The sequence below is a fragment of the Pelodiscus sinensis genome, chromosome 1 (assembly GCF_049634645.1).
Source record: "Pelodiscus sinensis isolate JC-2024 chromosome 1, ASM4963464v1, whole genome shotgun sequence".
NCBI classification, from domain to species: Eukaryota; Metazoa; Chordata; order Testudines; family Trionychidae; genus Pelodiscus; species Pelodiscus sinensis.
The window spans coordinates 40,292,401-40,364,489 of NC_134711.1; the positions used below are offsets into that span (position 1 = coordinate 40,292,401).

General features: G+C 43.3%; 1 protein-coding gene across 2 annotated transcripts; it reads right to left on the bottom strand.

The window, feature by feature from the left end:
• Window positions 1–8,831: 8,831 nt before the first annotated feature.
• On the bottom strand, window positions 8,832–49,758 carry LOC102459475 (ADP-ribosylation factor-like protein 8B). 2 transcript variants are annotated; one of them, XM_075928468.1, is made up of 7 exons: window positions 49,336–49,748; window positions 42,502–42,582; window positions 25,403–25,476; window positions 21,137–21,230; window positions 17,666–17,733; window positions 14,066–14,136; window positions 8,832–9,186 (listed from the first exon to the last, which is right to left on the bottom strand). In XM_075928468.1, the coding sequence occupies exons 1-7, from the start codon at window positions 49,456–49,458 to the stop codon at window positions 9,137–9,139; spliced, it is 561 nt and encodes a 186-aa protein (XP_075784583.1). In that variant the 5' UTR covers window positions 49,459–49,748; the 3' UTR covers window positions 8,832–9,136. The 2 variants fall into 2 exon arrangements, with proteins under 2 accessions (XP_075784583.1, XP_075784593.1); XM_075928478.1 differs by lacking the exon at window positions 14,066–14,136 and having other exon boundaries at window positions 49,336–49,758.
• Window positions 49,759–72,089: the final 22,331 nt, after the last annotated feature.

The window sequence follows — 72,089 nt, forward strand, 5'->3', positions numbered from 1 at the left end:
TAAGGTCTGAGGTGATTGTGGCACAGAGAGAGTTGGGCTGCCTGAGGGGTTTTGCTCATGAGGCTTCCTGCTGGCCAGATTGGCAGCTGAAGTGCTCAGTATGACTGGTTTGTGGCCTATTTGGGAAAGGTCTCCAGTCGAGGGCTGTAAGTAGCCCTGGTTTTGAACAATTCACTCTGAGCTGACGCCCTCAGTAGTGCCCAGACCCAGCCCAGTCCGTCACACAGAGGTATGTGTGTATTGATATTTTGAGTGTAATCAATACCATGTGGCCTTTGAACTAATAAAGGAATGCTTGTTTGGAAACTAAGTCATAGAAAACCTTAATAAACTCATTATGGAAACATTTTCCAATATGTCCTCCTTTTTTACTTATACTTGTGCACTTGCTGTCACAAATATTAGTAAAAGACAATAAAAGGAGTCACAAAAACCTGCTGAAATAGAGTTGCAGCATCTGTTTCAATAGGATTTTGCAAATTCTTTCACAGTGTTTCCCTAAGTATCCCCTGCATAGTTTTTTTATCAGATGCATACTGATGTCACAAAGCCTTCCTTGAATATTTGTCAATGGAGGCATTTTTTTTTATAACCAGCAATAATTCTTCTAAAATTAAAATGCAGAAAATTCCATTTGCTGTATGCTGTTAAATACTACTCAGCAGCTAAACAAATGCTAAAGCTTTATGATACAAATAAGAAGGCAGGGGCCCTTGCTCCAAAAAGTTATTTCAGATACAATGGAATTTTGAAAATCTCAAGATAGCAGGAAGGAATTGCAGAAAGCTGGATAGAAGATGCTGCAAAAAGATCACATGGTTACTCAGCAAAGGTTGGAGACTAATATGGTAGAATAAAAGCATTTCTGTTTAAATAAATGTCTTTATCAAATCATTTCTTATCAGCAATATTGTAGACATGGGTCCTTTAAAAAGAGTGTAAAGGCCTTCTCCAATTTTTATTAAAATTAATGAGAATCTTGCACAAGTTCAATGGGTTTTGGATCAAGCTCTCACTGAGAGGAAAATTGCCAAAGGAGGTTGTGGAATCTTCATCATTGGAGATTTTTAGGAGCAGGTTTGACAAAAACCTGTCAGGGATGGTCAAGATAATGCTTAGTCCTGCCATGAGTGCAGGGGACTGGACTACATGACCTCTCAAGGTCCTGTCTAATCCTACGATTCTATATTTAGGGCCACTGTGAACTAGCTCAGGAAGAGCATTCCATGTGCACTGAATGATGTGGAAGGAAATACAGACAGCTACAGGAGAAGCAGACAAATGTGGGATCACTGGGAGAACAGGAAATGTGGGGATTAGATAGGGAAGGAGCACTCACATAAATCTGCATTTCACTAATTTCTATTTTTTAAACATTTGCATTGTTATTTTTACACGAAGATTTTCTAAGACTTTCAGTCACTCTTCGTTAGCCATTTGAGTGGTAAATCTGAGCCATTGTAGCTGATCTGTAACTCACCTGTCTCCAAAACTGCCAGTTGGATGCTTTCGGATTTGTGTAGAATATTTCTATTTTTACATTATCAAAATGATAATATTGGATACTCTTGATATAAAACATGGGCCTACTCTAGTCAAAATTTTTACTGTATTAAGAATGTGCAGCAATTCTTCAAATCTCTTCAAGAAAAGTCTTCCACGGTAATGCTCTAAGTCAGTAGTTCTCAAACTTTTTGGCCTATGGACCACCTTGCTCAATGCAGACCTTTCCGCGGACCACCAGCTAATCACTTATGATGACAAAATGGGTGCAAGAGAGGGCGTAGATATCGGGTCTGGCCAGGAGGTTGGGTGCAAGAGTGGGCTGAGGGTGGAGGGGTTTGAGTGGAAGGAAGGGTGCAGGAGCAAGGCGGAGGTGGGAGGTCTGGATGGAAGGGTGAAAGAGGCTGAGGGTGGGGTATCCAGATGGAGGTAAGGTGCAAAAGTGGGCTAGGAATGGGAGGGTCTGGTAGGGAGGGAGTATGCAGGAATAGACTAGGGTGGGGAGTATATGGGGGGGAGGATGCAGAAGCAGGATGGGGGTGCAAGGTCTCAACATCAAGGGTGTGTGTGAGGAGGATGGGGGCATGGGGTCTAGGCATGAGGGGGATGAGGTTGCTTACCTGGCTCCATGGCTTCCACCGCTTCAAGGCACTGCCCCTTGCTCCTCCTATTGGACATGATTCCCAGCCAATGGAAGCAGCAGAGAAAACCTCCAGTGAGCAGTTTCCTGCGCTGCCATTTCCCCAGCCAGAGGGAGAGGGAGTGGCAGCAGGTGGAGTTGCTTTCTTCCCCTGCAAGCCGGATCCTGTCCACAAGGATCCTCCCCCTCCCAAATGGGAAGCCAGTGCTGGTACTCCAACCTCGCTGTGGGACAAGGGGGAGGCCAAGCCCTGAGCTCACAACCCACCTGCAAGATGGTCATGGACCACTAGTGATCTGTGGACCACACTTTGAGAATCACCGCTCTAAGTACAACTACTAATTATAAATAAAACTAAGTAATTTAAATAAGAAAATACTGCTTTGTGCAGTCAGAAAATCACTCCTGTTGAGCACTAATCTTTAATCCACTGTATAAAGATATTGATTTGTTAATGTACAGTTTCAGTAAAACTCAGTTTTAATATTCTAAGAAAGTCTTATGCTCAGTCTTTCATTAGATTTGGTTTCTGATACTTGTTTCTTAAGAAACAATACTTCGAATCTTACTTTTATAGTAGCCTTAATTGGAAATTCTTTTCTAAAAGTTCTATTATTTTATTAGTGCTTCTTCTTTTAAATTTAAGAAGCACTAAACTGCAACTTTTCAACTTTTGGTTCACTTAGACCAGTGTAACAGTTCTGATCTGACCATCAATGAAAACCCAATAATATACATCAGTAAGAAAAGCCTTAGGCAAACAATGCTTTTTTGAAGTATAATTTCCCAGAAAAAAACCTCCTAATTCTCACATATCTTCATCTTTTCCCTTAAATTACAGATGTTTTTCTCTTCACATGGCTTTTTACATGGGAGGAAATGACCTGACCCAATGGATGAAATCTCTTTTGTGCTTGGACTACCCTGCATAGCCAGACCCTTGGCCCAGTATGGCTCTGATGTGCAGTCAGCACAAATCCAAGTGATTCACTGCCAAGTCCCATCCCTTAACCAATGACTGAACCCTGCATACTAGAATTGAGTGTGCCTGCACAGAGTGGACAAGGAACTGAGAACAGTTATTAATGTTTTCCACTTAAACAAGAACACTCTCCATATCATCTTGCATGTAACAAAAGCAATGAGACAATACAGCTTGGCCAAGAAGTGCACTTCACTTCACTGTGCATATTTATACTCTGTTCCTGAAAAGTAGACTGAGACTACATCTACACTGCAGGCTTCTTGTGCAAGAACTTTTTGCAGAAGAGATCTTCTGAACAAGTTCTTGTGCAAGAGCATGTCCACACTACCATGTGCTTTTGCGCAACAAAGCTCTGATTGCCATTCACAGAAAGGCTATCAGAGCACCTGTGCTTTTTCCGATAGGGGTTTCTTGTCCATCCACACATGCCTTTTTGTGCAAGAGCTCTTGCGCAAAAAAGACATATTCCTCATAGAAAGAGGAATATATCTTACGCAAAATGCCCTGTCTTCTTATGATCTACTGTACTTTTTCTTGCACAAAAATGCTCTTGTAGTGTGGACGCCCCACAAGTTTTTGTGCAAAAACAATTGTTTTTGCACATAATCTCTGCAGTATAGATGTAGCCTGAGTGTACTACCAACCTAGCAGAGTATTCAGTTTGTGCAACTGGAAGGGAGATGAGTTATGTTCTTCTGAGACCATATATTGAAGTTACCTAACATTTGGTGCAATCTAGTCCTTTCCTGAACCCAAGGAAAGTGTTCCAAATGTGTATATACAAGCCCCAGGGACTAACTGTCTCTGCTAGGTATGATTAAGCATATTAAGGGTGAACTTCAGTTTCACTGGTTGACTCTCACCAGTTCACTGCAGCACTTTACAGCAAACGCCTCATTTGGAACATGAATTCATCCAGAGCAGACGTTCTTAGTAGTCTGAGAGCCTCTCATGTCAACAGAAATATGGCTGGTCACACAGACTTGGCTCTCTTTTGCATTTCTAGCTATTTGATTGCTTTATAATACAACTGCCTATATACTGAAAACTCTCTTAATATTACTGTACAGGAAATCACTGTAGTTATCACAAGTCTGCTATGTGATTGCAAATGGGAAGAGAAAAAGTTATGAATGAGGGAAACATCATTTTCACGTTGCAGCAAAATAAGGCTTATTTGCTGACATTCAGTGGAAAGCTGACCCGTGGCATCACTAGAAAGACTAATCCTTTGCTATAGTGTTTTGGGAGTTGATAATTTATTTGGCCATATATACATAAACCAAGTACTTGTCCTACAGACCTGCTCTGAAAACCCTGAGAGCTGATTAGGACACCGTGTGCTAGAGCATATAACCAAACTATTCTGTTTACTATTCGGCCTCAGTGAGTGACGTACCAGCCTTTTACAAAATTACTTGTTCAGAAACAAATTATTTATGAGTCATTGCTCTCTGCCAGCAATTGTGCAGAGTTGTTTCATGTGCCGGTAACCTTGGATTTTCTTTTACATCATTTAACTACAATTTTACATTCTAAGATTACAGATTTTTTTATATAATATATACAAACAAAATGGAAATGAAATACAGAGGATACTTTTCAGTAAGCAAAAAATAGATACTAAATGAAAAATGGATGTGACAACTAGCAGCTCTGCATGGACCTCAATTATTACTCATATTCCAAGACTTGAAGCAGAGATGGAGGTGGGGCAAATGTGCCTAAGTTATATTTGTGCTCCCTGAATACTGGGCTATTCAGCACTCTTATCTTCTCATAGAATCATAGAACTGGAAGAGACCTCAGAAGGTCAAGTCCAGCCCCCTGCTCTAGGCAGGACCAATTCCAACTAAATCAACCCGGCCATGGCTTTGTCAAGCCGAGACTTAAACACCTCTAGGGATGGAGACTCCACTACTTCCCCAGGCAACCCATTCCAGTGCTTTTCCACCCTCCTAGTGAAATAGTTTTTCCTAATATCCAACCTGGACCTTTCCCACCACAACTTGAGACCATTGCTCCTTGTTCTGCCATCTGTCATTACTGAGAACAGCCTCTCTCCATCCACTTTGGAACCTCCCTTCAGGAAGTTGAAGGCTGCTATCAAATCCCCCCTCATTCTTCTCTGCTGCAGACTAAACAGACCCAAGTCCCTCAGCCTCTCCTCATAAGTCATATGCTTCAGCCCCCTAATCATTTTGGTTGCCCTCCGCTGGACCCTCTCCAGTGCATCCACATCCTTTTTGTAGTGGGGAGCCCAGAACGGGACACAATACTCCAGATGCGGCCTCACCAAAGCCGAATAAAGGGGAAGCTGGTATAAGCTGGAGTAGCTGGAGTAGCTCAGAGGCTACTCTAACTCAGTAAGTGTCTCATTGTGGCCATATCTACACTACGTGGAAGATCGACGTTGTCACAGTCGACCTTCTGGGGTTCGATTTAGCGGATCTAGTTAAGACTCGCTAATTCAAACTGAGAGGGCTCCTCCATCAGTGCCAGTAGTCATGCTTCTCACAAGGAGTAAGGGAAGCCAATGGGATTGTTAGCTTCTGTTGACCTGTTGTGTGGATTGAACGAAAACGTGATTTAATATATTTTAACTCCAGTTATGTAATTAACATAGCTGGAGCTGCGTATCTTAAGTCAGCTTTCCCCTTTAGTGTAGACGAGGCCTTGTGATCCCAGGGAAGCAGTAAGTAAACATAATTGCATTCTGCCCATGAAAGCCACTAATATGGCTCTCACACCAGGTGCTGGGGATGTAGGTTTGTATATAGCTAAAGCCCTATCCAATTCACAGCCATGAAAAATACATCAGAGATTATGAAATTTGGTCTTTTATGTGCTTTTACTTTATACTGTACAGATTTCATGGGGGGCAACCAGTGTTTCTCAAACTGGGGGTCTCACGGTTATTTTAGGGGAGGTGGTGTGCAGTATTACCACCCTGACTTCTGCCCTGCCTTCAGAGCTGGATGGCTGAAGACTGACAGCTGTTGGTGGAGTCCCAGTTCTGAAGGCAACACAGAAGAGAGGCTATCAGAAGCAATGCAGAAGTAAGGGTTGTAGTACCACAGCTCCCCCTACAATAAATTTGCAACCTCCCCAGCTCCTTTTTGGGTCAGGACCCCTACAATTACAATACTGTGAAATTTCAGACTTAGGTAGCTGAAATCATTATTATATTTAAAATCCTATGACTGTGAAGTTGACCAAAATGGACCATGAATACAGTAGATCCCTATATATTACACTAACATCAGCTCTGGCTGTTTGGGGTGGCCACCTGCACAGAAGGCAGTTTGCAATCCCTTAATGGTCTTTTATTGTGCACCAGTATGTGTTTCTATCTAACCTCTGTGATCCTATATGTTTGTGTATAATCTCAGAAGTAGGATGCTGCCAATCTCTACAGTCAGATGCACTCTATCTTCCTCGCCGAGCTATTGTTTGTGACAATGACAGCACCATCCAAAAAGTATCTTCAAACTGAAGCTGTATCAAAACTATTCCCATTTGTATTATCTATATATATAGTATGCCTACACTAGAGCTTTGTCGGAAAAACGGCCATTTTCCCAACAAAACTTGAGGAACGTCCACACTGCACTTGTGTTCTTCCACAAGAAAATCGAAAGAACAGAGGGGTTTTTCCAACATCAGTAATCCTCATTCTACGAGGACGAAGCATTTTTGTGAAAGAGTTCTTTCACAAAAAGGCGTGTGGACGGGGAAGAGCGAGTTCTTTCAGAAGAAGAGGAAAGAGAAAAAGGCACAAGTGCCTTGGTAGCCATTCCGTCGACAGCAATCAAAGCTTACATACGAGAGAGCATCTGTTTAGTCTGGTATCAGCGGGGTAGCCGTGTTAGTCTGAATCTGCAAAAGCGGCGAGGAGTCCTGTGGCACCTTATAGACTAACTGAAGTGTTTAGTCTGGACGCTCTCTTCAGACTTTTGCAGTGTGGATGCTCTCTTTCAGAAGTTTTTTCGGAAGATCTCTTCCGAAAAAGGTTTCTTCCAAAAGAAGCCTGTAGTCTAGATGTTTAAGCTTTGCTTAAATTTATAACAACTTTATGTTGAATGCTGAAGCTATCTGTCCATGTGTCATCTTTAGACCAGTAAAGCCAACAGCTTTTCTCATTGCTGCACCTGAAAACGAAAGAGAAGAGTTATCCCTTGGTCAGCTCTGTTGGTTACTTCTGAAGGTCTACTCACTATTTGCACCTTAAAGTTCCATTGACAGACTCATATTGATATGTGTCTATATGGAACAGGGGCCATTAGAATGCATTGCAGGGCAGGGAGATAACACTAATGTATGGGATTGAAGAATGAGAAGGTACATGTAGTAATATATTAATAATTAACGGCTTCTTTAGCCTGTTGGCAATGGAACAAAACCTGATCTCAGGACAGAGACCAAGTAAGTAGGCTGCAGGCTAGGGAGTTCTGTAGGGGCCAGGGAGAGAAAGACTATTCCACTTATATGCCACAGAGCAGCACTGGAACCACTTTAAGTGCTATTCTTCAGGGAGGAAATGGCCAGTCGATCCCAGGATACAGAATGGGTGAGGAACCTCGGGACCGGCCCCTGGCGTTACTGAATCCAGCCCCCGAGATCCAGCTCCACCACCACCCCAGCGTTGAGGAGCCCATGCTGGCACTCCAGCCCCACTGCTGCCTCATTGTGGGGCTGGAGACACTAAATCTACTACGGTGCTGTCCTTTAGTTTCTGGTATGGAAGGAGAATGTGGGGAGTCTTTCTCCTTCTCAGTTAGGGGCCACATCAGTGAGGAGGTTTTGTTGCAGTTTGTTTGTTTGCTTGCTTCTCACTTGTATGCGGTCTCAAGCTGATTTTTATGTGAGAGTCAGTGGGCCCCTGACTCAAAAAAGGTTCCCCACCCCGATGTAGAAAGTAGAATTGTGGGTCACCTTACTCCTGTTCCTCTACCTATTGGTGCTGATGGGGAATAGTTGTAGGGATGTAATACATCTATCACCCTGTATGAAGCCCTGGCATCCTTTCCTATCCATTAGGTAAGACACTACCACTTTCGCTGTAGTCAAACTCCATGTCTGCTACAAGGGTATGGGCTGGCATTTTCCACAACATAGGGAAAGTGTTTTTTGTTTTGTTTTTTTAATAAAACAGACAAATGAGTATGAGGGCTTGTCTTCTCTGCTGCAGAGATTGACACTGCAGCGGTTGATCTTCCGGCATTTGATTTAGTGAGTCTAGTAAAGACCTGCTAAATTGAACACTGATGACACTCCTGTCAACTATGGTAGTCCTCGCAGTCACAAGGAGTAAGGGAAGTCGATGGCAGCATTTCTCTCATTGACCTTTTGCTGTGGGGCCACCCTTGAAAATCAATGTAAGGTATGTCAATTCAATCTATGCAACTGTCATAGTTGGAACTGAGTATCTTACATTTATACTCTCAGCCAATGTAGACCTGGCCTGAGTCTCATTCATACTTGTGATGAGACTAGGGTACCAGATCATAAATTTGAAAAGTCTTAAACAGCCCTTTTCTACATCTGGATATTAACAACTTTTTAATTAATATATACTTTTTGGAAAAAATGAAAGTTTTGAATATTTGAGAAAATAAAAATGAATAGAAACATAACTATAAACATTGTGTGCATATGTTTATACATCATCTCTCTAATACACCTTACAATAAGACACACCAGTTTCTACTGTGCAATTTATTCAGCTTCATATTAAAAAAAATTACTAAACTGTTGACAATTCACATGCATAATTTTTTTTCCATTTTAGGCTGAACAGGCTTTTAGGACAGACAGACAAACATTCTGGATGTATGTATGTTTGTTTTTCAAAGGCCATCATTGACTGAAATTTTACATTTGTTAACAAATCTAGTGAAAGTGAGTCCTGGGTAGTATTTAGTTTCATTCCTTTTTTTCCAGTAGTGTATAGCAGATGGAGGACAGTGTGATTTGGAATGAAAAGTAATCTTCAGCAAAAGTTTTCTTCAACAATGCCTTGATTTGGAGTGCTGAATAAGCCATTGTAATGTTATGTCTGCAAAGACAGATAAAAAATAATCTATGAAGGAACATGAAAATGCTAGCCGGTTGTTAAAATAAAAAACCAGAACCCTCACATATAACTTTATATCTATTTCAAAATGCAGTTTGATTCATGATTGGGCTTTTTTGTTGCTTTTGTTTTCATTAAATGTATTTAGTATTTGTGAAAGGTGAACTGATAACCTTAGAGACTGAAGTCCTCTAAAAGGGTATGTCTACACCAGGTCTGGGCAAATTACGGCCTGCAGGATGGATCCGGCCTGCCAAGCCACCGGAACCGGCCCTCAGAGGCAGCAGTGAGTCCCAGGCAGGCTCCCCTGCTTGCTCCGCAAGCCCCACCTGCCATGCAGAAACGTGGCTGCAAGGCTCCGTTTCTGTTTAGAAATTGGAAGGGATGGAGGAAGTTTCAGGAGACGTCCCGCCTCCAACACAATTCCATTGGATGGTTTCTGGCCAGAAACCAGCCAATGGGAGCTGCTTGTTTGAATAATAGGCAGCCAAGAAGAAGCATTCCCCCTCACCTTGGCTCAGTTATTCAATGAAGCGCATGGCCAGCCAAACAGGCTGGCTGGCTGGGAAACATTTTAAGCTCTGCAAGCCTTAGCTCTGCAGGCAGGTAGGCTAGTTTGGCAGCTGGCATGTAAGTCTCCTGGCCACAGCCTGCTTCTGGCACCCCCGCCCTTTCCTGCCCCAATCCTCTGCCCCCTCCCACTCAACATACTCAAACCCTCTGTCCCCCTCTGATACCCATACCCCCTCCCAGATCTGGTACCCCAATCTCCTGCCCCAGATCATAATCCCCTCCTACCCTAGATCACCCAAACCCCCTGCCCTAAGTAACAACCGCCTCCTTCACCTCAACTCCCTCCCAGACTCATCTCCCTCCTGCACCCCAATCCCTTACCCCAAGCTCCCTTCTGCACCCAATCTCCATCCCAGACGCCGCATCTCCTCCATTAATATTCTGGAAGAATGTGGCCCTCGACCACATTCCAATTTCTTGCAGTGGCCCCCACTCGAAAATGATTGCCCACCCCGGTCTACACTCCAGTTAGCCAGCTGACTCAAGCTCACGGAGCTCAGGCTGTGGAGCTATTTCACTGCTGTGAAGACTTCGGGGCTCCTAAGACCCTGTGAGATGGGAGGGTCCCAGAGCTTGGGCTACAACCCAAGCCTGGAAATCTACATTCCAATACAGCAGCCCATAGCCTGAGTCAGCAGGCCTAGGCCAGAAACAGGTTTTTAACTGCAGCACAGACATACCCTAAACCACATTGTGGTACATAGGTCGAAAGAATAAAAATTCAAGATGACCATAAACGAGAACTGCAAAGTCCAGAAAGGAATTAAATAAAGCAGAAGTTTCAACACAGGCTGCGATCCAGGATTAGAGTTAAGGAGTATGTTCTGTACAGATACAATTCACATGCATAAACTGTGCATGTATATTGGATCACATGTGGATGTAGATATAAGCAGACAGAAATCTGTATCTGTTGATCTGCAGGTCTCTACTCCCAGGAGACACTGCAGCCAAAGGAGAGTAACATGATGCTGCCACTCCTGGGAGACAGCGCCATGCGCCCACAGCTCCTCCTGACTGTGCAGCTGTACCAGCTCCAGCTCCACCACCAGCGGGGCTGTAAGTCCCCAGACAGAAGAAGCAGCTGATAGCAGGGTTGGCAGTGGCACAGCTGCCTGACTGGGAGGAGCTGCTGGTTCAGGGTGCTGGCTCCTTGGAGCAGTAGCAGCATGGTCCTCTCCTTTGGCTGCAGTGTCTCCTAGGAGCAGAGATCTGTGGATCAGGAGATACCGATTTCCATCTGCGGACATCTGCTTCTGTAGGTAGAAATTTGTATCTGCACAGAGCTATAACAAAAGGTCCAGTATTGCAAGTAAGCTGAAAGCCACACTGGAAGTAAAAAAAAAAAAAAAAGGTTAGGCAACCTTTTTCAGAACCAGGCTGAGGAAACAGACTAGGAATGAGTGAGCCAAGTGCAGAAGGGTTTGTTTAATTAGGTGTCACAAGGTGAGGTGGTGGCAGTGTGTGAAACAGGAAGGGACCTGATAGAAATGGAGCAGTTTACAAGGACATATGCAGAGCATGACACGGTGTCTAGAAAGAATAACTTAAGAGTCAATCGGGGGTATAGTGAGGAAGTAATTTCATTCCTCAAAGAGGTGAGGTAATTAAGTATCTTTATGGAGATGTTTCAGGTAGTTCTGGGCTATAGTTAATCAAGGCAGAACCATATACTTGGATTCTAAACCAAAATGGTAGTTGCCCAGGACCACATAGTATATTAGGGTGCATCTATACCGCATCATTATTTCAAGATAACTAACGTTATTTTGAAATAACAATGCGAGCGTCTACACAGCCATTCCATTATTTTGAAATAATTTCAAAATAACAAATGACGTATTCCAAAATCTGCAAACCTTATTCTACGAGGAATAACACCTATTCTGAAACAGCTATTTCGAAATAAGGTGTATGTGGATGCTCCACTGCTGCTATTTCAAAATAGCCTCTCACCAGGGCCATTTGAAGTTATTCCTGCCCAGTGCCTTCTGGGGCTCTAAATCGAGATAGCATGTCTACATTAGGGAAGCCTGCTTTGGACTAATTGTGAGGCTTCCCTGCAGTGTAGACATGCTATTTCAAAATAAGCTATTTTGGAATAATTATTCCAGAATAGTTTATTTCAAAATAAGCATGAAGTGTAGAAGTAGCTTAAGTGACAGATGACAGATTCTAGTAGCATGGCTCTGCTGAGCTTGTGATCTAGGAAGTGTTTCCAGGGCTATCATTTTTTTCTACTTGACCAGCTTCTCAGGTGAGGTTTCAGCCCTCATCGCTTTTCCATTCTTCACAGGATTTGAATGCTCAAACATTTCTAGTCCCCTGTTCTTGCATCTATCTATTCTCTGGGATCTAACAGCATCATCACCACAATTATGACACGCTGACTAGCAGTTTATAGGGCTGATCTCCAGAAAAAAAGAGGTAGGTTGAGAGTGGTAATGTCTTTTCTTGGACCAACTTCTGCTGCTGAGAGAGACAAGCGTTTATTGGACAACAGAATTTGATCCAGTAAAAGGTATTACCTCGCTTACCTTGCTTCTCTAATATTCTGGGACCAACATGGCTAAGATATTGCATACAACAAAAGGAGAAGAGTTGTAATTTTGCTTTTCTTTGACTATAACTCCAAGGTGCTAATGTGATAGTAGTTTTCTTTGTTCCCCTGTGCAGAGCAAAAGTTGCAGAAGTGAGGAGAAACAAAAACTGCTACAGTCTGCATTAATTTGAGATGTGAGCAGTCATTACTGGGGTATGTTTCAAGGCCAAGATCTTCACAGGTAGTTTACTCTTTTGGATTCTTTACAAGTGACCCACTCCCAGATGTGATATGCTCAATATGGGAATTCTCACAGCTTCCCTTACCATATATCAGGCTCTAGAGTATTGGGATGGTGGGGGAGTACTGGGTTACTGCAAGGTAATCATTTCTATTGCTCTGCCAAGGACACAGTGTTATATCTCCTTGCTCTGCTCTGCTCCAGCTATATATATGGCAGAAGAGTCCAGCAACTCCTTAGTTGGTATAAATATATATAACAGAGAGGTAGCCGTGTTAGTATGATCTTAGTAAAACAAAAAAAGCAGTCATGTAGCACTTTAAAGACTAACAAGATAGTTTATTAGGTGATGAGCTTTCGTGGGGCAGACCCACTACTTCAGATCATATTCTGAAAGTGAATTGGCATGACCATTATATAACAGAGGGATACAATGAAAAAAGTAAACAAATTACAAACTAACGAATCAGCTACATAGAACAAACATACATTGTTCTATGTAGCTGATTCATTAGTTTGTAATTTGTTTACTTTTTTCATTGTATCCCTCTGTTATATAATGGTCATGCCAATTCACTTTCAGAATATGATCTGAAGAAGTGGGTCTGCCCCACGAAAGCTCATCACCTAATAAACTATCTTGTTAGTCTTTAAAGTGCTACATGACTGCTTTTTTTGTTTTACTAAATATATATAATTCCCCTGGAGTCCCCATTGATTTACACCAGCTGAGGGTCTGGCACTATTTTGCTAACAAATGGAAAAACATCCAATATTTAAATAATGAGTCTGGAGAAGTGGTATCCAAACTCAAGGGCATTCCAATAAAGCAAATTTAAAGCCTAAAAGTCTGCAACAGTTCCTCGGGGTAACATCTACTTGACAACTGCCCACAGAGACAATGCCTATCCATCTCAAGTTTATTACATATCATCTACAGCTGCTTCCCGAGTTACAATCACCTCCATTTATGACCATCCGCACTTACGATGAAAGCGGTTGTAAATGCAGATCCGAGTTGTGAACGGTGAGCCGCGCTTACAAACAGCGCCGTCGCCATGTAACTCTATGGCATCAGTGTTACGAACACTTTAAGTTACAGACTAAGTGTTGGTCCGTAACTTGCTCGTAACTTGGAGAGCGACTGTAGTAAACTAATAGATAACATACTGGTATCTGTCTATCCTGGTAATAACAGGGTTAAAGAACCAAAGTTGTCTAATATATATATGTTTAAGATGCATCTTCAAGGGTTCAGTTAAACTAAGGTAATGATTTTCTGAATAAATGAATCTTTCCAGATGACTAGTCCATTTGCTTCCTAAAATTTCTAGATTGGGTTAGAAGGATGTGATTTTATACCAAGCTCGGGTCAAAACTTCTCCAACTATAAAGGTAAACAGATTTTCAAAGCTACCTAAAGAAGTAGGATACTCACTCCCCATTAAAACCTAGGTTATAATGCAAGTAATATACAGAAAGCATTGTCAAAATAACATGCTTACCTATGTTATCCTTTTCTTTACAGGAAATAGAATAGCAGCAGATTTCTCGGTCTTGAATAGCTGAAAGGTTTCTGCAGAAAGAAAATTCTATTAAGTAGTTTTATTACTCTACAAAACCTGAGCCAAGCATTTTCCACACAATCCAATAAATTACATGCTTGCAAATTTGTATTCCAAGGGCCAAGACTCTAACCTCTGATATGCAACTTTAAAACTTTCATTATACTTAGAACTAGGGCTGTAAGTTAACTGTGCAATTAAACAATAATAAAATATAATTTACAGGTTGGACTTCCCTGGACCAGCACCCTCAGGACCCGAAAAGGGGAAGTAATTTCTGGCCCTCCCTGCCAATGGCTCCCCAGCCCAGCTTTGCTCCTGGCCTAGCCTCCCAGTTGGCTCCCCACCTGTTACCAGCTCTGCTGCCCTGCCACGACAGTGCACGGTAGGGCTCCCAGCCCCACTGCTGGAGCTCCCAACTCCAACAGTCCTGCCATGGCAGCATCTGCACTGGCCCCACCAGCCCGTGATCCTACTGCTCAGACTCCTGGTCACACCGAGGCAGACCACTGCTCAGCCACCAGGGTTTCTGGACTCACCAGCCCTACTCTGGCAGCACCAGCCCCGCTGCTGGGGCTTGTGGCCCTGCTCTCCCTGCTGCAGCCAGCCTGGCTGGGTTCCTGGCACCAGCAGGGCTCCTGACTCTGGCACTCCACTGGGATACTCTGGTTCAGCAACATCCATGGTATAGACCAGACAGTCCAGGTTGAGAGACTATTCAACCTCCTATTTAAATATTTTTGCAAGTTTTCTATATTTTCAAACATATTGAGTTCAAATACAACTCAAAGTGTACAGTGCTCACTTTACATTTTTGATTAAAGTATTTGCACTGTAAAAAATTAAATAAATAGTATTTCAATTCACCTAATAAAGTACTGTACTGCAACTTCTTTTATTTTGAAAGTTGAACTTATAAATGTAGAATATGTACATTCAAAAGTCAAATTAAAAACTAAACCAATATAAAAATTAAGAGCTTATTAAGTCTACCCAGTCCTATTTCTTGTCCACTCACACAAAAGAGTATGTTTACATTTGCAGGAAATAATGCAGCCCACTTCTTGCTTAAAATTACACCAGAAAGTGAAAACAGGTGTGCAGCTATAAAACAATCTATATTTCTATATTGCACTTTCAGGATAAAGAGATCTCACTACAGCACTTGTGTGATGGAAATGGAAAGATACTATTTCTTATTATTTTACTGTTCAAATATTTGTAATAAAAATAAAAAGTAAAAACCGTACACTTTGTTTTCTGTGTTGTAATTGATAATACATAAAATATTTCAATTGGTATTCTATTGTTTACGGTGTGATTAAAACAGTGATTAATCATGATTAATATTTTGAGTTAACTGCACGAATTTACTGTGATTAATCAACAGCTCGACTTACAAGTGCATTTTTAAAGTGTTAAAATGTTTCAAGGGCTCCAAAGCCTTTCTGATTAAGCCTGGTTTAATAAAGAAAAATAGAAAAAATGGCCCTCATATGTCTGAGAGAATATTTCTTAGTGGTAAATAGGAAACAGTGCCTCATTTTTAAAGGTCAAATTTCACGCTTTTGTATCAGAAACCAAAATATATTATGAGTTTATTACATTTTGCAACAACAGTATTCAGAGGAGCTCAACAGTAATCTTTGGGATGTGCACAACACTCATACAAAGTTTACTAGGTTAAAAACTAAGGTACCTATTATTCCTATATAAATATTGATGCTGTCTCAGAAAAATAATCTGTATCTTATATAATATTGTTAGTCTCTTCTAGGAACTTATATGGCTTTAACTATTTAGTGTCTGAGTGTCTCACAGCCCGTAATGTATTTATCCTCACAACACCCTTGTGAGGTATGGTACTGTCATTATTACCATTTTGTAGATGTGCAACTAAGAGGTTAAGTGACTTGCCCAAAGCCACATAGGAAGTCTTTGATAGAGCAGTAAATTGAACTGAGATCTCATGGGTTCCATTTAGTGCCCTAACCACTGGACTATCCTTCCTCTCTGAATTCTTTTTCCAAAGGATTCCATCCCACTAATGAAAATGATGGTTTGATGCACAGAAACATATTTAAGCACAATTACTGCTGTATTGGCAAGGTCCTTCCAAATTCAGGGTCCATTTTGGTCAATTTCATGGTCATTGGATCTTAAAAGTAGTCAGTTTCAGATGTTTACATCTGAGATTTCACAGTGTTGTAATCAGGGGGATCCCAACCCAAAAGGGGGTTGCAGGTTCCCACCCTCACTTCTCCACTGTCGGCTGAATTAAAAATGCAGCATCTGCAGAATTTCTTGCAGCCAGGGTAGGTTTCCAAGGGTCGGTCTGATCTCTCCTGTGTTGTTTGGAGTGTCCCAGTCAGGGGCTCCTAGCTGCTAGTTCTTGGGAGAGTATGGGAGGGACAGGACTTTCTCTTCTCTTACAGGGCTGCTCTTGGGAGGAAATCCACTCCACCTCTGGGTAACTTATCGAGCTGCAGGAAGCTTGCTGAAGAGTTTCTTCAGCTGGGGATGTGCCTGGAGATTAGTCTGATCCCCACCTGAAAGCACTCATGCAGGAGAAGAGGAAGTCTCATCCCTACCCAGGCCAACAGACTAGCAGATGGACCCTGGTATATGGCAGAAGCCTCTGGTTGGGAGCATGCAGCCCTGCCCCCTTCCTTCATATAGCTAAATTTCACTGGGGAGATCTGATTTAATAGATCATAGCATGTTTTCACAGCCATTAATTTGATAGATCCTTGTAATGGAATTCTTTGTACAACAGTAGATTTCTCTTTCTCAGCTTAAGCAAATTTCAATAATTTTTTTTAGAAAAGTGCACTTTGGTTGCATGCCAAAAATATTGAGTTGCTGAAGTTTAGAGACAGTCATTTCAAATTACTCTATTGTAATGCCAGTAAAGCATTTAACTCCCATTGTGATGGAAAATGGACAGCGTGAAATGGATTACTCTTTATATTAGTTGCATCTTCCATGATGGGTAAAAATATATCTCAAACAACTTTACACAATTGAAACTAAGAGAAGGTAGAAGGAAAGATTCAATATTGATTTCCTCAGTCATCTGATAACGTAAAATAGAATCTGTAGCTGCTAGCCACTGCAGCATACTTCTAATGATTTTTCCTTTTTACAACATTACAGGCAGTCCCCGGGTTACGTACAAGAAAGGGACTGTAGGTTTGTTCTTAAGTTGAATTTGTATGTAAGTCGGAAGTGGTACATATTGTAGGGGAAACTCTAGCCAAACATTTCTCCAGAGCTCAGTTTTATTCTCCCACACCTCACTTCCCTCAGTCCTTTATTCTCAAGCTGAGGTGTCTGCTGAGAAAAGCCGCTCCACGTCTCCCTAGTCTGCTGGGGGGGGTGCTAGCTTCGCGTCTCCCTGGTCTGCTGGGGGGAAGCAGCTAGTGCGGGGTTGCCTCACCCCGTTTGTAAGTAGGGATCCCATGTAAGTCGGATCCATGTAACCCGGGGACTGCCTGTATTTCAGAATGCCCAAGCTATTTAGATAGGCCAGCCACTTACAATTTCTCAATTAGCTGTTTTTCATCCAGTGCACCGGGAAGGTCTCTTTTATTTCCAAGGACTAACACCTGTGAAATAATTCACATTCAAATTAATGCAAATAATGTCATGTAATTTGTTTAGTTTTATGAACTATTTACTATCACAAGTTCATTCTATTAGCTTTAACACTTAAACATTTAAGACATGATGGCCTACATTCTCAAAAGTGACTAGTGATTTTTGGGTGCTAGACTGACACACACGTTAAAAGTAGGGATGTTAGTAAATAGGTGTTTAAATGATTGACCAATAAGTCTAGGCTACTACACACAACCCCCTTCCTCCCCGCTGCCTCTGAATCAGTGTCCATGGGCTGGCTCCCTCACATGCCAGCGCCCACTGAGTCTCCTCCCACCCCCTTGCTGCTCACGGAGGGCAGGATGTAGCTGGAGCTTGGGGGAAGCCATCTTAAAAGCACAAGCACCGGCTCCTGGGGATTCACCTGCTACCTCAGAATACTGGCTCTGCAGAGCTGCCTGTCTCCCCTCCTCCTCCCCTTGCTGCCTCACACAGAGGTAGCAGGAAGGACAGGCGGAAGCCAGTGCTGGGAGGGTGGCTTAAAAGAAGGCTTCCCGTGAGCACTGGCTTCGCGGATCCACCTGACTCTACCCTCGCTCTGCTGCTTCTATATTAGAGGCAGCAACGTATCAAAGGCAGCAGCACCGGGTGGGGGGCAGGCAGGATGTTGGCGCAGCCTCTGTCACCAGGGAGCTCAGCTCCCCGGCAAAAAGGGGCTGTCACTGCACAGAGGCAGCAGTGCAGGGTGGCAGGCAAGAGCTGGTCTGCATGGGGAGCTGATTTTTAAACCGGCTCCCCTCATGGACTGGCTTCTCCTGCCTCTCCTTGCTGCTTGCCTCTGATACAGAGGCAGCAGTGCAGGATGGAAGGGGGCTCCCCAGGAGTGGGTCCAGGGGCTGGGAGCCAGGAACACACTGGCTGCCAGCCCCGCTCCCAGAGAGTATTTTAGTAACTGTGAAACCACTAAAAAACGTTGCGGCTACACAATTACTAAAATACATGATATCTAACATCCCTAATTAGAAGGATTTGTTTTTTACAAAAAAGCTGAGAACTTGCATTCTGAAAATCACACTCATTGTAAGGTGTTTCAAAGTTAAGCATACAAAAAAGCAGCAAGTATCACATTCCTCCAGTACCCCTTCATACAGAAGCTTTCATAGGATCCTCCATTTAGAAAAAGATGAGAAGTAAGGGATAGGAGAACTAAGGGGAAAAAAACAATAAGCAGATGCTTGTGCTCATGTTACTGCATGAAGAATACAAAGTGCACTATGTATAACTTAACACTGGATACATTTCCTGTGTATTTTATGGAAGATAACATAAGAGATAGAGGAGTGGTAAAATCATGGTCACATTACTGCTTTTAACATACGTCACAACTGCAAATCAAAGTCCCAATTAAAATTAAATTACACATTAAAATTAATTCCTTGCCATTCTTAGGTTAATACAACTGTCTTACTATTATGCTGAGGAAAAACTACAGTAAATAAAGAACCACTCAATACTAGCTACTTTCAACAAAATAATAAGTAAAACCAACATACTATTGCAACCTGAAAATGTAGGTGGTACAAAAGGAGTGGCATTTGTTATGCACTGCTAATTTCAGATACCAACTGAGCACGGAGGAGGGGAGATACGGGTTGGAGGAGACAAAAGCAAAGGGACACAACAGTATGTGTATAGCTGACAAAAAAACTGAAACAGGACCTCTCTACTTTTTATCCCAGTCCTTGTAAATCCTGACTGTAGCTCTACCGTCTCTTCCTTATTGGACTGTTCCAATAACATGCAGGAAAGTTACAGAGGGGGTCTGAGAGGATAGGATCAGAAATTGTGCCTGAATTCATTCTGTAAAACTCAGTTGATTGCAGTGATTTGGGTACCAGATACCTGTCTATTCCTTTCCACACTGTTAGCTAGCATTTTCCTAGGTCAATGATGGATCAGACCTGAAATTAGCTGTTACAGAAAAAGCTTAGGTGCTAGGCAACAGCCCTGCTCTTTATCCTGGATGAGAGTTTAACAATCTATTTTCTTTCCTAAAACAGCATCCCCAGCGTGGACAGACCCCATGTTCTCATTTGTTGTTATCAGTACCCAGAGTAAAGGATGAGATAAGGCTGAGGATAACCTATTCTAAAATAGCAGATTATCTTTAACAAAACATTTGGTTCCACTTTTTCCTAAATGGTGCTTCACCATCTCACATTACTCTCTGTCAAAACCAAGATCCTGCTTGAGGACAGATTAATTTTTGCATTCTTTTTTTTCCATTTACATTTTAACTTCATGGCAGGTATCAAGGTCTTGTCGCCTGTAAAAGCAGAAGGTTTTTTGATGCTTGAATTCTGCTAACTAACCTCTAGGCTACGGCTAAACTACACCCCTCTGTCGGCAGAGATATAAATTAGATATATTGAAAGTGCAAATGAAGTGGGGATTTAAATATCCTGCTCCTTCATTTGCATAATGGCGTCTGCAGCTTTTTTTGAAATGGTGCTTTTCGAAAAAACCCCAGCAGTTTAGACGGGGCATTTTCGACAGATATGCCCCATTTTGAAAGATCCTGTACTCCTCATTTTTTGAGTACAGGATCTTTCGAAACGGGGCATTTCTGTTGAAAATGACCCGTCTAAACTGCTGGTTTTTTTTCAAAAAGCCACATTTTTAAAAAAAGCTGCAGCCGCCATTACGCAAATGAAGTGCGGGATATTTAAATCCCTGCTTCATTTGCACTTTCAATATGTCTAATTTACATCCCTCTGCTGACAGAGGGATGTAGTTTAGATATAGCCCTACAAAGATAGAAAGGTATTGCTACTAACAGTACTGAGTCACTCGTTCAAATCTGGTCCACACTGCAAGTGACTGAAAATTATTACCAAATGATAATGCCTCAGGTGAAATTAATGTGATAGGCTCAGTCCACCTACACATTTGTACTGACCTATATACAAATAGGCAGATATACTTTGTACTGGCAGATATACAAATACACACTGCAGTTGGGATATATGTGATAAAATCCAGAGCTCTGTGACAAACTGTCACAAATTCTAATAAAAGCAGAATATCAAAATGCTTTATTTCTTTTTTTATACAAAATACTATTGAAATGGAGTTGTTTTAGAAAATGTTTTATTATTGCCAAAAATTAAAAAAAAATGTCCAAATGGTATATCCAACCTTCATCACACATATCCTGGGATTTTGAAAGACTTCGGGGAATAGGAGTACAATGGGAGTTGATTGCCTTTAGGTTCTTTTGAAAATCCCTGCTTCCGGCTATAAAGTCTAAATTTAGATGAGAATAATTAAATAAGTCCATTTTTTCATGTTTGAATAACAGCGACACCATAGCAGAACAACTACATAAATACAAAAATTAAAAACACTTACTGGAATTCCATGCAACTGTGGCTTGTCTATTAAGCTGTGTAGTTCATTTTTTGAAGCTTCTACTTTTTCTAAATCTGCTGCATCCACCATATAACTAAAATAGAAAAATTGTCACTTGTACTTTTGTCCATTACACATAGAAAACATTATAAAAATATCTGAAATGTGTCATATGTACCCACTCCTTCCCCTCTGATTAGATGATTTTTAAAACAGCAATTTTTACTACTTAACTGGGGGAAAAAAGAATTAAATACAGGCTGTGGAAAGACAGACATTTCTGGAAAATGTAACTGATTGCATGTAAAGGATGCTAGTTGTGCAAAATATATAATACATATGTTCCACGTCTTTTTACTGAATCACTCATCAAATCCAAACATAATTAAAATATTTCCGATATAACCTTCTCAGTTGATATGTGGTAGTTCCTGCCCATCTCCTATCAATATTGGTCAAACGGATACGAACCATTTGCACCAGACAAATATGGATGTAGGAGTCAAAATCTCTAGGAGTTAAATTAAGTATAGGGAATAATCTTGCACTAGTTAGGTGATTGATAGGATAAACAAAACAGTTATCTATCTCTCATAACTGTTGGTCTTCAAGATGTGTTGCTCATGTCCATTCCAAGCACGTGTATGCGTGCTGCATGCATGGTCACTAGAAGGTTTAGTTAGCTCAGGTGCCTTTTGAAGTTGCACCTTAATGGTGCTGCATATAAGGCCCTGCCAACACTCAACCTCTATAATTCCTTCTTGCCCATTTACTTTGACAGAGAGGAGGGTATGTGGGTCTTGGCATGGACCTGAGAAATACATCTCGAAGAACAGTTATGAGAATTTTCTTTGAATTCTTGCTCGTGTTGATTCTAAGTAGATGACTCCCAACTCTTAGCTAAGAGACAGTGTTGGAGTTCACAGTATCAGTGACTGAGGCACATCTCTGCTGAACACTGCATCATCTCTAGCATGTTGGATAACGGCATAATGAGAAGTCAAAGTTTGGACTAAGGACCATGTCGCTGCCCTGAAGATCTCCTGGATTGGGTCCTGGCCAGGAGTGCTGCCAAGGAGGTCCGTATTCTTGTAGAATGTGCCATCAGTGTGGAGGGCAGATATCTTTGCCAAATCATAACATGATCTGATGCTTAGGACTCTGAGCACAGCAACTAGGAATGCTAGCATATAGATGAATAAACGATAAATTGATAAACCTAGGCTTATCAATTAATCCTATCAACTACACGCACTCATCCCCTTGCTGCCCCTACATCAGAGGCAGCAATGAGGAGGAATTGGGAGCCAGTGCCCATGAGGAGCTGGTTTTAAGCTGGTTTCCCACAAACACTGGATGTGCCTGTTGTCCCCATCACCACACTGTTGAGAGGCAGCAGTGCAGAGGGGGAGGGGAGGAAGGAGGGAGCCAATATGCATGGGGAGATGGTTTTCAAGCCAGTTCCATACACATATCAGCTCCCACAGATCCACCCACCACCCCTTGCTGCCTCCTATAAAAGCAGTGAGAGCAGGCAGGAAGAAGCTGGTGCTGAGGGAAGCCAGCTTAAAAGCCAGTTCCCTGCAGCACCAACTCCACGGTGCCACCTACCCCACCCCATGCTGCTGCCTCCATTAGGGGAGGGGATGGCATGGGAGGCTGCTGTGAAGCAGCCTCTGTCCATGGGGGGCGGGGGGTCCAAGCTCCCTACAGAGATTGCTCCACCTCCCATGGAGCATGGATATTATTTTTGTCACAGTAAAATTAAGCAAAATTGATAGAAGAATTATGGTAAAAAAATCAAGGTACAATCACAGCAACAAATATTGTGTAACAATTTAACAATAAAATGTTACAGTTACATACAACAACGTTAATGCAATAGTTCATTTCCTTGTCATAGTAAACTATTTTGAAATTCTATATCAATATTGTGCAATCGTTTTTTAAACAAAAATAATAAAAAGCTATGTAACAAAAATCACTGATTCTTTTTTAGTAAAGTCCCTTTTACAAACTACTGCAATTTTGGAAAAGCATTTGGCATCAATATTGTTGACTGGCACTGCTAAGCATCTCAGGGTAATTGACAGAGCTGGGAATCTGGCCATCATGCTTATCTAGAATTGGAAAACATCCTGATTCCTCAACTCTTGAACTGCTCAACAGTAAGCCCAATACTCTCTAAATGCTGCAATTTTGTCTTCAAACAATGGCATAGGTTCAAATATCAAGGTGTTTTGCTTGATTTGGCTCAAATACATGGCATGCACTGAAGAAAGTGACCACAGATTGGTGAAAGCAGAAAGTTGTCAGTGTACATGTACATGCATGACTTTTTTTAAACTTTCCAAGACTACTGTTTTTGCTGTTGAGCATTGGCAAGAGTCAAAGCCCACAGCAAAGGATCGTGCACTTCATTTTTGACTTCATGAACATGAACTATGAGCTATTAATAAGCTGTAAGCATGTTCATGATTCAGAGTGCAAACTCTTTTAAAGTCTGGAGACCTTCAATAAATGCTGCAGACTGGCAAAGACAACTATCTCTTGAAATTTGAATTACTAGTATGACCATTCTCCTCTGTAAAAAATTAAACTTAATCCTCAGTATGATCATTGTGATGGAGAGCTGCATTGAACCAGTTCTTCCATGTGGTTATCACAAGGTTTGGTGGGACGCAAATAAACAGTTCTGAGCTTTTCTGGCAAGGCAGGCAGTAAAAGCATGTTTTGCAGCAACCATTCATTTACTTTCAAAAGTATCTTCCTCCTCAGACTCCCCACAAAGTTAAGCAAATGTGCCATTCATGTAAGATAGGGGAGGGCAATAATTTTCAGAGGGAGAGTCACTTAATAAATTTTGCTACATAGTCATGGGCTAGCTCCATCCCCCAAAAGGGGCAGGGCCTGGAGCAGAAGGGGTGTGGCTGGGGCCTCCCCCCCCCCCCGAAGTTGTCTGGGGCCAGAGGCTTTGAATTAAAGACACAGAATGGGCTTGTGGCTCCCAGCCCTGTCGCTATTACATTGCCTGGCAGCCAGCTGGGATTGCTGCCACTATTTAAAAGCTCGTGACTCTGGCACCTTCCAGCGTAACACTGCACTATGAGCCATGAGGCATTTAAATAGGATCTTGCTACCTGAGCCACTGCCTGGAAATTTGGTGGCACAGGTAGCAGCGATAAATAGAAAGTGGTCAGATGTAGCCCGCAGGCTGGACCAAAGTGTTACTCAGGCCGGATCCAGCCCCCGGGCTGCATCTTGCCCAGCCCTGATGTAAGATGTACAGCATTTAAAAATAAAGGTTTCATATGTCAGACCAAGCTTTCCCCTTGTAGATGGCATTATCCACAAATTCAGTGCTGGAATCCATCAGTATTGCGAATTTTTCAACAATTCCCCTTATTGCTCTGCTGTCTGGTTTAATATCAACTGCTTCCAAAACTTCACAATGTAACAAAAAACTATTCAGCTTGTATTCACCTATGTCTGAAGTGCTTGCCTTTCTTATAAAATTGACTGGTACATTGCACACCATGCAAAACAATTTTCCTCTACCTTCATGGAATGTTTTAGAGTACTGCTCTGGTTGCTGTTTAGTGCTTAATTTTGCTACTTTGCTATTGTTTTGCTTGCTTTATCCCAGTCTTATTTCAAATTAATGTCTGTAAGCCCTTTTACATGATACACAACTCTTACTTGTGAAATTCAATGAAGACCACATGATGTAACATTCTTAGTTACTGTTGCTAGGAGATTGACTGTAAACAGGGTAAGTGGTGGTGAATGCAAACAAATATTAGTGAGTTTATTTAGTTTCTTTTTTACATATTATTTCTGGTTTTACAAAAAAATAAATAAAAAACAGTTATACAGGCATGGAATGGTGCATTTTATGGTATTTTCACAGAACCAAACTGAAATAAACAGAAAAATTCAAGGGTTGCATAACAATGCTGACTATTGTAACAACTGTATTCCATAAATGTGGTTAATTCTTCTATTTGGGGAGGCAGAGACTAAATACTGAAAAAAGCTAGTCCAGATTTTAAAACTTTTATTTGTTTGTTTTTTGTTTTAAAGGTTTAAAGCACTGTGTACCAAGTTAAATTAAACCTATAAAAATGACAGAAAGCATGTACTTGTACAAAAGATGAAAATAGAGGAGGAATATCTGTAGGTGGAGGGAATTGAAAGTGGAAGTTGACAATATTACAAAACTTATTTAAATAATTGATTTGCAAAAAGATACATAAAGATGCTTACACAACTGCATTGACTCCTCTACAATAGCGCTCCCACATGCTTCGAAACCTTGGCTGTCCCCCAATGTCCCATACCTGGAGAAAAATGAAAGGTTTCCTATATTACTCTGGGTATGCCATTTGTATGAACAGAGATTTAAATATTAAAACATAAATTTTACGCTCATTTTTAATGTCTACCACATTAAGTTGTTCAATCACATTAACTATGTAATGTTATTTCTGGGTGTAAAGAGAGCAGAAGAAAGAACATATTAGTACTTCAGTGACATAAAGGAGAGACAGTACACACTTGGATGTAATTAGTGGATTAATCTGGCTAATTCTACTATCTCAATAGCTTTCACGTTTGATCATTGAATATGCTTTTAAAGCTATGAGGTCAAGATAAATAAGATAAATGGTAGCTAATTGCAAAGTTGTAGAACCACTCAGTGATAAGACATGACTCATCAATACACCACAGGAAAAGAAAAGTTCAAATATACATAAATTCTACCAAATGAGTTTGATAGGCTGAAAATAATTTCTCAAACCCAATGTTCGCTCTAACCTTTCCCATTCATGTGCAGATTATTTTCGATACATGTTGCTGAATAAATATTTTATGTGCACCGAGGCATGTGTGAATGAGTACTATGAACAGAACCACAAAACCTAGATGAGGGCGCTCTGCTAATTGCTTTGTAATTTTTCCTGAGCGGCTCCACAAGCATGCAATTTAATGGAAACACTGCAAGCCCCAATCCTGAAAACACTTATGCAGATTCTTTACCATATGCATGTGAGAAGCCCCATTAACATCAGTGGAAGCAAACACCACTGGAATTCTTTGAGATGTTTTGTCATTAGAAGAGTGTACCCATGAACCTTCTTATCATAGGTTTTTGGTATCATTGTCTGTGTGGTCCATCCCCAGTACATTTGATATATAGTGGGGAGCAAACCCAATGCCACTCCAATCCCTTCTCCAGGAAGAAATCCTTTCAGAAACAAGGACAATGAAGCAGACAAGACGGGTGGTTAATGGAGCATCCATAGGGATAAAAGAGATCAAAGAAATCCAGTTACAGTACAAGTAAGTAAGCAACCTCTTCTTCTTTGAGCAGTTGTCCCTATGAGAGCTACACTTCAGGTAACTCTCAAGCAGACTCCAAACTATGGGAACAGGTGCTGAATAGCTGAATCTAGTACAGATTTCAAGAACAGCCATTTCAAAAAGTTCATCTGCCCTGGAAGCATACACGATAGTGTAGTGTCTGGAAAAAATGTGAACAGATGCGCAGGTGACAGCTTTACCATAGTCTGTGATAGGAGTCTCCTTAAGCGGGGTGACAGATTTGGGCTGCACTCTGGTGAATGGGCAGCCAACTTTACAGGGGCATTGCACTCCAGACATTTTGTAGCATGGAATTATGCAACCAAAATCCATTTTGATAGTCTGAAATAGGGGCTCCCTTCATTGGTGTCTTCTAAAGAGACAAAAGCCTTAAGAAAGGTTTTAAAGGTAGACCATAAGATCTCTTCTAAAATCCATAGTGTGAAGACTTTCTACTTTCTTCCAGGTTTGTGAGGTTTAGAAGACTGACAATTGAATTTCTTGGAATAGTCTCTTTGTCATGGTAAAATATAATATGGGATGGATCCTCCACAAGGGCTCCCAATTCCACTACGGTCTTATGAACTATGAGGAAGGTTTTGAAGGACAAATGGAGGAGGAGGAGTAAATGTAGGATGGTCTCCTTAAAACACTGAGAATGAGATCTATGTCCCAAGATAGCACAGGGTCTCCAATGTGTGGGAAGAGGTTAGTGAAGCCCTTAATGCATCTAGACATCATGGGATTCGCAAACACTAAAAGCTCATCAACAGGTAAGTGATGAACTTTGATGAAGCTGAGTGACAAATCTGATGTTTTTAAACTCAGTAGTGAGTCAAATATATGCGTGAGACATGATTGGAAAGAAACAGTGCCTGCTGGATTGTCCAGGAGTGGAATTACTTCCATTTTGCAAGGAAGTCTCTCTCATGGACTGTTTTCTACTCTTTAAAAGAACGTTCATATTTAGAAATATCAGTCTGTAGGTCTGCCGTCAGAAGTATGAGAAGAGGCAGGTATGCTCAGGCTGGTGCTATGAAGATAATCTCAGCTTCTCATTAGATCTTGTTCAGGACTTAAAGAAACAACAGTGTGGGGGAGGAAGGAAATACACATACAGCAAAGTTCATGGCAAAGGAATGTGGAAAGCATCTCTACTACAGCAGTGCCTACCTCCCAGAGACCACAGTCAGGAGCTTGGGCTATGGTTTGGAGTTTGAGGTCAGGGGCCAGGAAAGGGCCACTGCCAGGAATGGAGCCAAAGCTGGGGCCAGGAGCTGAGGCCGTGGTCCAAAGGTGATCCCGTCTTGTCCCGCATAGGGGCTGGGTTGGGCCCCGCTACACCACCCCAAACATTCCTCTGTGCCCCATAGGGAAACCAATGTATTAGGGAATTGTGGCTTTGCTCTCCTCTCAAGTAAACTTTTTGGCCCACTGCAAGGAGGTCTATCTCAGGGAATACCTAAGTGAAGAATATTTCATGTAGGATTGGATTCTTTGGCTCCCATTCATGGTCCTGGAAAAAATGTATGTTATAATTTTGCAGACCTGATTGACATCTTAGCAGCATACCTACTTAGTGATTTATGCACCAATTCCATAGTTTTATTTTCTATGTGCACAAGGACAGATTTTACTCCCTTTGGTAGTTTATGTAATACATAGCCACTCTGTTTGTTGTCTGTCATGTTCCCAACCAACTTGCTCTGGCTGCAATAAGTGGCTGCATACATAATGAATTACTCTGAGACAGATATATTGGTGTGTATGGCAGACTCCTGAAAAGTCTATCACTCCTGAGCTATAGAGTCTTGGAGGAAAGCCTCGACCCTAACTTTGAGAGATCTATGGTTATAATCTTTATTGGGGTAGGATGCATGAGTGGGACAAACTTTGTGAGGATCCTTGCACAAGTTGGACGAGTTGTTTTTATTTGGTATGTAGACAGTCCTAAACCAGGCTGGAAAGCATCAGGAATATAGTCTAGCATGATGTATTATGAATGTATAGGCTGCCATATATCTCCGTAGTTGCAGGCAAGTGCTTGCAATGGCTTGGGGTCTCAGCTGGAGCCTGGAGTTGAGGCTGAACATAGTGATGAACCAGTCCATAGGTAAATAAACTTTGGCAGTCATGGAATCCAGGGTGACCCCATGAACTCAATGCACTGAAGAGGTATCAGAGTGGATTTATCCTTGTTATGCCCCAGCAGCAATGAGTAGGGAAGGACATAGGGTCTTCTTCACAGACTGAATCTCAAGCAAGGGCCAAATCCCTGAAAAGCCAGTCACGTAGACAGGGAAGACCACTATAATCAATTACCAGTTAGGCCACCTCTACCAAGACCACCTTCACAAAGATTTTTGGGAAAGTTGAGAAGCCAAAGAGAAGTACTCACTACTGATAGCTCTCATTGCTAATGACAAACTGCAAGAAGAGTTAGTGATGCATCTAACTCACAATGTAAAAATATGAATCTTGAAGATGAAGGGGCTCAAACCAGTCCCCGGGATCTAGCAATGGTACTACTGCTGTAGGGATCGTGTCCTGATCATCTGCTTTTCTTTAAAATGTGCTCAATATTTTGAGATACCCAAGAATAAAGGAGGATGAGGACCAGTCCTGTATCTGGAATGGATCATTTTCCAGTGAAGGAAGTGGAACTATTTTGATCACCTCCAAAAGCAGAGGAGACTGTTTTAAATTGCTGAGTGCCAAATCATTTTATTTTAAAAATTAGTGAAAATATTTTAGTCAGAGAAACAAGAAATGCTAGATTAGTTTTTATTGTTTCTCTTAAAGCCAACCCAGTGGGATAACTCTTAATACTTAGTCACGTGAGTTCTTTTGCATACCTTAGTCTTGATCATTGATCATTATTTTGGTCAAGTGGACCTTGTTGGTTATTAATAGCCAAATAGCTTATAATTAGAGAAAAAGGCAACCTTAATTAAATTCTATAAAATTGAAGAAAATATTTAAATTTGTTACTCAGAAGAAGAACCCATTTAAGATGTTATCTAAAGACAGGCCAATTAATCAATATTAAGAATCTTAAATCCAATTAAATCCCACTATTTTCTCTTATTTACCAATGTATAGCTCCTGTTTCCTCATCAGTAATATTTGGTATAGCCATATGGTAATTAACATGAGAAATAGTGATTTAAGTTAAAACAGTTTTTTCATACCCCAATATAGCTTTCTTTGATATGATAACGAGTCTTGTGTATAAGGGAGAAGTGGTGGATGTGGTATACCTAGACTTTAGTAAGGCGTTTGATACGGTCTCGCAGGATATTCTTATCAATAAACTAGGCAAATACAACTTAGATGGGGCTACTATAAGGTGGGTGCATAACTGGCTAGATAACCATACTCAAAGAGTAGTTATTAATGGTTCACAATCCTGCTGGAAAGGTATAACAAGTGGGGTTCTGCAGGAGTCTGTTTTGGTACCGGCTCTGTTCAATATCTTCATCAATGATTTAGATATTGGCATAGAAAATACGCTTATTAAGTTTTCAGATGATACCAAGCTAGGAGAGGTTGCAACTAATCTGGAGAATAGGGTCATAATTCAAAATGATCTGGACAAATTGGAGAAATGGTTTGAGGTAAACAGGATGAAGTTTAATAAAGACAAATGCAAAGTGCTCCACTTAGGAAGGAACAATCAGTTTCACACATACAGAATGGGAAGCGACTATCTAGGAAGGAGTACGGCAGAAAGGGATCTAGCGGTTATAGTGGACCACAAGCTGAATATGAGTCAGAAGTGTGATGCTGTTGCAAAAAAAGCAAACATGATTCTGGGATGCTGTGACGGGGCAGAGGCGCCCCGCACTCCAGTCCCGCCGGCGGCCGCTTATCTGGCAGCCCCCGTGCGAGAGGGCAGGGTAGCGGCGTCGGGCGCACCGCGTGACGCGGGCCGAGTGACGCAGGGGCTGGCCTACCGGCTATGCGGCAGCTGTTCCCGGGCGGCTGCCCCATCCGAACGCCCACGCACCGCCGGCCGGCTGGGCGCTGACACGGGGAGGAGCAACGCCGGACCGGAAGCAGGGCCACGCCGGAAGGGGCGGGATCCCACAGTCCGGGAGTCTGTGCGGGGATTTAAACCCCTGGAGATGCCACAGAGGGAGGAGGGACGTGGAAGTGGCCTCTCGCCGAGGCCCAACAGCGGATGGAACCTAAGGCAAAGAGGTGAGCCTGGAGGCAAGGGGATCTGACCGTGGAGAGAGGAAGTAGCCCAGGGCAGGCAAAGGGAGCCAGTGGGCTGGCGAGTTACGGCGGATTGCCCCGCCAGCCGGACCGGACAGCAGAAGCGTCCGTGTCCTTAGGGCCCTGGGCTGGGGTCCGTGAGAGGGGGCGGGCCCGGACCCCCGTCTCCCCGCGGTCGGCAAGTGACCTGTTTACAGATGCATTAACAGGTGTGTTGTGAACAAGACAAGTCATTCTTCTGCTCTACTCTGAGCTAGTTACGTCTCAGTTGGAGTATTGTGTCCAGTTCTGGGTACCGCATTTCAAGAAAGATATAGAGAAATTGGAGAGGGTCCAGAGAAGAACAAAAAGAATGATTAAAGGTCTAGAGAACATGACCTATGAAGGAAGGCTGAAAGAATTGGGTTTGTTTAGTTTAGAAAAGAGAAGATTGAGGGGGGATATGATAGTTGTTTTCAGGTATGTAAAAGGGTGTCATAAGGAGGAGGGAGAAAACTTGTTCATCTTGCCCTCTGAGGATAGAACAAGAAGCAATGGGCTTAAACTGCAGCAAGGGAGGTTTAGGTTGGACATTAGGAAAAAGTTCCTAACTGTCAGGGTAGTCAAACACTGGAATAAATTGCCCAGGGAGGTTGTGGAATCTTCATCTCTGGAGATATTTAAGAGTAGGTTAGATAAATGTCTATCAGGGATGATCTAGACAGTATTTGGTCCTGCCATGAGAGCGGGGGACTGGACTTAATGACCTCTCGAGGTCCCTTCCAGTCCTAGTATTCTATGATTCTATGATAACCATTTCAAGAGTTTAAATCTAATCCCTTGGTAGTATCTTAGTTAACTTTCTTTCCAATTTATTTCTGAAATTTTGAGATTTTCTGTTACTTTTTTTCCCTTTGAGTTGTCCTGTTTTTCTTATCTGTCTATGGCAGCTTGTTTACTGTCTAAGCAAAGTAGGAGGATATGTATGTGTAGGGAGGTGCTCACTTCAGGAACTTTTATACCCTTCTCCTTATTTTCATGTAAGCATAGCAAAAACTCTCCCTTTGGGTTTGTGTAAGAATCAGGTTGATTGCTGCTACTCTTTCACAGGATCCATGTCTTCATGGATAGTCCCTATGGCCATGTCTACACTAGAAAATTATTTTGAAATAATAACTCCCAAAATAACTATTTTAAAATAGTGTGTCCACGCTACAGGGAAGCCTCAAAATTAGTCCGAGGCTTAGTCTTAATGTGGACACGGTATCTCAACTTAGAGCCCCAGGAAGCGCAGAGGGTAATTACTTTGAATGACTCTGGAGAGCAGTTATTTTCAAATAACAGCAGCAGAGAGTCCACACTACCACTATTTTGAAATAACTATTTCAAAATAAGCATTATTCCTTGTGGAAAGCAGGAGTTATTATTTCAGAATAACCAGCCCCTTATTTCGAAATATGGGTTTGGTAGTGTGGACGCTCTACTTGTTATTTCTAAATAAGGGGCGTTATTTCAAAATAACACCCTAGTATAGACCAGGGTGGGAGACTTTTTGTCTTATGAATGTACAGCCTAGTAATGAATATAAAATATTTATTTAATCATCTTTGTTCTTCTTGAGCCAGAAAAGCATCAGATAACTTTCAAAGTTGACTTTAACTTTGTTTTTATTCAGTCTATTTTCTGAAACAGAAGACAGAACTATGTAGCACTTTAAAGACTAACAAGATGGTTTATTAGGTGATGAGCTTTCGTGGGCCAGACCCACTTCCTCAGATCAATATGTGGAAGAAAATATTTAAGGTTTAACAGGAAACTGAATTCTGTTTTCAAAAACTCCAAACACTCCTGTTCTTTATACAAACATTTTAGATTTCAAAACAGTCTTAAAATTAAATAATACTTGAAAAGTTTTCAGCTAAGTCATTGATTTTACATTATAATTTTTGGAACAATTATTTTATCTTCCTCAAATTGGGTAAGGCTTTGATTGCTCACTGATAGTAAATAAAACTTCTTAGCAGTTACATAGTTACTCGGTGCTCCCCCAGAGGGGGTGGGACCAGAAGCTTGTGTGCTCTCAACCCCACTCCTAGGGAATCCCCAGCCACCTTGAGCCGATTTGCTAGGGTAGCTGGTTTAAAAATCGGCTCCTCACAAAGACCGGCTTCATCCTGCCATCCCATGCTGCTGCCTGTCTGATACAGAGGCAACAGCGCAGATCAGCAGCAGCCGCTATCTACAGGGGGCCCAATCTCCCTGCGGACAGAGGCTGTTCCAGCATCCCATCTACTACAGAGGCAGCAGCGTGGGGTGGCAGGAGGTCTCCCTGCACAGACAGGCTCACACCTGCTGCCTCGCACTGCTGCCTCTGTATCAACAATACCTATTGTTCCAAGCATCAAGGTTATAATGTATGTGTAGCTATAGCTGAAAATTCATTAAAGGCATACACAAACTGTATCTACCAAATGTAAAATGTTACATCATTTTTGCATCAAAATTGGTTTCTCTCCTACATTTAGGAGGCCCTTGTAAGATGGGGCCCTGAAAAGTCAGAACTATGTAGCACAGACAGAACGGAATGGCATAATCTGATGTAATGACTTCCAGCTGTCTGATGTGATCTGTTCCCCTAAAAGTCTGAAATGGGAAAGACCATCCCCGTAGAGTGTGAGATGGGAGGGGGAAGGGTGGTCCAGCATAAGATCCTGATGGTGGAGTGAATCATGGTGTTTGATCAGTATAATAACGACCATTTAGAGGCAGTTGCCAGTGGTCGCAGTGGATGACGAGTCTTTATTGTGCCATCTAGATCTTTTCTTGGGCAGTTCTACCATCCTTTGGTATGTATGGAACTGGAAAGGGTGAGATGTTTAGATTGGCTGTGATCTGCTGAATATCCTTGGGTTAAAGGAATATAGATGTTTAAGAATCAAAGAGTTAGACTTCAATAGATTCCTGGAATGAAGTCTTTTCCAACTATCATGAACCTTTTTATTCTATAGTTCATAAATCACTTTTCTGTATTGACCTTTTCTGTATTGACCATTACCATTTCCAATACTTTAGGCTCATGCTTTAGATTAAAATACTTCCCAATTGACAATTAAATAATTCCTTGATTGGAATCTTACTACTCACTCTGGCAACACATTAGTGTATAAATCTAGTAGGGATGTACACTCCCATTTAATTGGTTAACCAGTTAAACATAGTGGCTGTGTCTACATTGGCACCCCTTTACGGAAAAGGGATGCTAATGTAGACTTTGGAATAGGAAAATCCGCGGGGGATTTAAATATCCCCCGCGGCATTTGCATTAACATGGCTGCCGCTTTTTTCTGGCTTGGGGAAAAGCCGGAGAAAAGCACCAGTCTAGACGTTATTCTCCGGAAAATAAAGCCTTTCAAGTAGGAATAAGAAATCCTCCGGAAAAGGCTTTATTTTCCGGAGAATAACGTCTAGACTGGCGCTTTTCTCCGGCTTTTCCCCAAGCCAGAAAAAAGCAGCAGCCATGTTAATGCAAATGCCGCGGGGGATATTTAAATCCTCCGCGGATTTGCCTATTCCAACGTGCTACATTAGCATCCCTTTTCCGGAAGGGATGCCAGTGTAGACACAGCCAGTATGTTCCCCTCTGCCCCATTAAAGGTGATTACCAGTTAACCTTTCACATCGCTTGAATGTAGACTGCTTTTGATCTCCAATTAAGAATTTACACTTTAAGGACAGCAAAATAACCATTTGTGTGCCATCCTGGTATCAATCATTACTCTCCCTGGCCTTTTGGGGAATATTTCAGATTGACTTAATAAAAATCAACCATTTATTTATAAAGCATTAAAAGGGATGAGTACACAGTGCAATATTACAAACCTCATGCCAGTGCCAATATCACACTAGGTCATGAGGTGCACATCTGTTTGAGTGTAAAGAAAAAAAACAATTATTTTCCTAATAGATCAGAAGGAAAAGGGGGTAGGGCATAGGGGGTGGGGGAGACAGAGTCCAGTGTTAAGAAAAGACCTTAGAAAATTATTACAATTCATTCCTGTTTCCAAGAGTAATATCCACAGGATGGTTTTGACTAAAAATGAGATAATCTGACATACAAAGATATCAGTTTTACACTGTCTATTGATACAGTTTACCTTATCTGTGCAATATTTCTTCTGATTTATGAGGACTAATCAAGTCAGTAGAATCATCCTGAAACACTCCAAAGGCAATTTATCTCCAGCTGAGTATGAGTCGGTTTTCTTAATAAACCTGCTGGCAATCCATTAGAGAATGGTGTACAGGATGCAAACTGGAATGAATGTACTTGATAGGATTTGAAAACCTTATAATCTATAACTGGAGGAACTAAAGTGATCTCTAATAGAGAAGGAAAACAGACAAAATTGATTAACTAGAAAAATGGATAGTGTCTGAACTGCCACCTGTACCTCTTTACCTAGCCAAATGTCGGGGGGGCTCCCCCCTGACTTGGGGTTGCCACCCCCATCCAGGGCCTAGTTCGGCCCACCTGGGCCTAGTCCTCAAAGTAGAATGCCCCTCTCTTAGGGGAAATACGGCCCACTGGCCTAGTTCCAAAGTACAACGCCCCTCTCGTAGGGGAAATATGGCCCACTGGCCTAGTTCCAAAGTACAATGCCCCTCTCGTAGGAGAAATACGGCCCACTGGCCTAGTTCCAAAGTACAATGCCCCTCTCATAGGGGAAATACGGCCCACTGGCCTAGTTCCAAAGTACAATGCCCCTCTCTTAGGGGAAATACGGCCCACTGGCCTAGTCCTCCGGATGCCGGCTCTGCAGCCTAGTCCTCTGGCTGAGCGTCCCACTCGCCGGGGTTCTGGGCAGGAGGGGTAGGGGGGCCCGGGCCCCGGCGAGTGGGACCCAGGGCCCTGTCAGTGGCGGGTGGCTCCCACCACTGGCTCGGCAGGGGCTCCTCCCCGCAACGCGCCCTCAGGGGCTTTTCCAGCTCCTTGCCCTGGGTCGCTTCCTCCCCCCTGCCCCCGGCCGGCAGCGGTCCCACCTGTCGGCGTTGGGCGGGTGGCTGTAGCGGCACTTCCCCCATCAGCGTCGGGGTTGGCGTTCAGCCGTCCCGTCGACTCCCCCCTCGGCAGTTGGGTGCTCCCTCTGCCTCTAGCCGTAGTCTGCCCCTTCTGAGCAGGCCAGCAGCCTTTTATACCTATGCTCCCCTTGGAGCATGCCCAGTAGGGCTGTGCGGGTGGGGCCCTCTCCGCCCCCGGCACCAGGTGGTTTCCCTGGGCTTGAGTGCGGGGCGGGGCTGCCCCGTCACACCAAATAAAAATGATTAGGTAACTATTGTACATAATAGTACTTCTGAGACTTATTTATCATTTTACAGAACTCACAACTGTAGTAGGTACTCCATAAAAAACGTCATGATCTGATTAGATCCTCTCTATCCATCATGCTGAAGTTGGGTGTGTATCTGTGAGGAGTGTGGGTACTAAGGTCTTTTTTAATGAGCTAGTGGTACCGCGTGCTTTCAACTTATGACCCGTACCAATTACTGTTTTGCAGTCGGTACCTAGCACCAATTACTGTTCTACACCTTGGCTTATTACCAGTTATTATTTTGCATGCTAGCCACATTAGTGCCAAGTTCTGTGAGCAGAGACCTGCCTCTTGCTCACAGCTTAGCTTTGCTTTATGTTAGCCATGTTTTGGTCCATTATTAGCTGGGCCTCAGGCCTCAAACCAGTCCTGTGCTACATGGACCTATGTTTTAGGCCTTGACCTTAGTACAGTGGTTTCTTACTCCAACTTCTGTAACTCTCATTTCACGAGGAGTAAAGGGAGTCGAAGGAATAGTGTTCTTCCTTTGACTTCCTGTTGTATAGACAACGCCAAAAGCCAGGTTAAAGTACTTATGCTGTTCTTTCAATGTGCAAACAACACATTTAGTTCTTTGTTACAAGACAGAATTTAAAATAAAATAAAAATAAAAACTGTTCTAAGAAGAAAAAACTTTAAATAATGTAGAAATACAGATGAGAATCAAACTCTACAGGGAGAGACTAAATCCATAGACAAATCAGAGATTGCACAGATAATTCTAGTGTGCTGCTCATGGCAATTTTGACATCATACTGTACATTGACAAGCATAGATTGGAGAAATAAGGTGCTTCTATAGAGTTCCTAGGTGCACCTATAACATTTAATCCCAATTCCCAAAGTCACAGTATAAAAGCAGTAATTAACAGTAACCATTAACAGTGGGGAAATAGCTCATCAGGAAATGCTCAGTTTCACTGTCACGAAAATGTGGAAATGCAAATCAAGTAAGAATGGAAATTTCTTTTAAATCACATCTAAGGATAAATATGCATGACATGTAACAAGAGATACCTTCTTTTAGTACTAGTCAAATTAGCTGCTATGGAAGATACACTCCTCTGCTTAATGCAAATGATGAGCTAAAGCTACTTCTTATCACTTTATCATCTCACCTTTTGCACTGTAGATTCCTTTTATGACTAGCTCTGTATACATTGAAAAAATATTTCAAATGACTATTTGTTTTCTTATAATTATTATAGATGGATGAAGCCCTACTTGTTTAACATTCTTCCAATTAGGTATCACAATAAGTAATACTGTTTTACTTCTAAGAGAAATAAGATATATTTTCTCACACACACTTTATGCAGTATATCATTATTACATTTAATCATGACACTCTTTTATAATAATCAGATGGAAAACATATTTGAGCCCGAGTCTTAAAATGAGTGACCACATGAGCTCCTGAAAACAAGGCCAGGAGTACATTAAAAGAATGGGGCATTATTAAAGATCTTAGTGCTTCATCATAGACAATATAATGACCAGAAAAAAGGTCCTAGTGCCAGAATTGTAAAAAACTAGACTCTACAGTGGGGAGAAAAGTGACCACTATTCCCATTGAACAAAATTGACATTAATGGTGCTTCCACCCATACCGAGTCTGGGTGGCAATATACACCTACTTTTGCCATGGCTTATAAAATCACACCTAATTATACAAATCCAGCAAGGTGCTAATTCATCCATACATGCAGCAGGTGAAGGATACAGCTGGAGAATTTATTTGGGACTAGAGTGGTGTGAAATATTTTTTTTAGCAAATAACATTCTGGATAGATTCATTGGTGGGGGGGGAGGGCACCAAAACAATTTTGTCAAGTCAAATTCAGCAAATAGTTTCATCCGAAAAAACCTCCCCTGAAAATAAAAATTTCAGAAATAACAAACATTCTTTTTTTTTTTTTTAAAAAGAACAATTTCAAAATGCCATTTTGAATTGGCATTTCATTTACAAGTGTTGATTTGGACACTGAAAACATTTCATTTCAGCCCAAACAAAAATGTTAGATTTTCATTTCAGCCAAAAAACATACTAAATCCCCCAAAAGCCAATTTTAGTTCAAAAGGAACCTATCCACCGTGACCCCAAAGTTTGGCCACCAAACAAAACATCTGTTATTTACTCAACTTTCTTTGGGAAACTGGAAGCAGGAGAGAAATGGCTGTTGACACACAAAGATGGGTCAGTAACTAAGTAACAATTATTGATTTGTCCAACAGGTTTTCATAAACATTAAAATAAAGATGAGGTCTGTATTACTAAATAGCCATGAGAAGGCAGCAGGATGGGAAGAACAAGTTGTTCTCCATGGGAAGAACAAGTTGTTGCAGCAGCACTTAGGAGTCTGTTAAAGAAGAAGAAATCCTGGCAGGGGCATGTCAGCTTGAGCTCTCCTGAGCAGCCTACATTCTTCTCCACATTCCAACAGCTGCCTTTTCCATTCAGAGTCTGAGGCTATCAAGTAGTTCTCCTGTTCCTGCCTTTGGGGCTGAAGCCAGGATTCAAACACACTCTCTTCCTCCATCCACACCCTTAAACAAAGATGCTTGAGACAGCTGAGACTGAACCTCCACCCATTCCTTCTCTAAAATTCATCTGTTGTGTGCCTCCCACTCTAACACAGAATGAAACTTTTCTAGCATAATATCCTGTGACAGAAGTAACATATATGTGAATAGAGACCTTTCATACACTGTTGGGCTGTGTCTACACTGGCCTCCCTTTCGGAAAAGGGATGCTAATGTAGCACTTTGGAATAGGCAAATTCGCGGGGGATTTAAATATCCCCCACGGTATTTGCATTAACATGGCTGCCGCTCTTTTCCGGCTTGGAGATAAGCCGGAGAAAAGCGCCAGTCTAGACGTGATTCTCCGGAAAATAAAGCCTTTTCCGGAGGATCTCTTTCAAGTAGGAATTTGCCTATTCCAAAGTGCTACATTAGCATCCCTTTTCCGAAAGGGAGGCCAGTGTAGACACAACCTTGTTTTTATTTCTTGAGATGTTTTAAGCAACTTCTTTTATTAACATGCCGCTTTCAAAGATGAGCTAGGTCATAAATATCAAAATTACTCAATTGTATTGTTTGCAATAACAATATTTAGTCATAATATATTAAATTTATTTTTTTAATTTCATTGATGGATGAACATTGAATGGCCTGTTGTTGCTAGGATCTAGTCATTTTAATAAAGTTTAGGTTCATCTTTATTGTAAACTGCTGACAATCAGTAATGAAACCCTGTAATCTTCAGCTTATTTTTATTTTTTTAATTCTTGTCTATGTTTTTACTAATTGGGAGACATCCCAGCCTTTTTATTCTCTAGTTTTTAAGATTGGATGTATGGATGTGTTTAGGAACAACCTGTAAAACTCCACAGAGTGAAAGCAACGCAAAGAAAGTTCACTAGGTTTAAAAAGCCCTAAAATAGTCTAAAAAGATATTAATTAAAAGTGTTCTGCATTCTGTTTTTGAGCATCCAAAGAGACTTGAAACTTGAAACTCTCAGCTGTAAACTGAAAAAAAGAGTTCTACTTATACTTGTCAGTGATCTTTTAAGGCATGTATTGTATTGTCTCTGTTTAAGGAGTAGGGAAGGAAAGGGTTAGCCACTACACAACTGACATCTAAGAAAAGAAGCTAAGAGACAGTGGTTTAGACTGGGGAAGTTAGATATCGAGTAATTGACTAATTGCATAACTGAATTAATTATTAGCGGTTACATGACTATTGGATAGTCCTTGGGGGTGGGGCTGGCAGCTAGTGCACTCCCAGCCCCACTCCTAGGGAGCCCCCTGTCACCCTATGCTGTTGCATCTGTATCAGTGCGTGGTGGCAGGCAGGAGCCAGTCTGCAAGGGGAGCTGATTTAAAAGCCGGCTCCTCCCAAGCCATGTCTTCCCTCCGGCTTCTGCCTCCACAGAGGCAGCAGTGTGGGGTGGGAGGGCTGCCAAGGAACAGCCTGTCCCAGCAGGCCCAGGCTCACTGTGAACAGGGGCTGCTCCATGGCAGCTTCCCCTGACCCCCATACTGCTTAAAAGGCGACTCCCCACCCAGCACTGGCTCCTGTCTGTCCCCCCCTTCCCCCGCCTCTGTGAGGCAGCAAACGGGAGAGAGGGGGAAGGCAATTCCATGGAGCCAGCATGTGTGGAAAGCTGGCTTAAAAGCTGGCTTCCCTCCTGCCTGCCCCACTCACTCTCTGAACTGCTGCCTCTCTATCAAAGACAGCAGCATGGGGGTAAGAAGACAGGTGGCTCTGCAGGAACTGATCCTAATGAGAAGATGGCTTTAAAGACCCATGGGCACCGGCTTCCTGTCCCTTGATGCCCCTGATACAGAGGCTTATTGGTTAATCATGTAGTCAACTACACGTTGACATCACTAGTTTAGATTTAAACTAATACTTGTTAAATATTTAGTCATCTTCAAGTTATCTATGCAAGAAATGTCTGTCTAGCTGAGAGTCCGTTTGTTCAATAACTTCTCTAAAATGTAAGAGATAAGACAACCAAATTTGGTATGCTGCTTCCTCTTATCATAACTTAAAGCAAGGCCAGGGTTTGACTATGCCAGGAAAACTGGAAGTAGCTGGATTGGGACTGTTTTCTCCATCATGGAAAGGGAGGGGGCAAAGAGAGAAGGGACACCATACTGAGAGTGGTTACTAGGGACAGTAAGCACAAAGGACAGCTAAACTGCAGAATAACCACTAGGGGCAACAGCACCAGGTAGAGTGGCTGGCTGGGGATGGGGCTCCACATCCAAGTAAGTAGCCTCACTGTCCCAAGCCCCTCCCCCTGGCCGTTGCCTGCTGCGCCACACGCCCCCCCACCGGCTAGACACCCTGCCATGGCCTCCAAGGAATGATGCCTGTGGCACTGTCCTGGCCACCTCTCTCCCCACAACAAGGCAGGGGAGCAGCATCCTCTTGAGACTGTCACCTGATATGCTGAGACCCAACATAGCTTACTGTCCATGACAACCTCAGCATCCTGTAACCCTCTCTTGCTGAGCCCAGCTGTCCAGCTGGCTTCAGCAGAGGGACAGGGAAAGGGCCTCACCCTCAAGGCTGGAGACACAGACTGAAAGCAGTACAGTGTGCAACCTTTTCCCAGCACTCAACTATACAGCCCCCGTGAGAGCTGAACCCTAGATAAACTGTCTTTTGCTGTACAGAAGTCCCCACAAAATAAGCTCATGAAAATTCACCCTCTTTTTCAACGTAAAGAGATATGCACAGACTCCTTGCTCCCCTGCCCCGGTAACAATTCATAGACTCATAGACTTTAAGGTCAGAAGGGACCATTATGATCATCTAGTCTGACCCCCTGCACAGTGCAGGCCACAGAATCTCACCCACCCCTTACACTGGGTTTATTACTAAACAAAAGTTATTTTATTAAGTACAGGCTGCACCTCTAAAAATCAGAACTCTCTGTTCCAGAAATATCCTTGGTCCAGCATGGATGCTACTGGACCAGAGAGCCTGGGAGCCAATAGCAGGAGGACCAGTGCCCCCACTGGGGCCAATGGCAGTGGAGCTGGAGCCAAACAGCAGTGCTGGAACCAGACCAGAGAACCCTGGCAGCCCTCGGCAGTGCAGGGCTGGGAACCCTGGTCGCCTACAGCAGCATGGGGCCCAAGGCCGAAGAAGCCTAGCCACCAGAAGCAGCACGAAGCCAGGGGCTGGAAAACATCAGCCACCTGCAGCAGTGCAGGACCAATGAAATCTGGTCACTCACAGCAGTGCAGGAGTCAGAGAACCCCAGCAGCCTGTGGCAGTGTGGTATCATGGGCGGGAGAAGCCTGGCTGCCCACAGCAGCATGGAGCTGGGGGCTGGAGAATTTCAGCAGCCCACGGCAGCATGGAGCCGGGAAACCTGGCCACCTGCCGCAGTGCATGACCAGGGAATCGCAGCAGTGCAGGGCCAGAGAACGGTGGCCACCCATAGCAGCCCAGGGCTGGGGGGCCAGCAGCACAGACAGCCCATTTGCAGAGGGGGTAGAGAAGGCCAGAGGCAGGGGCCAGCTGGCTCAAGTCTGGTGTCAGGGGACAACTCCTCTGGTCCAGCAAATTCTCATTATGATGCCAGACCAGGGAGGTCCAAACTGTATAAAGGAAGGATCTAAATGGTCATAAGAGATAGCACACAAAATGAAGTAGGTTACTAAGTAAAATAAAACAGCACATGCAAACTAAGCTTAATACACTAAGGAAATTCCTTATTCAAAAGCAATTTTAATAAAGATTATTTAAAAGAATAGTCCATCCTATTATTTCACAAGACAAGAAGGACAGCTTTCATCAATTATATTAAGTGAAACCATTTTCACCATCCTCATTAAATATTACACACTCCCATTCCATGCTAAAATGATAATTATTTCCTCTTAGTATAATTCAGATAAGAACACTTACCTTTATGGTAACATTTCCTTTTGTTATTTTTCTCATATTGAAACCTACTGTAGGAATCATATCTTCTGTGAACTGCCCTGACTGAAAACAACACAAACAAAAAAGAGGTTATAACTAATATACTTAACAATGAAGGCATTCAGAATGTGTATTCTAAATAATCTTTCATTTTCCCAAATTAACTGAAAATTATGTAAATTATTTAAAATAATATGGACCAATGCTTTAACACACTATCCCACTTTTGTGAGAAAACCAAGTAATCTCTAGACTCTTGTTCCTAGACTGATTATCATGAGTAGTCAAAGAAATTCCTCACTCTTTATCTGGTTCCTTGAAGGGGAGAGGGACCTAGAACCTGCAGGCTGGATCCAGCTCATGGCATGCCTTGATCTGTCAACAATGCTCAGGGCTCCCTCCCAATTACCATGAGGCCTTGACAACACTAGGACATTTCTCCTAAAGTACCTCATCATTGCTACCATGGATTCATCTCCACCAAAGGGAATGATGCTCTGGGAACATCCGGCAGCACAGCTAGAGTGGGCTAGAGTGGCTTCCGGCACCACAGCTGGCAAGTATGTTCCCTGCATCCGTGTGTGTGTGTGTGTATGTTCATACACCCCACCCCTCCCCCCACCCAGGTGCAGGAGGGATACCCATGTACGCACAACAGTGAGAATGCTAATGTGTGTGGTGATGAAGGGAAAAACTGGTATTTTGAGTAACTTTGTGTTGGAAGCACCATTTACCCTCAAGTTCTAATTATTACTACCATAAGTGGAGCTGAACAATGATACCTTGGGAAATTTTAGGAAAATACATTGCTACAATAAAGGAACAGAGGGTTTTTTTTCTAAAGCAATCTTTACCATAGTACCTAACAACTAAAACAGACAGACCATGAAAGAGGAATGGAAAATGAGAATCTATGTAATGGACTCCATGTCCTCTCCATCCTCCACTTCCAAAAATGTAAAACCAACACCTTTAATAAATATAGTAGACATTTTGTCCCACTAGCAACATTATACTGGAGTTATTTTCTATGCCACTTGACAGCTGACTGATTCCTAATGCTATTACTGATCACATCAGACTTGTTGCATCTTACCCCTGCATTAACTGGGGTTAAGAGGATAACATTTCATCATTCATATCGTTTATCAACCAATTATGGTGAACCAGTTTTAGTCTACGGCAGCGGTTCTCAAAACTTTAGCAATCCAAGGTAAGTATATTAAAAGGAACGTAATTCACTAATCGTGTAGTCGATAAAATTTGTATCAACTACATGATTAGTCAACAAGGGAAGGTTTGCTCAGTCCTGGCTTGCGCAGGGTCTGGGAGTTACCCCCATTGGAGCACTGCAGTTTAAATGTAGTAAGATCTGGACGCACAGGCAACCCAGCTCCTACTACATTTAAACTGCAGAGGAGCAGCAGTGGTCGGTCCCAGACCCAGCGCAAGCCAGAACTTAGCAAGCCTAGCTCAGTCCTGGCTCATGCTGGGTCCAGCAGCCCCTGTCCCTGCTGGGACCCTCTGTGGATTGGGGCTACTCTGCGGGATGGGGAGCAGACCCCCCTGCAAGCTGCAGTCTCTGATAAAGGCAGCAGCGTGAGGGAGCAGGTGGCAGCACAGAGACCGTGCTGGGGGGAACTGGCTTTTTAGCCAGCTCTTCCCAGCACCAGTTCCTGCTTCCTCCCCCCTTGCTGCCTCTGATACAGAGGCAGCAAATGTGTGTGTGGGGGGGGGGGAAATACGAGTAGTCGAGTAGTGGGACTCAACTAACCGATAAGCCTAGTTTTATCAGGTAATTGACTACTCGTTTACATTCCTAATCCAAGGATCCCCTCCCTACCACCACCACCACCAGCACACAGAACTAGTGCAGCTTCCAGCTGCTGGCTCCACACTGCTGCCTGAATGTATGTCCCTGCTGCCCCTGGATGGGAATAGGGGAATCCTGGGAGCAGTGCACGGAGACACACACACACCCCACAGGGCTACGGGGAATGCACATGCTGCCCTTGGTGCAAAGCGAGTGGCTGGAAGCCACTCTAGCCCCACTGCCCTGCTGGTAGTGGTGGCAGTGGACCCCACAATATTTTAAATCACCTAGGGGCAACAGGCAGAGCTGGGGAATGCATGCAGGGGAGCACACAGGAGCAGCATGACCCCCAGAGCAGCTGCCAGAAAGGAGTAACCTATGTATGAGCTGTACCCTCTAATGCCCCTCCCAACCCTGCACTCCCTCATACAGTCTGCATATTCTCCCCTCACCACTTTTGCCCCCAAACTCGTGCACCCCCTCCAGCCCTCAAACCTCCCTCCCAGAGCCTGTACATCTCACCCCTTCTGCATCCCTAACCCCTGTCCCAGGCCAGAGCCTTTACCCAGCACCCAGACTTCCTCCCAGATCCTAACCACTCAACCCTCTTGCACATAAACTCCCAGAACCTACACTCCCCCTTACGGCTCAATGCCCTGCCCCAGTCCAGAGTCTGCACCTAAATTTCCTCCCAGAGCCTGCATCCCTCCTCCACCCAAATTCCCTCCAAGAGCCTTAGGTAGGTGGAGTGAGGAACTTTGGGAGTGAGGAGTGTGGGCTCTGAGCAATGTGGGCACCACCAAAATTTTAGCAAACCTGCCACCTATTTGTTTCAAGTGATGTAAGAAGCCTGAAGTGAAGAGAATATGTTTGATAAAACAGATTATTCCTGCAAAGACCCACAAACTACATATCTTATTTGTGTAAATATTTAGGGGTGTGCAGATAGATATCCTTATTCTATCATATTTCAATACAACAAACAACAGTCTGAAGACGACAAAAGACTTGATGCCTGGGGATTTGAAATAAACATTTTAATCACTTCCAAAGCCAGAAGTGATCGCCGTGATCACCTACTCTGAGTGGCTGTGTTTGTAATACAAGCCTCCAAATATGGTGTCACAGATGTTTTGAGACACTTAATTAAATGCCTCCAAATACAGTGGGACCCTGACAAGAATCTCTGAATCTACTGCAATACAAACAACATCCTACCATTCTTTTTTACAGTCCATCACAGTTTGGGTTTAACAGACTCAGCCTTTTTTCCCCCGCTCAACTGCCCCTCTCCCACACATACACTTTCAATCCCCTTCCCTCACGTCTATTACATTCAAAAATAACCCACTGTAAATCACTCTATCCTGGACTGTTTACTCCAGAATTGGTTCCCAACGAACCCTTCTCTATCATAATACCTTATCTCCAGATTGGACACAATACATTAGCTTGTCCATAACTGCAATATATGCCCTTCACCATGTTTTCTGATTTGGGAAAAGCGATTTATCTCATAATATTCTTCTTAAACTGCATCTGTGCTGACAAAAATCAGACATATAATGTTTCACTAATGCATCTCCACTGTTTGCAATGGCAGATACTGTAGCTTACACTGTGCACTTTTTTTTGTACCACCAAATTGTCTATTCTATTCTAATTAGAAATATATAATATAACAAAAAGTTGAGAGTCCTGTCTATGCTCCACTTCCAACATTGCTACCACTGGTTGAGGTATGAAGTGATGACTTATAGCCATAGGCTATGTCTAGACTGGCATGATTTCCCGCAAATGCTTTTAACGGAAAAGTTTTCCATTAAAAGCATTTGCGGAAAAGAGCATCTAGATTGGCATAGACACTTTTCCGCAAAAGCACTATTTGCAGAAAAGCATCCATGCCAATCTAGATGCGGTTTTGCGCAAAAAAGACCCAATCGCCATTTTTGTGATCGGGGCTTTTTTGTGCAAAACAAAAACAAAAAAAAAGCATTTGTGCAAGAGGGCTTTTGCCTGAACAGGAGCAGCATAGTATTTCCGCAAGAAGCACTGATTTTAGATAGTAGGAGGACAGTGTTCTTGAGGAAATTCAAGCGGCCAGTGTAGACAGCTGGCAAGTTTTTCCGCAAAAGCAGCTGATTTTGTGGAAAAACTTGCCAGTCTAGACGCAGCCACAAAGTTTGCTAATGTAAATGTAGTCAAGAATCAAACAGCACTGTTTCTCAGCCAAGTTGTTCTCCTCTAGCCTATAGCAAAAGGTTTATAGTTTCTGCCAATCCCAGTGTACCCACAGAGAGCATCATAAACATGCTGATAATGGGAAGCCAACTGCTTGTAAATCATTAAGCACTAACACTGGTGCTGTCATTTTATTGTAAGACTATTTCCATTTTTGCAATGGTTGCAAGTAGCAAGATGATTTATTGTTTGCCAAGTAAGAACTCCCAAGGGCAGAGCAAACCCTTGTGAGCTGAATGCTCCTCAGAGGTCTAGCCTAACAGCAGCAGGGCTGAGGCCCATCAGAACACCAGATATCTCAGCAAACTGCCTTTTACAATCTGAACTGCAGACATCCTTTTCTGCTTGCTGATTGATGGTTTTCTTCACAATTTATCCTCCTCCCAGTGGCCACACAGCTAGCCTCACTTTTCCATTGCTCTAAGCGTGTCTTCATCCTTCCATCCTTTTTTCCCTAGTATCCTTCTTTCTTCCTCCTCTTCTCATCCATCCTATCCCGCACAGCCATTTCCTTCACCACACCTTGGTCCCTAAATTATAAAATAAAACAAACGAACAAAAGCCCTGGGCCTAAAGTTGTATGCTTATCATCTCCATCCCAATCATTTGCCTATATGTTGTATCTCTTCCTTCCGTGCTTCCTCTGGTTTTTGTCTTCTTAAACTGCCGTCTTCTCAGGGTAGGGACTGACTCTTCAAGAGTCTAGCCCATTATGGGTGATACTGCAATATATATTAGTAATAATGACAGACAAAATGGAGACAATAGGATGCATTAGGAAGTCCAAAGAAAAGATTAACTTTTAGTAACAATAGATAGATTAGTTGATCAGTACACACTCACAAACAAAGCTGGTTGAAAGTTTTCTTCCACAACAATTTTCCATCAAAAACAAACAAACAAAACCCACTGATTTGATGGAATCAGAATGTTCAAGGGGAGAATGTGTCAATGACACTGAAACTTTTCACAGAAGTCAGGAAGTCCAGCTGATCAGCAGCTCCTCAGCTCTCTAGTTGCTGGCCAGCATGTCTGTTACCTAGTTCCCTGGCTGCTATGACATAATAATATTGTCAGAAACTTTCAACTTTATATTACATTGCAATCAACAAAACTTTTATGTAATGTTATAAAGTCAAAACTAAATGTTTTGACCTTATCAAACAAACCAAAATGTTTTGACGTGATCAAAATAAAGTGTCATTTTAATTATTCCAAAATGAAATTACGGAATTTTGCTCCAGCGGACATTTTGAAAAATTATTGTTTCATTCCTATTCTAAATATATTTTGGAATTTCCACAAAATGGGTATTCCAGCTCTATTTCAAACAACTCTGATATTCAGTTTGTATCTTTTTGGCATCAGGGAAGCAAGTCTTTAGGAAGGACCTGAATGTGAAGACTGATGGCTTGAAAATCTGGGGGCAACATCTTCACAACCCATGAGATGAACAGTCAGCAATCAAACATACAGGGTTTGATAAATGTGATAAATCAACTGCTGAGCACTCGCCCATTGACTCAGTACTCCAGCACAACAAGGAGCATAGGAGGAGTCAACAGGAGAGCATAGTAGGTAGATCTAGGTATGTCTTAGTATGTATACTAGGCCTGAGATACAGAATGCATTCTAAACAAAGGGACAGAATGGAATAGTGGGAATGGTAGGAGAGGAACAGGACATTGACTCCAGCAACATGTGAGGAGGATACATACTACTATAAATCAGACACAAAAGCTGATGTAAACCTACTAAAGGTAATGAGAAAAAAAAATAAAACAATGCAATGGACAAGCAGTAGACAAAGAAGGGATTCAGTGAAGATTAAAGTCCCAATGATAGACAAGAAAATTATTTTATCAGGTGCATATTAGCTAGATAGGCGGTCTTGATGTGAGGATTTATATAAAAAAGTACTGTTTCATTGTAAAAAAAAAAGACTCTTTGTACAATGTATAAATATCCTTTGCCTGGGATCTGCAATGAGATGGGTAAGCCTGATAATCAAAAAGCTATTTTTTGGTCTCTAACTTTAACCTCACATATGTTGTTGGTGTAATATTAAAGCGATTGCAAAATGGTTACTGTCCCAGTGTTCTTCCCAACCCCCACTGGCTACAAGAGATCTTATGACAGGATGAGGACTTCACCACAGACAATTATACTCTCTTGTGAGGGGGCTGGGAGGTGAAAAAGGAGGAAGATAAGTGCCTGGCATTCGGCTACAAGGCACTAGAAATCCTAACACAGTTTCTAGGATCCATCTATTTCCCAGCCGCAGATACCAATCACATCCCCCATGTACTATTGTACACTGCCCCCCGGGATCGCTCCCAGGAGGGAAACCACCCACATCCCGCGGGGCTGGGGGCCTGCTGCATCCAAAGCCAGGGACAGACCTTCCGCCTTCATTTCGCCCAACGAAGAACAGCCCCAGGAAGCCCTCTCGCACCAGCCCAGATGAGACCCCCTTAAAGAGAGTCAGCGCCACCCTAGAGACACTGACCCCATCGATCCCAGACACAGAACTCCCCCGCCCGCCGGGGCGCCCTCCCGTCTCATTAGAGGCGCCACCTCCCCTCGAGACAGAGCCCCCCCGCTCTCAGACACAGGTGCCCCCCTAGAGCCAGAGTCCCCCCCACCGCACTAGAGGCCCAGCTCCCCCGCCCCTCCCGAGCTAGGGCCCACCCGCCTCATCAGACAGCCCCCCCCCCCCCCCCCAGGCGCAGGCCCCTTCTCCCGGGGAGCGGCCGCCGTACCGCCAGCACGGTGAGCAGGGTGGTCTTGCCGGAGTACTGCAGCCCCACCAGGGTGAGCTCCATCTCCTCCTTCCAGAAGAGCGAGCGCAGCCACTCCAGCAGCCGCGCCACCAGCGCCAGCATCCCGGCCAGCGCCCCGACCCGCCCCCAGCTCTGGCGGCACCGCGGGCTCCGCGGCGCTCGGGTGCGGGGCGGTGGCGGCGGCTGCCCTGGGGACCGCGGCACCGGAGCTGGAGCAGCTGCGCGAGGAGACGCACGTGATCCCTGCCACCGCCCTTCTCCCCCGGCTGCCGCGGGCTGAGTCGCCGCAGACTGGGAGGGGCTCGGGACGGAGCGGCCGGGCGCGGCACCTGGGCTGCGGGAGGGAGGAGGGGAGAGTGCGAGCTTGGGGGTGACAGGCTGGGAGCCCTTCAGGCTGTCACCGAGGGGCAGGGCCCAGGAGTCATCTGAGGGGCGGGAGGGTCACGTGAGGGCTGACAGGGCGGATCTATGGGAGGGGTCATTGAGGGGGTGACAGGATGGATCTGTGGGAAGGGTCATTGAGGGGTGACCGGCTGAGTCCCGTGGGGGGGTCACTCAGCGACTGGGGGGGTGTCACATGTGGGGTGCTAGGAGGGTCCCCTCATGGGAGTTGTTACTGTAGGGCAGGGATCACATGAGGAGGAAAAGAGTGGGTCCTCACAGGGTGGGCTCTCACTGGGGGCGGGGGTGGCAGATCATGTTGGGGCAAATAGGGTAGGTACTCCCATGGGGGGGTCACTAGGTGGCAAGGTACGGACTCTGTACAGGGGTGTTGTGCAGAGAATGCAGGGCCCAGTGGTTGGGGTCTTGTGGCACTCAGTTCTTCAGAGAATCCAGGATCACTTCCCCACTCTGCCACCGATTGCTTGTGTGATTTTAGCCAAGTCATTTAACCCATCTGTGCTTCAGTTCCCAATGGGTATTGCAGACCTGTCCAGCCTATAATATTTTTCATTAATATTATGAAAAACTCAGATATTACATATTGGAAGTGACATGCTAGAATGTGGTTTTTCACTATCACGAGGCTCTTATTTTTTTTTTTTTTTTGCAACTGATATACAAGCACACTAATACCACATTATTTTGACTCATAGTATTGCACAAAATCTTATATTTTCCCTACATACAAAATATATCACACACTATCTGAATGAGTATGTCAACCTGGAACTATTTATCGTTAACCTCACTGAAGTTATAATTAAACTTCTTTATTAGAATGAGGGAGATTGTGGGTTATGTGTCATTTCTCCTTTCTTAAAAGCAGAAGAAAATTCCTTTTGATAATGCATCTGTGGCTGACAGTAGAGCGAAGCTTTGTGGCATGATATGGTTGAGGTATCCCATAACATGGAATTTTCTGGCTTTTTAAGATTTGGGGGTATATCACACATTCTAAATTACATTTATTATCATAATGCACAGGGAACAAAAATAAGGTGGACAGTGTTAGGCACAGCGGGGAAGAAAGTAGTAGGCAGCCTTTGCCCTGCAGAGCTTAAAATCTAAACAGACAAAAGAGGAGAAAAGGATATAGCATGCAGTGGAGCGAACAACATAATGGCCTGCAAATGTCATGTTATATATGGGTGGCAGATATAACAGGCCATGGAAGGCTAAACCCTCTCTGGAACTGTTGCCACTGACTCACCACTAGTAAGACACCTATGCAATGGTGGCCCTACTACTTTCCTTCCTTGCTCCATCCCTTCCCCAAGACCCCCACTGCTTGCTGCTGCTGTCTGCCTGGTAAGACTTCCCCCACTGCACTGCCCTGTCCTTGTCTTTCCCTCCTCACTCCTTCTTCCCCCTCAGGGTGGGGGAGCGAGGAGGATTGTGGCAAGCTAGCGGTGGGCGGGCGGGGGGAGAGTCTGGCATGCCAGTGAGGAGACAAGTGATCCCTCCTTAGCATGGAGGTGAGGAGGGATACAGCAGAGGCGAGGGAACTGAGCAAGGAGAAGACTGAGGGGGTGGGGCCAGTAGCAGGCTGGAGGTGGAATATGGGGTGGGGGGGACTGAGGATAGAAGAGGAGGGACAGGGAGCTAGCCTACCCCAAGGAAAGCTTTACCAGCTACCCATGATGTTGTTCCATGAGTTTTCTTTAAAAAAAAACTTCTAAAGGTGGAATTTAGTTGGGGGGGGAGGGTATGTCTACACTACCCTCCTAATTCGAACTAGGAGGGTAATGTAGGCATACCGCACTTGCAAATGAAGCCCGGGATTTGAATTTCCCGGGCTTCATTTGCATAAGACGGGCACCACTATTTTTAAATCCCGGCTAGTTCGAACCCCGTGCCGCGCGCCTACACGCGGCACGGCGTAGCTAGTTCGGATTAGGCTTCTAATCCGAACTAGCTGTACTCCTCGTGGAATGAGGAGTACAGCTAGTTCAGATTAGGAAGCCTAATCCGAACTAGCTAGTCTGTGCCACGTGTAGCCGCGCGGCACGGAGTCCGAACTAGCCGGCATTTAAAAATGGCGCCAGCCGGCTTCCTGCAAATGAAGCCCGGGAAATTCAAATCCCGGGCTTCATTTGCAAGTGCGGTATGCCTACATTACCCCGCTAGTTCGAACTAGCGGGGGTAGTGTAGACATACCCGGAGTAACTAAGTTAAAGGGAAAGAAGACATTGAAAGGAGTTGAATGAGAGCACGAAGGGCAGGTGTGATGTGAAGCTCTGGTGAAGAGATAGAGAGCAGTGACACGAGATGGGGGAATATAGCAGAAAATGTCCTGTCAAAATTGGAGAAAAACTCTGCTGGTTTCAGTGTCAAACGGACACAGCTAATCTCTTTTCAACAAAGTTTTGTTTATTAAATGTCTATTATGAAATGATATTGCCTCATCCAGATATGCACATGATCAAATTGACTATCTGTGCAATCTTATTGCTGAATCTGACGCCATTGCCTCTCTGCTCATTGAGACTGTCATTCATCATGTTGTGTCTACATTTACATTTTAAGCCACCAGGAGTTGACACCTTTGTAGTATGTATCACCTAGAACAGGGGTGAGCAAAATGGCCTCTGCGGGTTGATCCTGCCTGCGGAGGACCTGCCAGTCCCCCACCCCCAGGCCATTCAGGGCCTAGGGAGCGGGGAGCATGCAGCGATTAGAATCAATCCTGGTGGTTGACTTTAAGACCTGCGTGCCCGAGGGCAGGGAGTGAGAGACTTCACGCTCCCCCAGACCAGTCAGGGCTTGGAGGTTGGGGGGAGTGCACAAAGTCTCCTCCCACCCTGCAAAGGTTGCAGTGCTTCTAAGCACTGCATGCTCCTTGCAGGATCAGGGCAGGGCGGGAGGAGACTTTGCATGATCTCCCCCACCGCCAAGCCCTGACTGGCCAGGAGTGGAGGGGAGCGTGCAACATTTGCTCCCACCGTCAGGGGCACAGGCAACTAGAGGGAAATGCCAGCTGTTCAGAACAGCTGGTGATTCTCTCTGGGAAGTGTGGGGCCAAAGACTTCATATGCCCACCCACCCCCAGACCAATCAGGGTCTGTGGGCAGGGAAGCAGGAAGTATCCTGTCCCCACCCCTTCAGCCCAGGGCCACTTCAAAAATTTCTAAAGTGTCCCCTGCTCAAAAATTATTGCTCAGCCCTGACTTAGTATGCTTTCAATACTGCAACAATAATAGATACTACCACAACCACATCTTTTCCTATTAACTGCAGAGACAGGTCTTATGAAATACAGGCAATTTAGTTCACAGGAATGGGCTGTGTGGAAAGCAGAGGTTATGATTTGCAGATGTAGTGGACAACCTGCAAAATGCAGGGTCTTCAGTTTGCAGGTGGGCTCTTTGAAAAACCACCATTTTGGTTCAAATAAGTCATGTAGAATGAAGCTATCTGAGTTCACATCAAGTAGGAAAATGTTGTGGAAAATTTGCGCAGGGCTTTTAAATACTTCGGTGACACAGAGATATTATGGTAATGGGGGCTTAAAACAACCTGAAGAGATATACAGCTACAGTACACTTTAACAATGAGCACTAGGAGGGCTATTTTTCTGTCATACAAGTAATAAATATCAGGACTGTCAGTTAACCTTTAACTCATGCAATTAACTCAAAAAATTAAGGGTGATTTAAACAATTGATCACAATTAATCACACTGTTAAACAATAGAATAATACCGTATTTTTCGGCGTATAAGATGACTTTTTATACTAAAAAACATCCCCCAAAAATCGGGGGTCATTTTATACGCCGTGTATAAACATACAGGCAGTCCCCGACTTGCAGGTACAAACGGGGCTTTTCTCGCCCCGGAGGACACGGACTGCGGGACCTCGCGGTCCCGCCGCCCATGTACTCCAGGGCGAGAAAAGCTGCTCCGCGTCTCCCTGGTCTGCAGACCACGAAAATGCGGAGCAAAGCTGCGGAGGGGCTCCGGCAGCGGGGCAGCCCAGGTGCGCCTGGGCTGCCCCGCTGCCCGAGCCCCTCCGCAGCTTTGCAAAGCCTTGGGGGAAGCCAGCAGCGGGGCAGCCCAGGCGCGCCTGGGTTACCCCGCTGCCCGAGCCCCTCCGCGGCTTTGCAAAGTCTAGGGGGAAGCCAGCAGCGGACAGCCCAGACGCGCCGCGGCTGTCCCGCAGCCGGCGGCCTCAGAGGCTTTGCTCCCCGTGTCCCTGGTCTGCTGGAGACGGTCCCCAGCAGACCAGGGGCACCGGGAGCAAAGCCGAAGCGGCGGCGGGGTGCCGCACTTCTGAGGCTCTGCTCTGGCAAAGCCTCAGAGGCGCGGCACCCCACCGCCGCTGCGGCTTTGCTCCCCGTGTCCCTGGTCTGCTGGGGGGGGGGGGAGGGCGCAGCTAATGCGCCCCCCCCCCCCAGCAGACCAGGCTTTTGTTGTGGACGCTGGGGCAGAGCAGCTGGGGCGCTGCCGGTTGGCCTCTTAAGGGGGGGTAGTCTTATACGGCGAGTATAGGCGAAAACCTATGTTTTAACTAGAAAATTAAGGGGTCGTCTTATACGCCCAGTCGCCTTATACGCCGGAAAATACGGTAACTGAAATTTCTTAGGTATTTTTGAATGTTATTCTACGTTTTCAGTTACAACACAGAGTTCAAAGTGTTCAATGCTCACTTTATATTATTTTTATTAAAATATTTGTACTCTAAAAATACTATAAAAGGAAATAGTATTTTTCAATTCACTTCATACAAGTAGTGTAGTGCAATCTCTTTATTGTGAAAGTATAACTTTCAAATGTAGAGGTTTTTTGTTACATAACTGTACTCAAAACCAAAATGAGGTAAAGCTATAGAGCCTGCAAATCCATCCAGTCACACTTCTTATACAATCACCAAGACAAACAAGTGTGTTTACATTTATGAGGGATATTGCTGCCTGCTTATTATTTACAATGTCATCTGAAAGTGAGAACAGGCATTTGCATGGTAGTTTTGTAACCAGTGTTGCAAGGTATTTACATGCCAGATATGCTAAACGTTTCTATGCCCCTTCATATTTCAGCCACCATTCCAGAATATATATCTCCATGCTGATGATGCTCATTAAAAAATGCATTAATTAAATATTTTATTGAATTTTCTGGGAAAGAATTATATGTCCCCTGCTCTGTTTTACCTGTATTCTGCCATATATTTCATGTTATAGCATTCTCTGATGATGACTCAGCGTTATTTGTTTTAAGACTTTCACAGCAGAATTGACAGAACATAAAAAGAAACCAATGTGAGATTTATAAAATAGCTACAGGCTAAGGTTTAAGAATCTAAAGTGCTATCCAAAATCTGACACAGAAATTATAGAACCCAAGCCCCCGAAAAAGAAAATCAACATTCTGTTAGTGGCATTTAACATAGATGATAAAAATGAACATTCAGTTCATAGGACTTTGTATCACTACTGAGCAAAACCTGTCATCATCATGGACACGTCCTCTGGACTGGTGGTTGAAGAATGAAGTGACACATGAATCTTTAAATAGGTAAATGTAAATATCTTGTGATGCTGGCTGCAATAGTGCAATATGAATGTCTTTTTTTTTACTTCCAGATGACTGTAAATTAGAAGTGGGGAGCATTATCTACTGCAAATGTAAACAAACTTGTTTGCCTGAGCATTTGGCTAAACAAAAAGTAAAACTAAGTGGATGGGTAGGCGCTAACATTTTACATTATTTTATTTTTGAATACCATTATTTTTTGCACATAATTCTACATTTTGTAAGTTCCGCTTTAATGATAAAGAGATTGCACTACAGCATTTATAGTATGTGGATTTAAAATATTTGTTTTTTTATTGTGCAAATATTTATAATAGAAAAAATAAAGTGAGCATTGTACACTTTGTATTCTATGTTGTAACTGTATTTCAGACCTCCAGAAAGAGGATCATAGAATAATGTGTAACTAATATCTTATGAAAAGCTTGCACATTTGTTCAAATTCTCAAGTTTCTTATAAAGTCCTAATGAGACAATCTTTCTTGGTATAAAAGTCAAATTCTTTAGCTTCTAGTTTGCAGACAGTCTAACAAAAGTATTGCATGAAATACTGGGAGAACATATTTCTTTATAGCGGCAGCTAAAAAACAAACAAACACTTTTTATGGTTTGAGGTACTGGACTGAAACTCAGAAGATCTGCATTCAATACATGGTGTGACTTTGGGATACTCAATCTCTCTGTGACTTAGTTGCCTATCAGTAAAATTATACTTCCTTTCTCCTGCCCTTTACTCATCTCATCTGTTGAGTTTGAACCAGGCAGGAATTTACGTGTCCGAACAGCACTTCATACAGTTGGGTCCTCTGAGCATTCTTAACATGTATTTGGTTTATTATTTTTATTCTATCTCCTTTTAATGATTAGGCCTACAAATTTAACCTAATTGCGAGTTCAACTGTTAAGCTCACACTTGGTAAAAAAAGAAGACTATGTAACCAGAGATCAGTGAACAAAACTTGGTGTGTCAGAAATTAGGTCAAATTGGTGGACAAGATAATGAGAAGATAGGCTAGTCCACCAATAAGGCCTAATTGGGTGTTTCCAGCTGTGTATTTCCACACCAATTAGGACTTTTGTGGTCCTGAAAAAGAGACTTGTGGAACGGGGAAGTTGGCTTCTGTGACACTGGCTGCAAGATGAGAGAAGGGAAAGGAGAAAGTTTAATCATCATGGCTGCCATCTTCACTATCTTCTGAAATCTAGCACTTTCTTCATCCTTTCCTGATAGACGACTGGGCCAGAAAAAAGAAGGAACTGAACACCAACAGCTCTGGCTAATTTTCATATTCCACCTGCACTGCACCTCCCTTCCCACCATGTATCCTTTCCTTCCTTTATTTTCTTTCTTACCTCTCTCCTTTTTCTGTTTAGTAAGTAGGTTGCCAAATGGTTTCAACAAAAATACTGGACACACTTGACATTACATCACAATCTTCATTACATCTTATTTAGAAAATACCCAGGGTTGCCAGGTGTCCGGTTTTGAACCGGACAGTCTGGTATTTCAGCTTTCTGTCCAGGAAACAAATTGAGATGTGTATATATATTGGGAAACAAATATATATGTCCAGTATTTTCTAATTAAGTTTTTATTATTATCATGAGTATCAGTACATAGTTGCATACTGCCTGGCTGGTAGACACGCTCAAACTGCGTGAGTGTGTCTACCAGCCAGGCAGCACGCAACTACACAGTAGAGAGGAGGAGGGCGGGATAGAATCCCCGGAGCCAGACTCGCCCATGTATCCCGCCAGGACCGTGAGCAGGACAGGCAACACCCCAGGATCTGCGTGCGCCTGGACCAGCCCCACTCCCCAGTGGCCGGTTCCCTCCCCACACTCCCCTCTCCCCCCGGCCAGCCCTGCTTCCCGCCAGCCTCTCCCCTTTCCCCCCTCTCCGATCTCCCCTGGCCAGCCCCGCTCCCCTCAACACCCTCCCGGCAAGCCCCACTCCCCTCCCAGCTGTTCCCCCTTCCCACCATCTGAGATCAAGTGTGTCCAGTATTTTTTTAAACCATCTGGTAACCCTGAAAATATCGGACATTTATATTTTCTCATTTATATTTTCTCAATTTGTTTCCCGAACAGAAAGCTCAAATACTGGACTGTCTGGTTCAAAACCAGACACCTGGCAACTCTATTAGTAAGTCTGGCTTAGCCAGGTAAGACTGCATATTCTGCAACACTGCTGTGAGCCTATGTCCAGAAAGAGGCAGCTAAAAGCTATGACGTACATAAGCTGTCCAATCTAATCAAGGTTGCCAGATTTTGGAGTGGCTGATAAGGCAGTTCCTGTGATTTTTCCAACAGAGAGGTAGCAAGTAGCATTCACGTGAGAGACAGAAGCTGCGGGTTTTTTTGGCTGTTCTTTTTTAGTTTGTTCCTGTGTATGTGTTGTCTTCTAGATAATGGGATGAATCTTTAACAATTCTAGCTAATTTCAACTAAATTTCTCTGCTCCCCTCTTAAAAAGGGACATTTGTACAGTTGATCATACCATTTAAAAGACTGCTAGATGTGGCACAGGGGAACTTTCCTTTAAAAAACTCTACCGCTAAAAGAAAAAAGAACAAGTGATGTTACAGTGAAAGCCTTACTTAATATCTTAAACTTCAAATGCTTTAACTATTTTTGTACTTTCTGTATCATTAATAAGGAGTTAAAGAAAATTAATGGTGTGCTTGCCATGACAATAAGTAGGCTGAGAACTCTGTGTAACAAACATCAAATGTATTTAAAATGGTTTAATGTTGGACGGTTTCAGGGTCATGTTAACACCTTTAACCCTTTAGTCCCACTAAAAAATACAACATAGGATTCCAGAGACAGCGCTAGAACCATAAATATATTTAAGAGGATGTATATGTACCCTTAGAATAAGATACATTTAATAACGATGACATCTACTATATATTGGAGAGGGTTTGTCTGTCTGTCTGTCTGTCTATTCGTTCAGGAACTCCTCCTGAACAGTAAAAGCTAGGAGCACCAAATTTGGTATGCAGCTTCCTTTTATCATAACTTAAAGCAAGGTAAGATTTGGTTGTTCCAGGAAAGCAGGATGTGCCTGGAATGAGTTTGCTTCTCTGAAAACCATGCAGAAAAGAGACAGAATCAGCAGGCAGTTTAAAGGGGCTGGCTGTGGGTGTACCCCAGCCAAGATTGTCCCGGCCCCAAGCCTCCTATCACCCTGGCAACCTTTAGGGAGGGAGGGGTCCTGAAGCCCCCTCCTCCAATTTATACTGGGAACATTAGTGGCATTTCCCCTTTGTCAGGGAGTGAGGGGAAAGTTCATAGTTTGCTGGATTCCTTGCTCTGGGTGGGAAGCATAGGGGCTGACAAACCTGGACCTGCCCCAGCCAGCGGACATGCACCTCTCCCAAAGCTGTGCATGCTGCAGCTGCAGCATCCATGCAGAGGCACTTCTCACCTGGCCCCAAGCCGCTGCACTGAGATGGCTGGAGTGGTCCTCTCTTCCTGTAGCAGCCTGCATACTGAACCCCTCATCCCCAGCCCCAGCCCAGAGCATATACATTTTCATTTTATTTTCCAGAAACCAAAATTGAATTAAGGACCCAAGCAATGTTGGGTAAATCTTCTAGTACAACACATATGTGCTAAGTTAGGTTGGATCCACATCAAAACCCCATATCCAAGCACTGCTAAACTTCAAAGATGGCAAGAAGTTCAGAATCCTCAACTTTGCTACACCCTCATTTGGAGATGAGGGTTTTAGTATACTTTGTGGCTCAGGCTCATTTTCTAGTGGTGGCAGTTAAGCTGAATAAAAATAAACTTGCAATTTAATGAAGTCTCTAGGGAGATTAACATGAACAGAAATTATTTATCTTGAGGGTGGCGGGGATGAGAGAGAGCTGGTTTATTCTGGCATGGTAATATTAGATGGGGGGAGGAATCTGCAATATAAGTCACACACTTGTCTATTAATGAGACAATGAACTAGTATGTGACCACTTGCCAGTTCTTTTACAGCTAGGTCAAGCATTTGCATATGCTAAAGAAAATACAGAGGTTTTAATGTATTTATAATTGGAAGCATTTGTTATGCTGGCGACACACACACACACACACACACATATGTAATGTGTATAATCCACACCATATATATTAGTGTGTATTAAGCACAAATATTACAGCACTTGTATAGCCTAAAGTGGTCTATATATGTACTATAATCTTGTTCACTTATGCTGTGTATCCATTTTACATTAGCTGAAGTATGCTTTGGCTTAAGCAGATAGCAAAGCTGTCAAGATCAGAACAAGGAGATAAATGGTACATTGAGGTATCAGAAAAACAAGGTATAATGCTAGTTGGTTACATCTGGTTTCAGATTATGTATATAGTACTTTCTACTTGTAAACAGTATATAATAAGATGGTTTTAGGGTGTAATTTAGGGAGCACAGCTTCTGTGTTAGGTGAATGTAACAATGATGCATAAGATGGTTTCCTGGAGACTAGCAGTGATGCAAGTGGGCCCTTACTGTATGGTACACCATAGCAACAAATTATTTTCAGCCAGTACAGCATACCTGAAAGACTTCCTGGTAAGCACCCCAGCCCCTCCTCTGGCTGCTGCATTTCTGTGTATAGGGCTGGGTCCTGGAGGGCAGGGCAGAGAGCTCCATGGCACCCAGAGGAGCTGCCAAAGTTCTGTTCCTTTCCCTGCTGCCCCTCCCAGATGTGACATCTCCATAGAGGGGCAGGAGGCGGGACTGGAATTTCTGTTCCTTTCCCTGCTAAAAGAGGCAGTGGAGAAAGTACCAGAACTGCCAGCAGCTCTGGCTGATGTTTCGTCCCCAGCCCGCCTACCACCCAGGTAATGTGAGATGAGGCGAGAAAGGGAGGGAAGGGAAAGAATGTGGGCATCCCGGACCATGGGAAGGGCAGAGTCACATGTGGGTTATGTAGCAAGATCACATAAGCCCCTAATTTACCTGCTGTGACTTCACCCTCCCATACTGTTAAGGACTTTTGTTTACTTGCACTGTTGGAGTCTGGTGTTACATAGAATCTTTTTCCTATACTATATTATTGTTTCATAGCAATAAAGCTGGCTGACACTGGTTATTTGGTCTCTTGGGTCTATTTCATAATGAATCAAAACGTGGTCAAGCAATTGACTACAATTCATCAACACGGTAACAAATTGTTAGTGTTTATGTGCATCATTGGTGCCCTCTACTGGATGAAACATCAGAAACTCTAGAAAAATACAAGACTACGCAGCACTATAAAGACTAACAAGATGGTTTATTAGGTGATGAGATTTCATGGGCCAGACCCACTTCCTCAGATCAAATTGTGGAAGAAAATTGGCATGACCATATATACCAAAGAGATACAATAAAAAAAAGTGAACACATAGGCTACGTCTACACTGGCCCCTTCTTCGGAATAGCCATGCTAATTTAGAACTTTGGAATAGGGAAATGCGCGGGGGATTTAAATATCCCCCGTGGGATTTAAATAAACATGGCCACCGCTTTTTTTCCGGCTTGGGGAAAAGCCGGAAAACAGCGTCCAGACTGGCGCGATCCTCCGGAATAAAGCCCTATTCCTTTCAAATAGGAATAAGAGATCCTCCAGAATAGGGCTTTATTGCGGAGGATCGCGCCAGTCTGGACGCTGTTTTCCGGCTTTTCCCTAAGCCGGAAAAAAAGCGGCGGCAATGTTTATTTAAATCCCACAGGGGATATTTAAATCCCCCGCGCATTTCCCTATTCCAAAGTTCTAAATTAGCATGGCTATTCCGAAGAAGGGGCCAGTGTAGACACAGCCATATAAAATAGACAAATCAGATTTTAGAATAGAGGGGGGATGAGGGAGAGAGGTTAATGTCTCTGAGATAATGATATTAGAGGTGATAATTGGCACAGCTAATATCATGATCTCCATATTAACCTCCCTCCCCCATCCCCCTTCTGTTCTAAAATCTGATTTGTCTATTTTATGTGTGTTCCCTTTTTTTGATTGTATCCCTTTGGTATATATGGTCATACCAATTTTCTTCCACAATTTGATCTGAGGAAGTGGGTCTGGCCCACAAAAGCTCATCACCTAATAAACCATCTTGTTAGTCTTTAAAGTGCTGCATAGTCCTGTCTTTTGTTTCAACAAGACCAGACTAACACAGCTACATCTCTATTACTATTCCAGAAACTCTAGTGTTTTTCTTCTTTATAAATTTGCCTCCTGCCCTAGGGTCTATCTACAAAGCAACATCATTTCAAAATAACTAGCAATGTTTCAAAATAACTTAGTCCACATCTACACAGCAGTCAGTTATTTCGAAATCATGACAAAATACCGTCAAGGTGGAGGACTTCTTACTCCAACTCTTGTAACCCTCATTGTACGAGGAGTAAGAGAAGTCGGAGGAAGAGTGCTCTATTTCAAAATAAGTGCTTTTTAGACACTCCCAATTTTGAAATAAGCTATTTTAAAATAAGCTATGCAATTGACATAGCTCAATTTGTGTAGAATCATAGAATCATAGAATAATAGGACTGGAAGGGACCTCGAGAGGTCATCGAGTCCAGCCCCCTGCCCTCAAGGCAGGACCAAGCTCCGTCTACACCATCCCTGACAGATGTCTATCTAACCTGTTCTTAAATATCTCCAGAGAGGGAGATTCCACCACCTCCCTTGGCAATTTATTCCAATATTTGACCACCCTGACAGTTAGGAATTTTTTCCTAATGTCCAATCTAAACCTCCCTTGCTGCACTTTAAGCCCATTACTCCTTGTCCTATCCTCAGAAACCAAGAGGAACAAATTTTCTCCTTCCTCCTTGTGACACCCTTTTAGATATTTGAAAACTGCTATCATGTCCCCCCTTAATCTTCTTTTTTCCAAACTAAACAAGCCCAGTTCATGAAGCCTGGCTTCATAGGTCATGTTCTCTAAACCTTTAATCATTCTTGTCGCTCTTCTCTGTACCCTTTCCAATTTCTCCACATCTTTCTTGAAATGTGGCGCCCAGAACTGGACACAGTACTCCAGCTGAGGCCTAACTAGTGCAGAGTAGAGCGGCAGAATGGCTTCACGAGTTTTGCTTACAACACACCTGTTGATACAACCTAGAATCATATTTGCTTTTTTTGCAACAGCATCACACCGTTGACATATTCAACTTGTGGTCCACTATGACCCCTAGATCCCTTTCCGCCATGCTCCTTCCTAGACAGTCGCTTCCCATCTTGTATGTATGGAACTGATTGTTCCTTCCTAAGTGGAGCACTTTGCATTTCTCTTTATTAAACCTCATCCTGTTTACCTCTGACCATTTCTCTAACTTGCTAAGGTCATTTTGAATTATGTCCCTATCCTCCAAAGAAGTTGCAACCCCACCCAGTTTGGTATCATCTGCAAACTTAATAAGCGTACTCTCTATCCCAATATCTACATCATTGATGAAGATATTGAACAGTACGGGTCCCAAAACAGACCCTTGAGGAACTCCACTTGTTATCCCTTTCCAGCAGGATTTAGCACCGTTAACAACAACGCTCTCATAATTATCCAGCCAATTATGCACCCACCTTATCGTGGCCTTATGATTTCCTTAATTACCTGCTCCATTATCTTCCCTGGGACAGACGTTAAACTGACCGGTCTGTAGTTTCCTGGGTTGTTCTTATTCCCCTTTTTATAGATGGGCACAATATTTGCCCTTTTCCAGTCTTCTGGAATCTCCCCTGTCTGCCATGATTTTTCAAAGATCATAGCTAAAGGCTCAGATACCTCCTCTATCACCTCCTTGAGTATCCTGGGATGCATTTCATCAGGACCTGGTGACTTGCTGTCATCTAACTTTCCTAAGTGATTTTTAACTTGTTCTTTGTGTATCCTATCTTCTAAACTTACCCTCTCTCTGCTTGTATTCACTACGTTAGGCACACCTCCAGACTTCTCGGTGAAGACCGAAACAAAGAAGCCATTGAGCATCTCCGCCATTTCCACGTTCCCTGTTACTGCTTCTCCCTCCTCACTGAGCAGTGGGCCTACCCTGTCCTTGGTCTTCCTCTTGCTTTTAATGTATTTATAAAAGGTCTTCTTGTTTCCCTTTATGCCTGTAGCTAGTTTGATCTCATTTTGTGCCTTTGCCTTTCTAATCTTGCCCCTGCATTCCCGTGTTGCTTGCCTATATTCATCCTTTGTTAGTTGTCCTAGTTTCCATTTTTTATATGACTCCTTTTTTATTTTGAGATCATGCAAGATCTCCTTGTTAAGCCAAGCTGGTCTTTTGCCATATTTTCTATCTTTCCTACACAGCGGAATTGTTTGCTTTTGGGCCCTTAACAACGTCCCTTTGAAATACTTCCAACTCTCCTCAGTTGTTTTTCCCTTCAGTCTTGCTTCCCATGGGACCTTACCTACAAGTTCTCTGAGCTTATCAAAATCTGCCTTCCTGAAATCCATTACCTCAATTGTGCTGGTCTCCCTTCTACCTTTCCTTAAGATCATGAACTCTATTATTTCGTGATCACTGTCCCCTATACTGTCTTCCACTTATTTCGAGTAAAGCCCTGCTATGTAAATGCACCCCTCGTGTCTAGAGCTGGGGTGTCCAACCAGTTCTGAAGCAGTAGCCACAATGATGGCTACTACTATAGCAAACTAGCCATACTCAACCAGCCATATAGTCAAATTATTCAAGCCAAGTAGCCACATTCAACTGGCCAAATAGCCACATGTGTCTAGTGGCTAACGTGTTGGACACCATGGATCTAGAGGACTGTAAAAGGATATAAGAGCAGATATGACATGATAAAGCAGATTATTTTTTAATTCAAGGGTTTTTTTTTTGGAAGCTGAAGTTTTACAGGTTTTGTGCATCATGAATGCAGCTTCACTCACTGCTACTGTGTTTAGAATAGAAGGTGCTTCAATTTCAAGCCTGTGAGTTCAATGTGTGCCTTTTCTAGCTGGTCAAGCCTTGCAGTGAGGTACGGGGTCCTTTGTTGCTGACATTAATAGTGTCCTCCTTATAAAACGACAGGATACTATCAGCCTTCCATTAATGAGAACCATGTCTTACCTCTTGACACTTAAGAACCTTCCCAACCATCTCTCCCCCTCTAGGGGTACATCTATACAGCAGGGCTTAACTCGAAATAAGATACACAAATTGAGCTACATCAATTGCATAGCTTATTTTGAAATTGGGAGCATTTACACAGCACTTATTTCAAAACAGAGCACTCTTTCTCCAACTTCCCTTATGCCTTGTACAATGAGGGTTACAAGAGTCGGAGTAAGAAGTCCTCCAGCTTGACAGTATCTCAACATTATGTCAAAATAACTGCCTGCTGTGTAGATGTGGACTAAGTTATTTTGAAATAAAGCTAGTTATTTTGAAATACTGTAGCCGTGTAGACAGACCCTAACTGTCCTTAGCCTGAGGGAACAGTGAATGTAAGGAGGGTATTAATACTGTTCATGAGTTGTATTTTGTTTGTCACTTCTTCACTTAAAGTATTGTCAAACAAACATTGTATTATCATAAAAACATAAGAACATAAGAATGGCCATATTGGGTCAGACCAAAGGTCCATCCAGCCCAGTACCCTGTCTGCTGACATTGGCCAATGCCAGGTGTTCCAGAGGGAGTGAATTGAACAGGTAATGATCAAGCGATCTCTGTCCTGCCATCCATCTCCACCCTCTGACAAACAGAGTCTAGGGACACCATTCCTTACCCAGACTGGCTAATAGCCATTAATGGACTTAACCTCCATGAATTTATATAGTTCTCTTTTAAGCCCTGTTATAGTCCTAGCCTTCACAACCTCCTCAGGCAAGGAGTTCCACAGATTGACTATGCGCTGTGTGAAGCAGAACTTCCTTTTATTTGTTTTAAATTTGCTGCCCATTAGTTTCATTTGGTGGCCCCTAGTTCTTATATTATGGGAACAAGTAAATAACTTTTCCTATTTCACTTTCTCCACACCACTCATGATTTTATAGACCTCTATCATATCCCCCCTTACTCTCCTCTTTTCCAAGCTGAAAAGTCCCAGTTTCTTTAATCTCTTCTCATATGGGACCCGTTTCAAACCCCTAATCATTTTGGTTTCCCTTCTCTGAACCTTTTCTAATATGCCAGTATATCTTTTTTGAGATGAGGAGACCACATTTGTATGCAGTATTCAAGATGTGGAAATACCACGGATTTATATAAGGGCAATAAGATATTTGCCCTTTTTTAATGATTCCTAACATCCTGTTTGCTTTTTAAATTGCCGCTGCACGCTGCATGGACGTCTTCAGAGAACTATCCACGATGACTCCAAGATCTCTTTCCTGATTAGTTGTAGCTAACTTAGCCCCCATCATATTATATGTATAGTTGGGGTTATTTTTTCCAATGTGCATTACTTTACATTTATCCACATTAAATTTCATTTGCCATTTTGTTGCCCAATCATTTAGTTTTATGAGATCTTTTTGAAGTTCTTCACAGTCTCGTTTGGTCTTAACTTCCTTGAGCAGTTTTGTATCGTCTGCAAACTTTGCTACCTCGTTGTTTACCCCTTTATCCAGATCATTTATGAATAAGTTGAATAGGATTGGTCCTAGGACTGACCCTTGGGGAACACCACTAGTTAGCCCTCTCCATTCTGAAAATTTATCGTTTATTCCTGCCCTTTGTTTCCTCTCTTTTAAGCAGTTCTCAGTTCATGAAAGGACCTTCCCTCTTATCCCATGACAACTTAATTTATGTAAGAGCCTTTGGTGAGGGACCTTGTCAAAGGCTTTCTGGAAATCTAAGTACACTATATCTACTGGATTCTCCTTGTCCACATGTTTGTTGACCCCTTCGAAGAACTCTAATTGATTAGTAAGACATGATTTCCCTTTACAGAAACCATGTTGACTTTTGCCTAACAAATTATATTCTTCTTTGTGTCTGACAATTTTATTCTTTACTATTGTTTCAACTAATTTGCCCGGTACTGATGTTAGACTTCCCATTCTGTAATTGCTGGGATTGCCTCTACAGCCCTTTTTAAATATTGGCATTATATTAGCTATCTTCCAGTCATTGGGTACAGAAGCTGATTTAAAGGATAGGTTACAAACTATAGATAATAGTTCCGCAATTTTACATTTGAGTTCTTTCAGAACTCTTGGGTGAATGTCATCCGGTCTCGGTGACTTCTTACTGTTAAGTTTATCAATTAATTCCAAAACCTCCTCTAATGACACTTCAATCTGTGACAAGTCTTCAGATTTGTCACCTACAAAGGACAGGTCAGGTTTGGGAATCTCCCTATCATCCTCAGCCATGAAGACTGAAGCAAAGAATTCATTTAGTTTTTCTGCAATGACTTTATTGTCTTTAAGTGCTCCTTTTGTATCTCGATTGTCCAGGGGTGCCACTGGTTGTTTAGAAGGCTTCCTGCTTCTGATGCATTTAAAAAACATTTTGTTATTACCTTTTGAGTTTTTGCTGTTCTTCAAACTCCTTTTTGGCTTTTCTTATTACATTTTACACTTAATTTGGGAGTGTTTATGCTCCTTTCTATTTACCTCACTAGGATTTGACTTTCATTTTTTAAAAGATGTCTTTTTATCTCTCACTGCTTCTTTTACATGGTTGTTAAGTCACGGTGGCTCTTTTTTAGTTCATCTATGTTTTTTAATTTGGGGTGTACATTTAAATTGGGCCTCTATTATAGTGTCTTTGAAAAGTGTCCATGCAGCTTGCAGGGATTTTACTTTAGTCACTGTACCTTTTAATTTCTCTTTAACTAACCTCCTCATTTTTGCATAATTCCCCCTTTTGAAATTATATGCCAGAGTGTTGGACTGCTGAGGTGTTTTTCCCACCACAGGAATGTTAAATGTTATTATATTATGGTCACTATTTCCAAATGGTGCTGTCAGATCCTGCACGCCACTCAGGACTAAATTGAGAATTGTCTCTCCCCTGTGGGTTACTGTACCAGCTGCTCCAAGAAGCAGTCATTTAAGGTATCAAGAAACTATGTCTCTGCATCTTGTCCTGAGATGACATGTACCCAGTCAATATGGAGATAGTTGAAATTATTGAGTTCTTCATTTTGAGAGCCTCTCTATCCTCCCTTAGCATTTCATAGTCACTATTACTGTCCTGGTCAGGTAGTCAATAATAATCCCTACTGTTATATTCTTATTAGAGCAGGGAATTACTATCCATAGCGATTCTATGGAACATGTTGATTCATTTAAGATTTTTATTTCCTTTGATTCTAAATTTTCTTTCACATATAGTACCACTTGCCCACCCACATGATCTGTTCTGTCCTTCTGGTATATTTTGTACCCCGGAATGATTGTGTCCCATTGACTGTCCTCACCCCACCAGGTTTCTGGGATGCCTATTATATCGGTATCCTCCTTTAACACGAGGCACTCTAGTTCACCCATCTTATTTTTTAGATTTCTAGCATTTGTGTACAAGCACTTTAAAAACTTGTCACTGTTTATTTATCTGCCCTTTTCTGATGTGTCAGATTCTTTTTTATGTGAATGTTTTTCATCTGATCTGGCCCATGCTTTATCTTCTTCCATCCTCTCCTTCTGACTAAAACCTAGAGAATCTCTATCAATAAACTCTCCTTTAAGAGACTTCTCTGTCCGATTCACATGCTCCTCTGCACTGATCGGCTTTCCCCCATCTCTTAGTTTAAAAACTGCTCTTCAACCTTTTTAATGTTAAGTGCCAGTAGTCTGGATCTATTTTGGTTTAGGTGGAGCCCATCCTTCCTGTATAGGCTCCCCCTATTCCAAAAGTTTCCCCATTTCCTTATAAAGCTAAACCCCTCTTCCCTACACCATCATCTCATCCACGCATTGAGACTCTGAAGCTCTGCCTGACTACCTGGCCCTGCGTGTAGAACTGGAAGCATTTCTGAGAACACCGCCATAGAGGTCCTGGATTTCAGTCTCTTTCCTAGCAGCCTTAATTTGGCTTCCAGGACATCTCTGCTACCTTTCCCTATGTCATTGGTACCTACATGTACCACGACCACCAGCTCCACCCCAGCACTACACATAAGTCTATTTAGATGCCTCGAGAGATCCGCAACCGTCGCACCAGGCAAGCAAGTGACCATACGGTTCTCCCGGTCATCACAAACCCAACTATCTATGTTTCTAACGATCGAATCACCCACTACTAAGACCTGCCTCTTCCTAACTGGCATTCCCTCCCCCGGAGAGGTAACCTCAGTGCGAGAGGATACCCCAACATCTGGAAGGAGGATCCCATCTATGGGAAGGTTGCCCTCTGCTCCCGTTGACTGCTCTCCTTCCCTGAGCCTTTCACCCTCCTTAGCAGCACAGGGGCTGTCTGAACTGAGGTGGAACAATTCTATGGTGTCCCGGAAAGCCTAATCTATGTACCTCTCTGCCTCCCTCAGCTCCTCCAGTTCAGCCACCCTGGCCTCCAAAGCCTATACGCAGTCTCTGAGGACCAGAAGCTCCTTCCACCGAATGCACACATATGCCACCCTCCCATAGGGCAAGTAATCATACATGCTACACTAAGTGCAATAAACAGGATAGCCCCTGCTCTGCTGCTGGGCTTCTGCCTGCATTCTCTCCTACAGCTACCTAGGTTATTGATAGGGTTTCTAGTTAAATCAGGAAGTTTTGATTTAAACCTTTAAACTAAACTATAAAGAATGGCAAGTATACCTCGGCCCTTTCCCAACTCCCTCTCAAAACTCCCTGTTTGCTCCCCCTGGTCACAAACCTTGGTCGCCAACTCACTGCTTTATAAAGCTCTGGCCTTCCTGATAGCCCCGTTCCCAACTAAGGCTTAGCCAGTTAACAGAGGCTTCTAGATTTCAAACCTTTAGAAGCTCACAGCTTCCAACTGCCAGCCACAGCACACACTCCTACAAACAAACAAACAAACAAACCAAATAGAGAAACACAAGTTCAGCACACAGCAAGTAACCCACAAACACACATTACAGACAGCCACTTATCTCAAGGATCCTGTATTTGCTCCTCCTGTACCTGGAAAACTCCCTCTCAAAACTCCCTGTTTGCTGCCCCTGTTTGCAAAGCTCATAGCACTAGGATCCCTAGTCATGGGCCAGGGCACCACTATGCTCGGCAATGTACAAACACATAATAAAAAGACAGTTCTTGTCCCAAAGACTTTACAATTAAGAAAAGAGATGGCAGATGGCTACAGATAGAGGATATGAGAGAATAATGACACTATTGGTCAGCGTGATAGTCAGTAATCTCAGCACACCAGAAGCCTAAGCATTGTGAAGTTATTTGCAGGCATCATGGCAAAGAAGCTTTTTATGGAGGGATTTGAAAGGAGAATAATACATTTGTTTGAGGAGGCATATGGAGAATTCATCCCAACTATGAGGAGCACCATGGGAAAAAAGCATAAATATGCTTGTATAAAAATTTAAACAAGTAAATAATGGAGGCTGGCATTGTGGTTAAGCTGAGATAGTTGCTGAGCTCTCAATAGTGAAAGGTAACAGGTGTGGCGGCTTTAGGCACTTTCACTTGAAAGTGAAATTGTGTTTAATATAATAGGGTATGTCTACACTACAGCGCTAATTCGAACTAACGCATCTAGAACTAAAAACTAGTTCAAATTAGCGTTTTGCTAATTCGAACTAGCACGTCCACATTAAGTGGACCCTGAAGCGGGGTTAAGGATGGCCGGAAGCAGTGCTGGCAGGGCATCAGAGGAGGACTTAGAGCGTGGAGATGCTGTCTCAGGCTAGCCGAGGGCTGTGCTTAAAGGGTCCCGACCCCCACCCCGGACAGACAGTTCTCAGGGGTGCCCCGCTTGCAAAGCAGTCCTGGCTTGGAGTGCCCGGAGTACCCACACTGGGCACATCACAACACTCGGCCATCAGACCGGCTGCACTTGCCGCAGGCTGCCATCTGGGGAGAGGGGGAAACTGGGGGGCTGCAGGAGAGCTTCCACCCCCAGAAGCCCGCAGAGCCAGCCCAGTCCTCCCCATCGGGGGCGCGTACCCCATTCCTCCCTCACCTCCTTCCACTTACCCTTCCCTAGCCCCTCTTCTTGATGTACAAAATAAAGGACAATTGTGTTCCAAAATGGAATCTGTCTTTATTGAACAAAACTGGGGGAGACTGGGAAAAGGAGGTGGGAGAGGGGAAGAGAGAGGCTGGGAGAGGGGAGGGCAACTAAAATGATCAGGGGTTGGGAACAGGTCCCATATGAAGAGAGGCTAAAGAGACTGGGACTTTTCAGCTTAGAAAAGAGGAGACAGAAGGGGGACAGGATAGAGGTCTATAAAATCATGAGTGGTGTGGAGAGGGTGCATACAGAAAAGTTCTTCATTAGTTCCCATAAAGAAGGACTAGAGGACACCAAAGGAAAGGAATGGGTAGCAGGCTTCAAACTAGTAACAGAAAGTTGTTCTTCACAAAGCAAAGAGTCAACCTGTGGAATTCCTTCCTGCAGGAGGCTGTGAAGGCTAGAACTAGAACAGAGTTTAAAGAGAAGTGAGATCAAGTCATGGAGGTTGGGTCCATGGAGTGCTATTAGCCAGGGGGTAGGAGTGGTGTCCCTGCCCAAGGTCTGTGGAAGGCTGGAGAGGGATGGCACAAGATAAATGGCTTGGTCACTGTCTTCGGTCCATCCCCTCCAGGGTCCCTAGGGTTGGCTGCTGTCGGCAGACAGGCTACTGGGCTAGATGGACCTTTGGTCTGACCCAGGGCGGCCATTGTAAGCTCAGGGCTCAGGGTCGGGGGTCTCAGTGGACCACCTTGATTTTCATGCACACCTGCTCCTGGGTGGCCAGGCTGGCAGCTCTCCTGCCCTAGCCGGCCACTTTCCTGTGCCTAGTGCGGAGGTCGTGGACGAGGTCCACGATGTTGGCACTAGCCCAGGCGGGTGCCCGCCTCTTCCGGTCCCGGGCAAGCTCCCGGGAGCCGCCAGCCTGGTCCCGGGAAGAGGGGGTGGGCTGGGGGGCATCGGGTGGGTGGCTCGATCCGTGCCAGGTGCAGGGTCTGCTGGCTGGGTGCTGGCAGGCTTGCACCTGGCATGGGCACCGTAGCCAGCCCGTGCCCCTTTAAGGGGTCCGGGGCCGGGAGGGGGGCAGACGAGTTTCCCTGGTGTTGGTCAGAGTGGCCACCAGGGAAACCTGGGGAGGGCTAGCCTCCCACTAGTTCGAATTAAGGGGCTACACACCCCTTAATTCGAACTAGCTAGTTCGAACTAGGCTTAATCCTCGTGGAATGAGGTTTACCTAGTTCGAACTAAGCGCTCCGTTAGTTCAAATTAAATTTGAACGGAGCACTAGTGTAGCGCCTATGAAAGTTAGTTCGAACTAACGTCCGTTAGTTCGAACTAACTTTGTAGTGTAGACATACCCATAGAGAAGGGGAAATTAATGGAGAGCTGTGACATAGCCAAAATAACAGAGAATGGAAATGGATATGAATACTGCATTTGTCAAGGCTAGAAAAAAGAATGTAACAGTTATCATGATGTGAGATGAGAGCCTAGAGAAGAACTTTAGGTGTGTAGGTGGATAGACTAAGACCATACCTTAGGCTCTGACCATACTGCCATTGTACTGTTTTGCAACTTTCTCACTTGACAATATGAAAACACCCCTCTGAGCATAGAAAGTTACAGCACTGTAAAGCACCATTGTAAATAGGCTCACAGCCCTTGGGACCAAGCTCATAGCTCTGTTAGCTGCTTCCCCCATTCAGGAGG

What these genes read in the sequence shown, in the direction of transcription:
- LOC102459475 (XM_075928478.1), bottom strand. Translation starts at nt 49,458, where the DNA reads ATGCTGGCGCTGGTGGCGCGGCTGCTGGAGTGGCTGCGCTCGCTCTTC. An exon ending in CCCTGCTCACCGTGCTGGCG is followed by an intron (nt 42,583 to 49,335) that starts GTACGGCGGCCG and finishes TGTTGTTTTCAG; the next exon opens with TCAGGGCAGTTCACAGAAGA. An exon ending in AGAGGAGTCAATGCAGTTGT is followed by an intron (nt 21,231 to 25,402) that starts GTAAGCATCTTT and finishes TTTCTATTTTAG; the next exon opens with TTATATGGTGGATGCAGCAG.